Source organism: Sinohyriopsis cumingii, chromosome 6 (assembly GCF_028554795.1).
Source record: "Sinohyriopsis cumingii isolate HCF-2022 chromosome 6, ASM2855479v2, whole genome shotgun sequence".
Taxonomy (NCBI): Eukaryota; Metazoa; Mollusca; class Bivalvia; order Unionida; family Unionidae; genus Sinohyriopsis; species Sinohyriopsis cumingii.
The window spans coordinates 71,954,248-72,026,336 of NC_142966.1; the positions used below are offsets into that span (position 1 = coordinate 71,954,248).

General features: G+C 38.7%; 1 protein-coding gene and 1 long non-coding RNA gene across 2 annotated transcripts; one reads left to right on the forward strand and one right to left on the reverse strand.

The window, feature by feature from the left end:
* Nucleotides 1-2,431: 2,431 nt before the first annotated feature.
* Nucleotides 2,432-7,826, reverse strand: LOC149797186 (uncharacterized). Its single transcript, XM_089961868.1, has 2 exons — nucleotides 3,457-7,826; nucleotides 2,432-3,140 (listed from the first exon to the last, which is right to left on the reverse strand). The coding sequence occupies exon 1, from the start codon at nucleotides 7,824-7,826 to the stop codon at nucleotides 6,216-6,218; it is 1,611 nt and encodes a 536-aa protein (XP_089817994.1). The 3' UTR covers nucleotides 2,432-3,140; nucleotides 3,457-6,215.
* A 19,057-nt stretch (nucleotides 7,827-26,883) lies between these two features.
* On the forward strand, nucleotides 26,884-41,487 carry LOC149797187 (uncharacterized). Its single transcript, XR_016421782.1, has 2 exons — nucleotides 26,884-27,067; nucleotides 41,091-41,487. It is a non-coding gene; the product is annotated as an uncharacterized LOC149797187 (long non-coding RNA).
* Nucleotides 41,488-72,089: the final 30,602 nt, after the last annotated feature.

The following is a 72,089-nucleotide window of genomic DNA, read 5'->3' on the forward strand; positions in this document are numbered from 1 at the left end:
GATGTCAAAAAGGTCTGTAGTTCTGGATACCATACTAAAACAAAGGGGCCCCGAGTGGCCGAATGGTCTAAAGCGCTCTCCGTTACGGATCACAACCATCTCACCTCTGTCTGCGTGGGTTCGAGTCTCGGAATTGGCTAATGTGGGTTTGTGAGAAAGCTTGCCAGTAGCTTCTCGTGGGTCGGTGGTTCTTTCCGGGGTTTTCCCGGGTTCTTCCTCCACCATTAATACTGGGCGCCATGTATAGCTATCGTGTGCTGAACCCTACAACAACAAGAACAACTAAAACAAGGCCTATGAACAGTATTCACTTGATCTGATAAGTCAATGGCAGCTCATAGCAATGGATGTTTTTGTTCCCCAACTGCTAATTTTTATATCTTCATTTTTCAAGTCCGAAGGTCATTTTTGACACTAAGTAATGCTCTCAGTACAAACCCTAGGTAATGTACTAATCATCTTGATATCTTCCATTCTGGCCGGTTTTTTTTTAAAAATAGTATACTTGCCTTGAAATCTACATTTAGACTGCTGTTGGTGGCTAGTTTATCCTCCTAGTCGATTAGGGGACGTCCATTAATTATGTCAACAATTTTTAGGCAATTTTTTTACCCCTCCCCCCCCCTTGTCAACAACTGTCAAACTTTCAGTGACCCCCCTAATAAAATTTTACCCCCCCCCCCAAAAAAAAAATATTTTATACGGCTGGCTTTTATGCTAAAAATATGTTAAAAATAGAATTATGAAAATTAAAAGGTCTACAAATATATTTTAACACATTTTTTTAAAACGTGTTTAACAGATTTCAAATTCACTATAACACTTTGAATTCATGAAAAAATCGAGAGTTTATATTCTAGCTTCTATCATCTTCCCATAGGGAAGCCAAATGTTCCTCAATTGTTATAATGGGCATAGTGGCTGATTTTTTGTAAAAAATAACATTGTTGACGTCAATTTATCTTGAACTCCCCCTTCCCCCATGTCAACAATTGTCAAACTTCTTCAAACCCCCTCCCCCCCATTTTGTTGACATAATTAATGGACGACCCCCTATTCGTATTTCAGTTTATGCATACTGCGAAGTAACCATGGGATGTGTACATGCCTTGCGTCAATATAATAAAAAAAAAACAAGTCCGAAACGCCTCACCCACAAATATATCCATTTTTTTAATTATTAAACAATAATACCTGAAAGTCACATCATAGCCTTAAGTTAAGAAATTGGAGAGGGGTCAATTTACGAGACTATCCCCTGCTAGTATTATATTAGCAACAGGAAATTTCAAGGAAAACGGCTGCGTATCCTGACTGGTTCTGGATGGTTTGAGACTGTTGAATGTCTGTCTAATCGTGATGAAAGCCGGACTCAAATATCGAACTTTCACATTATGCCTGCGTATAGCTGTTTCCGTGCATACTGCTTCCTTCCAATATCTATTCGTAACTAATAAATATACACTGTGTATTGATTCGCTGGTCATGAAGGAATAACCAGCTTTCACAGTTTGCCCTATGTAAACATTTACATGCGGCAAACCATGTACTAATGCATGATTCCTGTAGGCAAGGCCGGATTAAAGCATCCGGGGGCCTTGGGCACAGACATCATAGGGGCCCATATTTATCCTGCCGTGTCCATATATATGGTCAACAACATTGCCTATGAAATCAGACGATAAATCACGGGGCCCCTTGAGCCTCGGGGGTCCTGGGCACGTTGCCCACATTGCCCTATGGACAATCCGGCCCTGCCTGTAGGAATAATTAGTTGAGCAATTACGTGTACGATTACCATGATGTGACGTTAATATTTGTGTGCACTAAATATAGTGTTCGACTCACTAAATAAATGTTGATTCCCACGTGTATGTCACATTTTTAATTTCTCTCACACAGACAACACATGCATATTTAGTTGTTGTTGTTGTAGGGTTTAACGCCATTTTTTCAGCACAAGATAGGATTAATGGTGGAGGAAGAACCCGGGAAAACCCCTGGAAGAACCACCGACCCACGAGAAGCTACTGGCAAGTTTTCTCACATACCCACATTGGCTGTATCCGAGACTCGAAACAGACAGAGGTGAGATGGCAGTGATCCGTAACGGACAGCCACGCATATTTAGCAGCGAGCGAGATTTTATTTTTATTGCAAAAGATTTTCTAATGAATTTGGTTGTACACATAAAATAAAAATAATGAACAATAATTTCAAAACAAAATCCAATGGTCCCTCCGGTTAATTAATTCATGCGACGGTTTCTATCATGAGTGCTCAAACTAAGATGGAGAATGCTCCTTGATTTTAATGGACATAAACTCACCGATATGTAAGCTAAGTTTTAGCAATAACTTTAAATTAAAATAAGTCACAAATGTGTAACAAGATAACCGGGTGGGATATTTCGGATTAACAACAGAACACGTTTTGACGACACAGATATATGGTTTAATGTGGCGATTTATATGAGTAGTGGATGATGAAGATGTGTGCGTATTTATAATCCAAATATTGGATCTATTTAACAAAAAACGCACAGTTTCAAAGATGGAAAAAATGTACAAATAAATTTAGGTCAGTAACCCTAAAACACAGGATAAATGATTTCACAAATGATTCAATAATGGAAAGATGAATATAGTTCACTCAAATAGTAAACAATGTAAGCGTTTACACATAGTAAACCAAAAAATGTATTCGCTCAGGTAGCGAAATTATGTCACTAAACAAGAACGGATATACAATCTATCCTTCCAATCCTGAATAATACACTGGGTCTTACTAACCCAAAATTAGCATACAGCTAAAAATACATGTGTGGAGATGCACTCCGTCACCCGTGCACCATATCCGCTCCACAGCTCCTCCGAATCAATTTCACAACCAATATAGACTCCGGACCCTCGGAATACTATGATCACTTGAAACATTAGACCCTCCGGACACTTGAAATATTAGACCCTCCGGTCCCCCTGGTCCTTTGACGGCTCTACAGCTGGGTCACCTTAGTCACTCTTGACATTCCGGACGCTAGACATTAGACGCTCCGGCACCTTAAACGCACCGGACACACGGACGTTTCTACCCTCTGACAACACCGGACACCCCGGATATTCCTACCATCAAAAACTCAGCTGAAAATATACCCGATACAGTGTACTAAACTTGATACAGACATAACGTAAGGACGTTATACATGGTAAGTTAAAAAGATTATAATGGCAATTACAAAACAGAGGTTCAATAGTAAACCTAACCCTGCTTGATAAGACAATAGTAAACAATTCTTTTAAAAAATGTAGCTTTACATTACCAATATAAGTCCTGCACTACGTCGCAACAAGAATAAAAAATGCACGCATTATGGTATGTAAAGAAAACTATAACAAACATGCAAAGGCAAATATGGTAATACACTAGTTATCACTTAAAACCCAAAACATTACCTACCCCTACAGCTGGAGTTGTGCGAATCCTTTAAGCAGGCCGCTTGCTGACAAAACCATTAGTATTGTAAAGGTCCTTTACATGTAGTAACGTATTTATACCTTTAGAATTTTCGTTATTCTTTATCAAAGGCACCTTGCACGTGTGGCACAGGACGAATCGTACTCACGATTTCGAAATACATAGACCATATTATAATCACCCTCGGGTATCGTTGTACAGAGAAAAAGAAACGAAACCCGAGTACATGTATTTAATTAACAACCTTTACACCATTCCTTGACAATGCCTCCCCCCTAAAAAAAAAAGTGGTATCACTTTTAGAACAATCACGGAATGTGAACAATGAATCATTATTAAAACTTCCAATTTTCAGACCGAACGAAATGATTTGCTAATTACACCCTACTTAAAAAATCAGCTCCCACATTTTCTGACCCTCGAATTGCCTCGATTCGAAAACTGTATGGTTGCAAAGACAACGCCCAACGCATCAATCTTGCATTGGTGACCTTTGCTTTATTCAAATATAAAAGCGGCTGATGGTCCGTTTGCAAGGTAAACTCCCTCCCAAAAAGATATGTATGGAATTTTCCTATTCCCCATACTAAACCTAGGCACTCCTTTTCAATCACGGAGTACTTTTCCTCTCTAGGGAGCAATTTCCTACTTGCATAAGCAATGGGCAATTTCATCCCCCCTTGCTCCTGTAGCAAAACAGCCCCAAGACCCGTATCGGACGCATCAGTCCTCAGTACAAAAGGTTTATCTATTTCCGGCAACTTTAAAATTGGTGCACTTACCAGTTTGTGTTTTAGAGTGTTAAACGCTTTTTCCTGGCATACACCCCATGAAACTTTATTCGGTTGCCCCTTCCTAGTCAAATCCGTTAATGGGCTGGCAATAGCCGAAAAGTTGGGGACGAATTTCCTGTAGAACCCGATTAGACCTAGGAAAGACCTTACTTGTTTTTTTGTCTCTGGTCTAGGGGCATCCCTGATTGCTCCTATTTTATCTGGATGAGGTTGCAACTGGCCTAGTCCACTTACCAGATGTCCCAAACATTCCAGACTGGAATACCCTATGCTACACTTAGTAGGCCTAACTGAAAGGTTTGCAATGTGAAGTCTATCGAACAGATCCCGTAATACCTTAACATGTTCATCCCATGTATGCGTGTAAACAAAGATGTCGTCTACGAAGCTGTCGACGTTTTCCGTTCCGTTTAATAATTTGCGCATGAGACGAAAGCACGACGCACCGGCGTCGACTAAACCGAAAGGCATAACTTTAAATTGAAACAGTCCTTTGGGAGTCGCGAATGCCGTCAACTCGCGGACATTATCGGCGATGGGTATCTGCCAATATCCCTTGCTTAGATCTAATTTGGAAATGTATTTATGACCTGCCAATTTTGAAAATACACTTTCCATATCTGGCATTGGTTCTGCATCAAATACGGTGATCTTGTTTAATTGCCGAAAGTCGATGCAAAACCGGTTGGTCCCGTCTTTCTTTCTGACTAACACCACGGGGGACGAGTATGGGGAGTTTGAAGGTTCGATCACTCCCTGGTCTAACATTTTCATCACTTCTTCGCTGATTGTCTCCCGTGCATTAAAGGGTATCGGATATCTTTTAATCCTGATAGGCTCAGTGGTATTCAATTTGATCTCGTGTCGAATTAGACCCGTACAGCCTGGTCTGTCCGTGAACACACCTGGATATTTGGACAAAACCTCCATAATCTTGTGTACGTTGACCCTCCGATAACTCAGGGCATACATTTATCTGGTCAATACTTTCCTTACCAACGTCCATGGGGTATTCAAGGGGTATTTCTGTGCTGGAGACGAATTCCGCTTCGTCACCAGACCTATCCTCTATCACCGCAACGCATACTACATTCAAAATCCCTTTATCAATCGTTTGTCCAGGTCTCGCTACGTAGAGTTTAAGCATATTGGCATGAAATGTCTTGGACTTCCCCTCCATATTAATGATATAATCCATTTCGCCTTTCACCTGTCTGACTTCATATGGCCCTTTCCATTGGACTAGCAGCTTGTTGTTATTCGTTGGGAGAAGCACCAACACTTGATCGCCTACGTCAAATTTTTTACTCCGAGTTCCTCGGTTGTAGTACTTGGCGTACCTACGACTAGATTTTGCGAGTTCGTCTTGCGCCATTTGACAAGTACTTTCTAATCTTTCGCGCAAATCAACTACGTAATGGTATGTGGTCTTAACTTCTTCGTCCGCGACCTCGTCTGTCCACAGTTCACGAAGTATGCGCATAGGACCACGAACTGTCCTACCGTACAATAGTTCAAACGGGAAGAAACCCAAGCTTTCCTGAGGCACCTCACGATATGCGAACAGAAGGGCGTTCATATATCTATCCCAATCCTTCGGTCTTTCCGCACACATTCTCCGCAACATTTGCTTCAATGTGCCGTTGAATTTCTCGACCAATCCATTGCACATAGGATGGTAAGGTGTTGTGCGTAACTGTTTAAGGGACAACCACCTACTAATTTCTGCCATAAGATCTGAGGTCAATTGCGCTCCACAATCCGTAAGAACCTCTTCGGGCACTCCGACCCTGCTGAACATGTCTACGAGCGCTTCGGCTACACGTTCGGTTTCAATTGATGGCAAAGCTATGGCTTCTGGATATCTGGTAGCGTAATCTACCAGTGTCAAGATGTATCGGTTTTTCCGATCTGTATGCGGAAATATTGGTCCTACAATGTCGATGGCTACTCGTTTGAACGGAGTATCAAGGGCATCTGACCTAACGGTACTCTAGTTACCCTGCCCTTAGAGATCGTCTTCTGGCAAACGTCGCACGAGCGACAGAACCGCGCTATGTCGCTATTGACGCCAGGCCAATAAAATTCTCTTAATACCCTATCCGTTGTTTTCTTTACGCCTAAATGACCTGCCATACTCGACTCGTGCGCGACCTTTAATACATGTGCCCTAAATTTCTGGGGAACCACTAATTGCAAGAACTTCCTATCCGATGTAGAGTATTCCCTGTACATTAAACCCTTTCGAACAAGGAATTTAGAGGAACCCCCGTTCTTACACTTTCTCACGGTACCCGTTAATGCCTTCTCAGAGGTTGCACGTAAAGACGCGTCACGTTTTTGCTCATTTTGGAATTCTTCGCGGGATATATCAGTAATGGCTTCCGGTACTTTTAACTTACGCAAAGGTTTATTTTCCTCCTTTACCCGAGCCCTAGTTTGCACTGCCTGGATGATAGGGAATCGGAAATCTGCTATGGTTGGGAGTCTAGAACCCGGTACGTTGCCAATCGTCAGTTCATAGATCGGGTTGGCTACGCATAAAGCTTCCACAGTCCCGGTCAAAAAAGGTGTATCTATCATTATCCTTGCAACTGGAACGTGGTCGATTGTCTGGTCAAGCAACATGCAAGGTGATTTAACCCCAAGCAATTGATCATCGCGGACTAAGCTCCGTTTCACGACTACAGTAGTGCATCCCGTGTCTCGTAGAACGGTGACTTCTTGTCCGTTAACAGTGCCGTTTGCGGTCGGCACCCGTGCCTCTGGAAAAATACACGTGCCGATTGATTGGATCACATCGCGACTGGTCTCTGAACGCACCACCGGTTCACGCACCGCTTTCCGCTTAACTTGCTGGGAAACATTAAGTTTTCCATTTACCGATCTTCTGCTTCTAATGGCTACCGCTACTTTCTGGACTGGTCCCTTCCGTTTAGGACAATAGTGGGAGATATGACCCACTTCCTTGCAAATGAAACATTGCATGTCACTCCGCTTCCCCTGGTTACTCCTACCAGATTTTTCAGGTTCCCTGGGTTTTCTGTCGTTGACCAGATTCCCACCTTTGACATCTCGCGTGATGACATTCTGCGAACCTCCCCGAGCTTCGGCGAACAAATCCGCCTGTGTGGCCATTTCATGTACATTTGTGAAGGATCTTTCCTTCAAGAATAAATATAACTCCTTGCCACAAGTTGTTAACAATTGGTCACGAAGCAAGAAATCGACAAGACCCTCAAATGTCTTGACGACTTTACCACATTCCACCCATCGCTGCAAATAATTGCAAGTCCTACTGACGAACTGGGTGAATGTTTTGCCTCTCTCTGGTTTACTATACTTAAACTTCTTGCGAAACCCTTGCTCGGTTAGTTCGTATTTCTTGAGAAGTGCCTCTTTCAGCACGGGGTAATTGAGCGAATCGGCCGTGGATAAACGCGAATACACGTCTAACGCTTTACCTTTCAATAACGCGCTAAGATGGAGCGGCCAATCGTCTTTCTTCCATTTTTGTACCGTAGCATACCTCTCGAACCTATTTAGATAACTATCCATATTATCTTTATCGTCTTCAAATGGGGGCAAATTTTGGACCTCTCAGTTTAACATCATGTTCCCCCTCTTTTTTAGCTTGCAATAGCTCAGAATTTCTTAGATATTCCTTCTGTCGATTTCTATCTTCCCCTTCTAACTTCTCCCTCTCTGCTTCCCTTTCCCATTCTATCCTTTCCCTCTCAGCCTGTTTCTCTAGTTCAATCTTACCCTTCTCTAATTCTATCATTTCCCTCTGGGTTTCCCTTTTTTCCCTTTCTATTTCCCTCTCTAATTCCCTCTCCTTTAATCTTTGGTCCCTCTCCCGGGCTTGTTCTTCACGAACGAAATTTCTAAGGGACTCCCCCTCATAACCAAACTGTTTCCCCAGTTCTACCAGTTCTTTCATAGAAGTCATTTCAAAAGTTTGGTGGTGACCAACCTTAAAGTGCAGTTTTATACAAACCACGTAATTACCACAAACCGTATTTTCTTTCACGAAATGCAACAAAAATATTAAATACAAAAAATAAGTATTAGGTATCTACCTAACCTTGGTGCTTTGTCAAACGCATCTGAAACACACAAAAAGCATACAAATATAACAAAACAATTTCAGTGCTCTGTTATATCCGAAATGATCCCACTTCTGACACCATTTGTAACAAGATAACCGGGTGGGATATTTCGGATTAACAACAGAACACGTTTTGACGACACAGATATATGGTTTAATGTGGCGATTTATATGAGTAGTGGATGATGAAGATGTGTGCGTATTTATAATCCAAATATTGGATCTATTTAACAAAAAACGCACAGTTTCAAAGATGGAAAAAATGTACAAATAAATTTAGGTCAGTAACCCTAAAACACAGGATAAATGATTTCACAAATGATTCAATAATGGAAAGATGAATATAGTTCACTCAAATAGTAAACAATGTAAGCGTTTACACATAGTAAACCAAAAAATGTATTCGCTCAGGTAGCGAAATTATGTCACTAAACAAGAACGGATATACAATCTATCCTTCCAATCCTGAATAATACACTGGGTCTTACTAACCCAAAATTAGCATACAGCTAAAAATACATGTGTGGAGATGCACTCCGTCACCCGTGCACCATATCCGCTCCACAGCTCCTCCGAATCAATTTCACAACCAATATAGACTCCGGACCCTCGGAATACTATGATCACTTGAAACATTAGACCCTCCGGACACTTGAAATATTAGACCCTCCGGTCCCCCTGGTCCTTTGACGGCTCTACAGCTGGGTCACCTTAGTCACTCTTGACATTCCGGACGCTAGACATTAGACGCTCCGGCACCTTAAACGCACCGGACACACGGACGTTTCTACCCTCTGACAACACCGGACACCCCGGATATTCCTACCATCAAAAACTCAGCTGAAAATATACCCGATACAGTGTACTAAACTTGATACAGACATAACGTAAGGACGTTATACATGGTAAGTTAAAAAGATTATAATGGCAATTACAAAACAGAGGTTCAATAGTAAACCTAACCCTGCTTGATAAGACAATAGTAAACAATTCTTTTAAAAAATGTAGCTTTACATTACAAATATAAGTCCTGCACTACGTCGCAACAAGAATAAAAAATGCACGCATTATGGTATGTAAAGAAAACTATAACAAACATGCAAAGGCAAATATGGTAATACACTAGTTATCACTTAAAACCCAAAACATTACCTACCCCTACAGCTGGAGTTGTGCGAATCCTTTAAGCAGGCCGCTTGCTGACAAAACCATTAGTATTGTAAAGGTCCTTTACATGTAGTAACGTATTTATACCTTTAGAATTTTCGTTATTCTTTATCAAAGGCACCTTGCACGTGTGGCACAGGACGAATCGTACTCACGATTTCGAAATACATAGACCATATTATAATCACCCTCGGGTATCGTTGTACAGAGAAAAAGAAACGAAACCCGAGTACATGTATTTAATTAACAACTTTTACACCATTCCGTGACAAAATGAAAGGTACATTTATACACGTGGCCGAGTGATCTAAAGCGCTCACCGTTCCGGATCACTGCCATCTCACCTCTGTCTGCATGGGTTTAAGTCCAAGGCTTGGCTAGCGTGGGTACGTGGGAAAGCCTGCCAGTAGCTTCTCGTGGGTCGGTGGCTCTTCTCTGGGTTTTCCAGGGTTCTTCCTCCACCAACTATACTGGCCGCCGTGTATAGCCTATCTTGTGCTGAAAAATGGCGTTAAACCCTAGAACAACAACGACAACAAAGCATTTCTACACAACAGGCATGCCCCACTTTTCAAGCTGAAGTTATGTATATACTATCTTTGGTCACACAAGAATAAGAACTTGTCTTCTGAATCAGTACCAAGGACGTGGAAAGACTTCTAGAACATAGACTTAGTTGTACGTTATTTCTATTTTTTTTTTAAATATAAAAAAACGGATGCAAAAATCATATGTATTCTATTGTGAATATACATACAGTTAATTGAAATGTTTTTACGTAATTTTGCCATGCATGTTAATTATATTCACCTCGCAAATTCTTTCCGAATTGACCCTTACATCAGAATATGACAAGCAAAGTTGTAACGTTTCTTCAAAAGGACGAGTACGGTAAGCACTGAAAAAGGGGGTGTGAGAGGAAACGTCTTAGAATTTCTTTCGGGACTATCAGTAAACGTGCACCTAAAGGTCTTTTTGCGTACGAGTGAGGGGATGTTTAACATGCGAAATTTAAGGGGGGTGGTAATTAAAAAAGGCATTCCTTTTAATGTTTCCATTGGCATTAAAACAAAACTTTTGCATAAACTTTAATAAAAAAAAAATATTTCGGTTTGCAGTGAAAGACGGGTTAGAAGCAATAATAATTTGCTAGTTTGATTCGTCTTTCCCCTGTTACACCTCATGCGGCCTTGACATGTTTGTATCTACCTTGAGAGAACATACGGCCCAGTTACTCTTCCCTCCGGAACAACACTCCGCGATCCGCGACCAAGTAACCTACTTCTAAAAATAGAACTTCTCAATTTACTGTACAACAACGCGAAGACAACGCTTGTTAACTAAACTCAAAATATGGCTGTCTAATGGATTATGTAATTATTTTATATTAATAAATCGATTATTGGTACAAGCATAAGCAGTGCGACAGGTTTAACACGTGTACTTGAATACAAGTTATTAAACTGATTTCATGTTAGAAAGCAGCAATTAAAAGACGTTGGCTAGGAAGCAATCAAAAGTGGGGGGAAGGGGCGCAAGAGAGGGAATAATTACAAATATTATATAGGTGGGATTTTCGCAACGTGGTTAGCAATTGTTTCTTGTCTCCTTTATATGGATGGCGTCATTCGATTATGTTAATTATTCGGTGCTTTCCGCAAGACGTACTACAATTTTGAAATAAAGTTAATGATGGCTTGTATAATAATTACTAATTTATATTAACAATGGAAATTTTACTGAAATTATTAACGGGTTGATTTCCTTTTACTGTTTCAAGTATTACCATCACTTGAACAATATGCAAATAATATAACTACTATCAGGTCTAAAACTTACCAAAATTTGAGTTACCATCTTCGACACATACCTGAACGTCAGAAGATTTATGATCCGTTATTAATTTTAGTGATTGTTACCGTTGCAGATAACATAGACCTTGGGCCGGATTACCTATCAAGTACATTGAGCACGTGCTTAGGGCACCAGCCCAGCAGGGGCACCAGAAAATATTCAAATTAACGTCGATGATTACAATTAAATGAATTAAATATGACTATTTTGATCTACATGTACGAGTATTTTGATATGGTATGATGACAACGGTATTTTCCAACCTATTTAGCTTTTAATATGGGGGTCGGTATTCTTTTTTAAAGTTTCACATTTTGTAGGTGTAGAGGCACCGTAATATTTTTCAGTGCTTAGAGTCCTGGAAGGCCTTAATCCGGCCCTTCACAGAATACATTCGGTAAAAGAGATTGGACATCACGCCGTAAGGCAGGGTCACACATCATCAAGCTCAAGTCCCCTCGACACATTTTTAGTGCCTGTGTCCTTACTTTACGCACGCTATTTATGCTTTGATTATAGATAGAACATTCTTCGAAGTGCAGCCAAGTTAGTTCCGATAAGAATGATTCTGGCTCATGTTAACGTTTCATTTGTGCAACCCAATCATAAGGCAAGGAGTGATTTAAACAACATACACGCCAAATATCAGGTCACTATACTTAAATAATATACGTGTGTTGCATTATTTAAAGAGAAATACTTCAACAATACATTAAGAGCATACGAATCCCCGTGCATTTATGGTGAGATCACATCAGAGTCCATCCGAAAATTGCCAAGTATCAGGTCAGCTCTGTCATAAGTTCTGAAAATTGCAAACAATATTTATAGTGCGCAAAAGCGTACTCTAGCAAATTACTCGTCCACTCCCATCCCACAGTATCCATCACTCTGTCACTTTTTTTTATTTTGACGACAAGACTTGAAGATGAATCAAAACTAGACTCATTTTAATTACAACAACTACCATGGTTGTATAACTTTAATTTGATATAAACCAAATCTGTAAATATAACTTCAAATCAGCTCATAATTCGCTTCTTCGTGCTCAGTTCCAGATAGACATATTTCCAATATATATATATATATATATATATATATATATATATATATCGCGTGTTAATTGTTTGGCTAATATTGTCCGTTTTTAAATACAGTGTGATGTACATAAATCACGCGCGAAAACAAAGGCTTACCTCCCTTCCGAAAGCAAAGAACAGTATTACATAAACGGGTTACGCTCCATTTTTACTTCCAGACAGTATCGTTCTAATCCATAATATTTTTTTCAGGCTGCATTTGTTTTGGGCGGGGTTGTTTTTTTTTTACTGGGGGGGGGGTATGTGGGGGAGTGGGATTATTTTGTCAGTTACCAAGCCGTCTTCCAAGGTCAGATTGACATTTGCATCTTGGGACTAATACTAAATGTTTACTGATCACGTGTCACGACTCTTGTTGGTCCTTATTCAGTACATACGAATGTAGTCCCAGTCTTTTTTGAGAGCATTTTTCTTCTCTCTCATTTTGATGGTGATTCCATAGTTAGATTTCGGTATTATTGGTATTGATTTAAAGATAACTGTTTATTCTTTACAACACAGGGGCCAAAAACGTTGCTTACAATTTATCTTCAAATCAAGTACGCGCAGTCTGCTTAACAGTGATTAGGTTCAGAGGCGTAGCTATGATATTTTGCGCCCGGGGACGAACTATAAAATTGGCGCCCCAGCCCCCTCCCCGTTTAATCACATTTTTGAATATTACCCTTGTTTACTTATTATAATGTAACGTTGTAAGCCTCATTTTGGCGCCCCTGTACCTTGGCGCCCGGGGACATATGTACCCCCCTGCCCCCCAGCTACGCCTCTGATTAGGTTGCATTCACTTTTGATTGATTGTTATTTTTCTAGCCCAGGGTTAACATAACCATCAAATGTATTTACTTGAGAAGTAGTCCCAGCATTGCTAGCCCAGGTTCCGATAACCCTATCTACACCTCGGCAGATCGAGCAGATAGCTGTATTTCGGGTCTGTGAATTTCATTGGATGCAGCGGCATGCCACCGCATCCAACCAAAATTAAGTTGTTCAAATCTGAACACTGATCGACACAGGGGAGCACACAACTTGAATGGACTGATAAATAAGCACTTTTCCAGTGCTGGTCCGTGTTTGCACAAAAAAACTTTCATTCAAAAAAACATGTAATGGCTCCCCTCTGGCAAATAGTGATACTTTCGATGTTAAACTTACGAAGTATCCTTTTTAGGTCAGTTGTCACCAATGTTTTTGGCCGAGGTACAATGTGCCACGCTATTGGTTAGTTGGCATTACATACAAAGGGAGGCAGCACATGAAATCCAATAGAAGTCGCTAGGACAAAGCACCGATATAGCTGTTTGATCCGCCAAGGTGTAGATAGGGACATCGGAACCTTGGCTAGCGAAGATAAAGTAGACCCGAAGAATGTACGTTCCAACGGTGTTCGATTGAACAAGACACGAAGCGACGAGGAAACACTGAGTACAAGTGACCATTAAATGATTAGTAAGGTATTTAAATCGTTGATAGGAAACAAGTTTGGGATTTCACCTTTACGGTGGCGTAAATTATGAGTGACAAAACTCGCAGACAATATAAGAACATTAGCATGGAATCTGCGATGGGTCAGGTTCCACCCGCCTGTGTCAGTGACTTTGTATTGACTGGTTGAAGGGCAGGGGGTGCTGTCAATAGTTGCACTTTTCTGCTAGCAATAGATAAGAGTGTCTGCGGTGTATCTAAGAGTGTCTGTGGTGTATCTAAGAGTGCTTGTGGGGTATCTAAGAGTGTCTGTGGTGTATCTAAGAGTGTCTGTGGTAGCTAAGAGTGTTTGTGGTGCATCTAAGAGCGTCTGTGGTGTATCTAAGAGTGTCTGTGGTGTATCTAATAGTGTCTGTGGTGCATCTAAGAGTGCTTGTGGTGTGTATGTTGCTTTGTCTCAGAACGATTACTTATTTTGGTAACTTCTCCCATAATATCAGGATGTGCCAATGTAAATGACCAAACTAAAGAATCCCTCACATCTGTCAGATTTCTTGTTCAATATCCATACAATATCGATGTAACAGTGTTCAATTGTTCAGGCATCGTGTTTTATACAACATAATCGTTGAATTCAGCAATGGTGTTTTTGTTTTTTTACTCCACGGTTATAGTTTTTTATTGACTAGTTATATGGAATTGCGGGCGTTAATTTTCCTACGTCGCCTTACTGTCATACAGATTTTGTTGGGGAACGTTTTGCCAGTAAACCCAACACTAAATCGCAAGATACTATCGAGTGTTTGAAAAATACTGCAATCTCATAGAAACAATTTATAAAATGTCTAAAAATGTGTCATATGCCCTTGATGCTATAATTGCTTGAAGTTTTGACATTGCAGATTTTTGGCCAAACCGATGTGCTCGCCTCGGTTTATGCGACAAGCTGAGCTTAAGCTGAACTTGACAGTGAAAACATTCATTGTCCAATCCTACAGCCTTTCAAAGTTCAAGATGCCATCTGTATTCTTAATTCCTTTATAACACTAGAGGTGACTGCTTTCATTTTAAGATAGGAGGACACTTAGGGAGGTATGACTAGTTCACTGCTTATTTACGACATTTGACAAAATACGCCTTTTCTTCCAAGTTTGTTGCATAAATTAACAATTATGCGTTCAATAAGAAACCGATGCTTGAAAGATTTATCACTATTTAGCTTGATTGTAAATAAAGTAACTTATTTTACGTCATTTTGAGCGTTGGTGCAAAGATAGCTAGACTTGCAGACAATCCTGTCATTGCAACTTAAACATCTGCTGTTGTGTAATGTGACTGAGGTAATTGGTAAATCGCTTTAGTAACTGGTTCCTTTCTAAATAAAATATAATAAATGGTCACGTATACGTGTCTAAGTTACGAAGATATTCAGACCTCCATCAGAGTTTGCCAGATACTTACGTTACACAAGAAGTCCCTTGCTGGTAATGAACTTTGTAATGATGCAAAATTGTGTCGATAATTTCGCGGTACATTCTCTCGTGGTCAGCGTGACATGTAATGATTAAAATTTGATAAATTAAACTTGACTTACCAAGTCGACGTTTGATTGTAATTTCATGAAACCCATAAGTGTCTTAGTGATCACATGAGATGACACTGGTCAGTCTTGAGAGCAAAGAAATGGAAGCCTCAATGTCTTATTGGGTGGGAAGTATTAAGGGTGGGCATGTGATCACTAAGGCACTTGTGGGGTTTTTGAAATTACAAACTTCGACTTGGTAAGTCTAGTTTAGTTTATCAATTTCATTTCCCCCATTACTGCCTCGTGATTCCATGAGCTTTCAGAGAGAAGCATCCATTTACGGAATATATAAACAAGAACTAGAAGAAAAAAAAGAAAACTTTTATATGTTGGTAGTAAACTAGATAATCCAGAGTTACATTGTACATTACATGACCAATATGAAATTTTTGAAAGCTGACAAGGCATCTGTACTGAATTCAGTCTTGTTTGTAAAAGGCTTGTCGTAGAATTTCCTGAAAGTATAGGTACTAGCTCAACCAACTGCCTTCAAGATTGTACCCAATTGTACCCCTTTACCACAGGCTGCAGAAACAGATGCAGCCCATGTGCTCTGAGCCTGGAAAACTGATGTATCTATACCAGACTTTCTCATAGCAGTCTTTATCCAGTTTGATATTGTGCCTTTAGCAACTTTGTATGTGGAGATTGTGTGCTGATGAATAACTGTGTTTCAGAATTTCTCAAAAGTTTGGTCCGATGCAAATAACACTGTAAACAAGACACAACGCACGTGTTTTTGTCATTTGGATAAGATTTAAAAAAACAAAGGGCTTCACGTGTTTCCCTGGTTTAGATTGTTTCAGCAGTTGAGGAATGGATATTTGTACAGTCAACACCAAATTTAATGCTATTTGTCTGCATACGGTGAAGCGTCTGACACATCTGTCCTGTTAACAAAGCAAGCAGCATGACTAACTTTATAGTAAGTTCCTGCAAAGGCAATTTGTCACTGCCTTGTAAAAAGAGAAAATAGTTAGCACAAGCTGCACATCCCAAACAAATTAGTACTTTGGAAATGAAAGCTTTGCAATGAACACCCTTCTCGTAAATCTCTGAAGTAAAACATTCTTGCTTAGAGTGGATTTAGAAGTAAGACATTCTTGCTTAGAGTGGATTTAGAAGTAAGACATTCTTGCTTAGAGTGGATTTAGAAGTAAGACTTACTTGTGATGAAATTGCAGATCTAGCTTTATTTACAGAACTATAACGTAAACCTCTATCTACTAATAATAAAAATAGTCACATGTGGGTCAAGTGGATTAATCTGTTTTTGATTTGAAAATTCACTTTTGGAGATGACTATAATGCTGTTTTTTAGATGGTCTCCATGAATTGATGATGAGAAAGGCACCCTATTCTGATAATCCTTGAATTTTTTTATTGCCGTGCTGATAAGTGAAAAACGTCCATCTTCAATTTGTGGAGGGAGTGTCGTCGTTGCGGATTGTGTGCCAAGTGTAGAATCTCTTGCGGACGTGTCAGTAGAAAAAATGGACCGACTACAACTTGCAGGAGGCTTGGAAACCAGAGCTGCGTTGTCCATAGTGGTGCCACCAGAATAAGATCTGCTTCATCTTGGGCCATGTTTTCAGTACTGCTCCCAACAGATTGAAAGGTGGAAAGTAATAATGACAACTGTAATTCCATTTTTAAAGATAAAGCATCAGCTGCTATAGCTTTTGGGTCAGGTCTTTATCAAACATAACGCGGAAGTCTGTGATTTAGCCTAGAAGCAAATAAATCCACATCTGTATGTCTAGACACTTTAATGATAGCATTAAAGACAATAGAACTTAACTTCCATTCAGAATCCTCATTTATGTGTCTAGACAATATATCTGCATCACAATTTAGTGTTCTCGGCAAATGAGAAGCACTTAACCAGATACTTCTAAATTCACAACACAGCCAGATATCACGCGATAATTTATGCAAATTAGAAATGCGGCTTCTGTTTTGTTCACATATGAAACTGCTACAGGGTTACCCAGTAGATGCGCACATCTCCTCCGAACAAACAGATTGCACACGCTCTTAGTTCCAAGAAGTTAATATTGTACAGTTTTCCTCTTGATCCCAATGACCATCTGTTTCAGCTTTGGTTGTATGATTTGCTCTCCAAAACCAACAAGCCAGCTGTCACTGGTCAAGTCAACCTTTGGTTCGCCATGTGAGACTACTTTAAAACTGGAGGACACATTAGATATCCACCAAGATATACACTGTCTGCTCTCGAAATTACCTTAATGTATCTTTAAGTATTATTCTTTCTCCTGTTCTAGATCTTTACAATATAAAGGTGCATACTTTACACCTGGTTCGCTAGCAACAAGCTTTCCCACAAGTTGAGCAAATTCATGAATAGTGATGTTCCGTTTCCGTAGTATGTTATAACACAGAGTAACGAGACTGTCTTCATTTATCTTGAGTTAGTCTGACAGTCATTGTGACTGAGTCCAAAGAGAATCCCACAAAATTTATTTTCTGGCTGGGTTCAAACAGATATTTTCCGGGGTGAATAGTCAATCTCAATCCATCAAGTGTATAAACTGTTTCCTTAACATTTTCCTTACACTGATTATAATAATCCCCAAACAAATAACTATCGTCAATGCATGCCACTTTTGTGAACCCTTTTCGTCTCAATGATGCAAAAGTTGGCTTCAATAGCTTGGTAAAAATGCATGGTGTTGATTCCAAACCATTTGGCAAATAATCAAATTCATATATATCCCCAAACCACACAAAACGCAAATACCTCCTATGTTTCTGAACCACAGGAACAGAGTGGTAGGCATCCTTTAAGACAACAGAAGCAAAGAAACAATTTTTTCTCATCGCATTAACAGCTGTTTTCAAAGTTTCCATTTTAAAATGTATCTTCTTAATATTTTTATTGAACTGTTTTCAATTCAAAGTAAGTCCCACAGACCCGTCTTTGTTAGGTCGAATAAAAATATTTGAAAAATATTGTCCAGGTGTGGAATTAACCTTGCGAATAATACCTTTTGCATGAATTTTTTAAATTTCAGCATTTATTTGTTTCTCTTCAGTTAAAGAGAATTTAGTTTGGTTTGGTATATATGTTTGTACAGGTCGCTGTTCTCACTCTATTTCATAACCTTGCACAGCATTCAGAATCGAAGCATCAGAAGTAATATTCTGCCACCCATGAAAAACAGGCTGAAAGTTTCCCAGCAACAAAATTGTCAGGTAGATTGTTTATACAAGAAAATCATACGTATTTACATGATGCCGCATACTAATAGCCTGGGAAGATCTTACTGATCTTTCCGATGTTTGGGCAACCCGGTTCCTTGAACTTTCTTGAAGCCTTACCTCCAGCGATGGTTGGGCTGTCACTTATATAATTCCGGTTCTGGGATTGTCCGGCCCGTGAATTAGATCGTGCCTAAAATAGGCACATTGCTTTTAAAATCTGAGGCTACTTGTCGTTTTGCTTCCTGTTGCTGTTTTCACAGCAGCTGAATTTCAGCCTTCTGGGATTCATTAAGCTTAGTTACCTGCCCATTCAGGTTTCCTCCAAGAAGCCAGTTTGTGATGGTGTTAGAAGCAGAGCAGATGGGCTGATACATGTCAGTTAGCTTTGGTTTTATGAGTTCACAGCGCTTAAAACTGAAGTCGTTGAACAGAAATGATCAATCCAGCGGTAATTCTTGCAGATTGTTTCTATGCTTCTTAAACAATTACATTGCCCTTAAGGTGGAGACAACATTTGCCAAGCTGAGTTTGCAGCTTTTGCAGTGATATATCATTACTCCTGGCCTGTTTTGACATTGCATTCCAGACCTCAATATTGACTCTGGGCACCTTCAAATTGTCACAATTTCCTGGTCTGAGATACTTCTCTTGCCATGGTTTAACCTTCTCGTCAGTTAAAACTGAACGCAGGCCTTTATTGAGAATTTCCGCTACTTTTTCATCCACATTTGGGCCCACTTTTCGGTGTTCTAGCAAAAAAACTTTCCAACTCTCCATCAAATCATTATCATCGTTTGCTTTGACCTCGGCGGAATCTGTATCAGGCATGACTAGCCTTGCAACATAAGCATCCGAGTCGACGTCCCCTTCTTCATGCAGAGGGTCCATATCCTTTTCAAAATGACCAAAGTGTTCCGATCCTGCAGAAACCTCAGCTGATGTGTTTGGCATTTGCGTTTTGCTAGCAACAGTGCCCATGATCTCTTCCATTTTTGTGATGCGAGCATATATTTTGGACACAACATCTGCATTTTGTGCCCACAACTGACATTGCATGGCTAATTCTTTATCCAGGGTAGCCATATTGGTGGTTTGGGCGGAAATCACATGACTTGCGCAAGTAGCAGACAATGACGTCATGTCTTCTTTTTGTTATAATATCGACCTAATGTAGCTTTCCCAGCTGCCCAACAAGTGGAGGCAGTTGCTGATGGCAAATGTACTCGTTTCACCCATCAAACTCGTATCTGAAAACGTACTTACATCATCTGTTACGCTTTCCTTGCGTTTCCGACAATTTCTGAGTATTTCACTCATTGAGCCTGTCCACTCTGGGATCTGCCTTGGGCGGTTCGCACCCTCTATTGTCTTAGAGTTGAAGTTCAGTGAAAACTCACAAACGTTGGGAAACTACCTGCAACACTTTGCCTTTGTAAAGGGGCAACCCGATTTGCGGAAATGACTGCTCCCGAATGCACAAAACCGATGACTGCAACACTTTTCTTTCGAAATCATAAATTACCCTGTTATATTTAACGTTTTCGTCTTTATTATTGTTGCTACCAAACTGACACTTCCGTTCAACCGTTATTCTGATCAGCCACGTGACCAGTGTCATCTCATGGGATCAAGAAGAAGTGAAATGACATATGGTCTAGGCTTGCAATAACTTGAAAGCTTTTAATAGTTACATTTCTTGTTTGGAGGCGTAGGTGAATTTTAATTAGAGTATAACGTTGAGATAGATAGGTTAACGTAAGGTCGTGTAGCGGAAAATGACAAAGCTAGGACAAAGCAGAGCCAACAAATTTGGAAATCTTCAGCCATTTGAAACAGGTGACGTAAAGTGGTATTTTCCAGGCAGTCTAGAGAGAATTATTCTGACTTTAGTTACACAATCTTTGGCGCTAGAGAAAGTACTCTTGATTGATTAAGCTAAACGAAGGAGTGTATTGCCCAGGCGAAATTTCATAGTTTAAGTATCCCGCAACGAATTTTTAGATAGTTTTTCTGCGAAGCAAGAACATCATGACTCCTGGGGGGTAGGAAGTGTTCTACAGTTAGAAATTGTCCAAGTTGTCAAAGGGAAAGGGCTCTAGAAATTTGAGAGACCCGAAACCAGAGAACAGACATGTGAAATTTTCTGATAATAAGGGAGCGAGTCTTGGGAAAAGCACATGATATAGTCTCAGTCACATTCAATATGCATTGATATAAGTTTGTAACTTGTTGAAAGTATTCGTTTTAAATTCATACATACTGACTTATAGTTACACTGAATTCATTCAGTGCGTTAGTAACTTAACTGACTGAGTGCATACAGTAATGAACTTTGGATATACTTCATTCACTCAGTGCATTAGATTGGCCCACATCTTGGGTGAGGGGGTAACGCTTTTAAAGGAAAAATGAAATAAAAAGAAATAGAGGTACAGAAAGTAATTAATAATGTTAAATTAAAATATTATTGAAAATGAAGAAATTAAACGCAGTAATATGGAATCGATTACAAGGAAGATGGTTTTGCAACAGTTACATCTGTTTCGTCTCTCATCTCAAGGCTAATCGGCCACCACAACGGTTCAAGGCAAGTATTCATTCGACCGTCATATCCGAAGCCTTGATGTAATTGGCTTTGGCAGTTAAGCCCCTAACATACAACGGAGAAAATTACCTTCCTCTTCAAGGATGCCAAGTCAGCAGCCTAATCCAATGTTACTGGTGGATTATTCCCAACGGGAATGTTCTTCGTAGGGGGAACAAAACCTGTACTTAAAACTCATGCGAATAGTCTGAATTTTAAACAGTGTTTCTTCGTCGACCGGTATAAATGGTAGCATCGGTAGATTTCTGTCAAAAACACGGTGATCTATAAAGTTTGTTTTCTCTTCTCAGTTATCATTATTATTTCAGTTATCACTATCATTTAAATGATCACTATCTTGCCAATTATCGCTATTATTCTAATTATCGCTATCATTCCTATTCCAATTATTACTATCATTTCGATTATAACTATCATTCCAATTATCACTATGATTCCAGTTATCACTATCATTCAAATTATAACTGTTATTCCAATTATCACTATCATTTCAATTATCTCTGCAAAGTGATCCAATGCACAAGCTATGCAAATTCCATTTTGGGTTGGAAGTCTATGTAAATTCCATTTGGTTGAAAGTCTATGTAAATTCGTTTTGGCTGGAAATGTATGTAAATTCCATTTTGGTTGAATGTCTATGTAAACAATTTCCATTTGGGTTATAAGTTTATGTAAATTTCATTTGGGTGGGGAGTCTATGTAATTTCCATTTGGGTTGGAAGTCTATTTGATTTCCATTTGGGTTGGAAGTCCATGTAACTTGCATTTTTGTTGGAAGTCTATATAAATTCTATTTGGGTTGGAAGTCAATGTAAATTCCATTTGGGTGGGGAGTCTATGTAAATTCCATTTTGGTCTGAAGACTATGTAAATTCCATTTGGGTTGGAAGTCTATGTAATTTCCATTTGGGTTGGAAGTCTATGTAAATTCCATTTGGGTCTGAAGACATATGTAAATTCCATTTGGGATGAAAGTCTAATGTGAATTCCATTTGGGTCTGAAGACTATGTAATTTCCATTTGGGTTGGAAGTCTATGTAAATTCCATTTGGGCTGAAGTCTAATGAAAATTCCATTTGGGATGGAAGTCTATGTAAATTCCGTGAAGGGCAATAATGGTACTCAATGGGTCAAATAGTTTGAAGACTCCATATTCTGTGTTTTTGCTTTTTCCATGGCTTAATAATCCAACTTAAACTTTTATTCAGTATGACCTTCTTATAGATGTAGATTATTTGATTAGCCTTTTATCTTTTGTGGAGCTCAATTCATTAATATTGGCAAGTAGTGTTAGGAAAACACCTGAGCTGATGTTTCTAACCAAAATTGTTATGTATTTTTTTCTCAAATTCTTTCAAATCAAAACATGCGCACCGCATCACGTTGCAACGGATCTTTGCAGCATATCCCAGCATGTGGCTTTGTCAACACGTACTTGCTATGGAATTCAGTAACTGGTGAAACAAAGTCATTCTGGCTTAGTTTCGAATCTCAGAAACTAAGGTATTCGGAATAGGGGCAAATAGTTCGCTTCACTTGCAGCCAAGTTTGAGGTCGAACATGTAAATCGCGTTATTGAACCTTATTGAATCTCCTCGGTTTCTCTTCAGAACAGTTGGAGACTTCCTGCATGCATATTTACCACTTGAAGTAATGTGTGTCCTGCACGCATATTTATCACTTGAAGCAAAGTGTGCGATTCTGTGCACGCGTACAAAATTATCGCTAAGTTTCTTCTTCTTCAAATTGGGAGTAGGGATAATATATCTGATCCCATTCAACAGAAATTTATAAATTGCTTCATATACTGAAATTAATTTTCATAACATTAATAATTTTCAAATATGTCATGAAGATTCATTCAGAACCCTTCATGATACTGAATTTTATTTTTGTATTTTTGTCTGGATTTATTTACTTTTGTTTTTATAGTTTAAAATGATAGTTACGACCATGAAACAGTTATATGCAGCAAAAACAAAAATAATGCAGGGAGCTTCAATTGTATAATAGAGGACTGCGGCGATATTTGCATTTTATTATCTTCGAGACATTAAGTACCGAAAGTAACTGTTTTCGTACTTGCTCCCTACCTATCTGATATTTTCAACCAATCAATCAGCCATATTTATGATCTACTTATCTCATTACATTCAGTTAATACGAGGGTTGTTAACAAGGTGCGAGTAACACCATAATGTTATGCAACATAAGTCACCTGTTACTAAAAGACTGAACTAAAGACAGGAAATTTAAGCGAAAATAAGTTACAAGCTATTGTCCTGACTTGGCTTGAATTTTCATTTACCTCCTCTAACGTAAGTAATAGTCTTAAAATGTCAGAAAGCTCAAGTACAGTAGAAACGATTTTCTTCCACAAATAAGAGAAGAACGGACTTGAAGGAAACTGCAGAACTATCAGTACAGCGAATAATTTGCCTGTAGGGGATACAAATCTGTGTCGGTTTGCCCATTAAAAAGGACTTAAAAATGAAGTACTGTTTTGTTTGCCTGAGTTATTGCAAAAGAGAGGAGATAGCTACCGTGTTTATTTTAATATATTGCAATTATTTAATCCCAGCTTTAAACAACAAATTCCCAAAGTCAACACTAAATAATTCACAATTATGAAATACAAAACGAGGTTTTAAACAACTATGCATCACCTGTAACCTAAGGCTATCCAGTTTTCGAGCACGTCTGATCCATTAGTACATTATTTATGCAATTAATTACACGAATCAATGGACTGCTTTTTATCATGATGATATCTACAGAATAGCACTTAAATATTCAATTCATGGATTGAAAATTAAATAGCATGTAGCCTCACAGAAGCATCGCTTGCTATTAAAACGGCTTATTTCCCTGTCTCTTCAATCGCTATGGCTGAAACAGACCATAATCTAGTAAGACAGAACACCAGTCTAAATTGTGATTTTCACTGGGTGATACTTTTTAACTGGCATACTGTATTAGTACACACTTTCTGTATAATTTATATAGTCTAATCTTGTTTATCAGACACAAATCGTTGTCACAAGAAACAATGAATAAAGTTATGTCGGATAAATGGATTAACTATGTGGCTGGCATTATGGAAAACATTCCCCTTTGTGGCGTTCTACAAACAAATGCCAGATAAACGAGACAAGATTTTGAGTCAAATAGTGTAAGGGTGCAAAAAATTGGGTAGAGATAATTTCGCTGTACATTCTTTCGGGTCAGCGCGAGAAGCATACATTAAGTTTGACGTATGGGTTGGACACAACATAAATTGTTGAAGGCGAGAGGTGGAATCTCTTCTGCATGGAGCAATAATTGAATTTTATTTAGATCTCGCTCGATTAATGATTAGAGCTAGATAGAGTGCAGTGTTAACGTAAGATCAATAACGGTAAAATGACAACAGTTGAGACGAACCAGGAAACATCTTTAGTAAGGTGCGGCCATTTGAAGCTAGTGTCATAAGATGATATTTTCCAGAATAGTTATTAATAAAGGTGGACTAGAGGATTATTCTGATTTCTATGGGAGTGATAGAGATTTTGGCGGTTAAAGTAGTAATAATGATTGGCTATGCTACAAATGGGGGGGGGCGGCACAGACGAAATTCGGGGTTTTAAATTAATCTTCTTCACGATATTAGTCAGTCCAAGTTTTCTAAGTTTGTAATTATTGTTGACTGTTTTCATTTTAAATTCGTACTTCATCTTTTCCGTGAGTTCTGAAAATAAGTGTGCATGTCATATGATTCATGCATTGCAGGAAATTAAAAAAAATTCGTTATATGAACGAGTTCGAATTTACTTGTTTATATGTAATAGAAGTCATGTAGTATGAGATTTCGTGTATTTCTTCCGGCACAAATTGTGTGAATAAGTAAGTATTTGTCTTAAATGATTTGTATCATTTATTCTGAGGATTGATGTTTCCTATGTCTGGAAATGTATGTCAATGAATCGCTAATTACCAAAGTACAGTAGTTAGAACAAGAAGTAAATTCCATTAATTCGTTCGAGTTGCGAGTTCTCCTAACCGAGACTAGAGTAACGTGTGCTGACTGGCATAGCAGAGTTGATAATTTACAACCACAGCTGTTATGATGGTTAAACTAAAGAGATCTAATTTTGTAATGGTCTCAGATCAAATGCGAGAGCAGCTTGAATGGCATACAGTCACGATTAGTAGGGTTATGAGTGTGTATTAGGGGCGAAATTGCCATAGCTAGTTCTGTTGAAATACGATCGCCGATATCTGACGCAAATGAGCGGGAATATTGGTTGCTTGCAGGAGAGGAAAACCTGACATATATTTAGGTTTGGTACTATATTTTTATTTTTGAAGGAAAATAAAATAGCTCCATACCTGTCTTACAATGTGGAACAAGAACGTAGTCTTCAACCAAGAGGTTGATGACCTGACCAGGCTAAAGAGAGATTGAGAGGGGGAAGGATGAAATAGTTTTTTATTGTTATAACAGAAAGGGCTGATTGAATTTCACTTGATTTTGTAGCTCTATTTCTGGGCAAAGGTGAATCATTCACATCAATTTCATTTTGTTTATGTAATTGATTAAGTTGCTGTATTTTATACATGGGGGCTCGTGTTATTCTATTCTGTATGTCTGCTCAGATCTCTGTTATTCCATCTCTTAATTTCATAGCTTATTTAATTGTTTATCCAAGCGGGGCTAAAACACCGTAGTCGATCATCTTCTAGATAACGATAACCAAAAAAAAAAAAAACCATAAGAAGTGGGGCAGACCACACATCTTCACCACCACCTCCAGACAAACAGATATTTCAAAATACATAAAATTTTGTAATCACGTGCAAACTGTGCGACATGTTATGTTCTTCAAACTCACAAGACTGGCGGCTCATCGAAACACCTTTCAATAATGCTTCCCTAAAAATGGTAAACTGTCATATTTATGCTTCCCTAAACATGGTAAACTGTCATATTTATGCTTCCCTGCAAAATGGTAGACTGTCATATTTATTTCTCGCATTTTCCATTCCGTTCAAAAAATATATTGGAAACGGCTGTAATTGTCATGATGTTTCTCTGATAATAATCAATGGTGATTTGTTAGCATTGGTTCCCTATCTTGGCTTGCATTCTTATCATGTGCGCGTTATATATGAATAGGGATATCCTGAGTAATATATATTTTAAAAGATGGATTCCGCCAACAAGAAAAATAATTTGTTTTATAATTTAGCATTAAAAAACTGGATTTGTCTGTTAATTGGGATCATGTGCACCCACGGTAAGCAATCATCTCAAACACTGATACGAACAGAGTGAACGACAGAAAGAAGAAAGGTAGTTTTAGCTTAAAGGAAATAAATATAACGAACGAAATTAAACTTACAGATACCAAAAATTAGATACATTTAATTGGAAGATCATAGCTGGTGCCACTTCATACATTCCTAACGCAAAACCTATTTCACAGCTCACGAACGAAGCGCCTGAAGGGATATTATCTTATATTCCGCGTTCTATATTCAATACTGTATTACCTGTTGCCACTTTGGCTAGACCAGGGTCTAAAACACGTGGCCTGCCAAGCCGTATCATGTGGCTTGCAATATGACTGGTGTCACAAGGTGTCATGAGGCATAACAAAGGTGGTGTGGCCCATGGGCGATCGAAAATGACCTCATGCTGTCCTCACTGTGTTTCGAATTTGAGACCCCTGGGCTAGACGTTGAGAACCGGTAAGGAGAAACTATTAATACAACTTTTGTTTATTTTCACCTTGAAGATTCTAAGGAAGCAGTGGGTGTAATACCACATATAATGCAGGGCTAGAGTTGGCTCAATCATCCTAATTCAGTGTGCCAACATTCTAATTCAAATTTGGCTTGGTGTTATGGGCTTTAACGCTGTATCTCAGCACATGAAAGGTTATACATGAAAGCAAGTATATTTTGTACGAGGAAGAACCATCGACCCAAGGGATGTTACTGGCAAGCTTTCTCACATTATCACGTTTTCCGAGCCGAAACTCGACCCCATGCATACAGAGGTGAGATGCGAGTGATCTGTGAAGGCGACTGGCCATTACACGAGATTGTTGTTTAAGCGTAAAGGAAATAAGTCCTAAATTCTTTCAATAAAGATTTTTTTCCAACAAAATTTGGTAATCCTTTAAGCAGAGTAGACCACATGCCCACCAGCTCCCCCAATTCAAAGTGTCTGTCTGTCTGTCCGTGGATGGATGGATGTACATTTGCAACGACAAACTTCTCAGATTTGACAAATGTTCTTTATGTATTTATCTGTTCATACGCCACATAATATACATTTCTTTATTCACTCACTCATGGAGACGTTCAGTCTTTTTACATTGCATTTTTCATTCTTTCGTAGAGAGATCTCCTCTCCCCTCCCCCCCCCCCCCCGCCCCCTAAATCTGTTTCGCATATTCTGCTTAAAGGATTACATTTTAAAAATATTCTTCAATGAAGCATTTGAGGATTTCCTGCAGTCTCAAGTAATTGCCCGACAACAGAGTGAGCTGGTTCCAAAAATTGGAATCCGTCGTGTTAGGTTAGCATTTTAGAATCACAATGCACGGTATTTTATACCAATATACAAGGACAATATGTCGTTTCTTTACACACACACACACACAAAAGAATGAAAAGAAGTAAATTTGCATCAGCATTCACATGAAAATCCATTTGGCACGGTTATCAATCTCTCATGTTTTATGCTATGCTACGTCGATAAAACTGCGACAGACAATTTTGGCAGGATTAACGGTTATTGCAATTCTATATAAACCTCTGCGTTTCGTTGTAATCCCAAACTTTCTATATCGTTTATCATGTAATCTCCAACTTCAAATTTATGATATAAAATATGTTTAAATTTTGTTAAGAAATCTAAAAGAGGGATCAAAATCCATCCAAGAAAGAAAAATTGCTAATGATAACAGACATGTCTTTTAACTGTACGTTATGCACAGAAAATGATATTTGTTTTTCAAATGATAAATCTCTATTTAGTTAGCATTTCTGATCCCTCTGACACATAACCTGAAATGTGTCTCGCACAAATGTATTCACATAGCCGCTCTCGATGCGTGAGCGACAAAGCGATGGTAAATAACTGAACTGCATTTAGAATATTTTAACAAAGAATTTGTGTTTGGTTTTAACAGCATATCAACATATGTAGTACTGAGACAAAGATAGTAGAAAGTCCCTTGGTCAGTGACACACCATCGCAGCCGACTTCTGCTGATCTGGGCGGGAATAGAACCTGCTCCTATTTGGAATAAATTTGAAAACGTTTTATATAGCTTAGAAATGTAGTGCATGATTTCTCTTAAATTTGTTTTCGTCTATCATAGTCAGCATATATTCGAATTATTATTTTTTTTTATCATCATTTGCAAACTCTTAAAGGCTTGATTGTTTGTCGATAGCTGATCCTTGAAGTAGAAGAAATCAGAGGAAACACTTTAATCCTTTAAATGGACGGTGAAAGGCTGAAAACGGAATCTGGTAAATTGAGAAAATAAACATGCTGAGGTATATGAAAGTTTCTGAATATTATTCAGTGAAAACCCCGAGTTGGTAGTAAAATTAGGTCTCCATTGCATGGCACTTGTGGGTATTAATTTGAAAATTTATCTGGAGTTATCGTGTACTTGCAAGATGGCAAGACGAACTTAGAAATTATGGTTGGTAAATTTAAACGTCACAGACTGTATCCCCGGCCCAGTCTAGTGTTGAATTGCTGTCAATGCAATCTGTTTCACTCGAAAATATGAGCAAATCGATAATTTCACGATTAGATATGCAGCATCAAGCAGTTAATATGTGATATCAAGCGGGTTTTATTCAGTCTTTCTTTAATGGTAAAATATGTAAATTTCTTCTACATATTTTTGAATCTTCCATAATGAAAACTCAGCTTGTTATTATAAATGTCGGATCTTTACGAATAATTACGTTTAATTGTTTTATAAGGTGTAATCAGAAAACTGTATCTAAAGTGAGTTGATTAAGCATGCATTATAGCTGACACCCTGTAAAAGACATCGTGATGAATTAGAGAGCTTGTTGATAAAGACAGGAATGATTCATACTGGAGACTACAATTTACAAGCTATATTATTGATATAATAAGCAAGGAAGCTTTGAGTGGGATGCCAACACCCTGGCAAGATATTTATCAGAGAGGGCAAGTACACATAAAACGCACTTAATAAATGAGAAAATGTTATAGTGGATTTGACAAATTTCGAAACATTCAAACTAAAAACAACGGTTCTCCTGAAAATCTTTGGATGATTTGCAGTCTTACAAAGAATTACATGTATTAACACATTACCACACCCTAGAAATAACTAATAAATTACATCTAATTATGATTTTTATTCTGAAATTGTTCCAAATTTTTTAATTTGAACCGAAAATCTTCAACCACGTTCCATTTAGCCATAACGTTTGCCTACGTGACACATATCAAACAGGTGATTAAAGAATCATAAATATAATTATATTTTAAATAGTTAAAATTAATATGTGACAGCTATTTGGTAAACAAATGAATATTGTTTTGATTTATTGTGTCATGTTAAACGAAAACTTGCTGTTAATAGCATTAAATACGTAACAAGATTACTCGGCAATGTCCGTACAATCTTTACTGACGGAAACTACCCAAATACCTATACGAAATACCGTTGTACGTACCACGGGAAAAATATACTGCGGTAAACCGGTATACCAATAACACAGCGCACCTCTAGTTTTTATAGCGAGTTTTAGGGTAGGGGTGAAGGCGTAGATTTCAGGAATTGAAACGATTAATACTACATTTACTGTCAATACGGTCATCGATAGATCATGAGAAAAAGGAAACCAATAATTATAATTAATGGAAAGAACGAAGAAAATGACGTACATTCAAACGCAGACTCGCGATTTCCTAGCATGCATCATATATATTACACTGAGAAGACAATACATCAGAACCCTAGTTTTAGACAATAGTTATCAACAATAACTCTTCAAAAATAAACCGCTTTCTTTAGAATCGTACTTCTCAGACACCGTATCCGTGTAAGTATAGTTCCTATCGTAAGATCTCGCAGCGTTCTTATTGATATTTGACGTTCTTATTTCGCCAATAAAATAACGGTTTAATGAAGATATATTTGCTGTTCATTTTTAAGACGCTAGGAAAGGGGACGACGATTTTTGCCCTAATCTGGGGTCCCGGGGAGGGGGACAGAAAAAAAATATACAAAAACTGCAATTACAGTGTCAATTTGGCATGTATTTTTTAAGGACTTATAATTACGACCTGAGTCACGGTCCAGCAGGGTATATGGGATTGGGGGTTTTGCGAGGGCAGTTTATAAAATGAGGATTTATTATGAGACACCTAAGTAGTACTAGTTTGTATTGTTTTTGTTTGGTTTTTGTTTTGTAATTTGTTTTGTTTAAAAAAATTGTATGGTTTTCGGTTGTTGTCAAAGTATAATTAAATATGTTTCCAATCTCAAAACTAAGACGAGAAGACCTGACATACACGTAGGTGCGCTTTCCCGGCTTGATGTGTGTAGCAAATATACAGTACACCCGCTGCTAATGTACAATTACGTCTAAAGTACTTCCCGTGGCCTAGTGGTTAGAGAGTCCGCCTCGGATGAGGGAGATCGTGGGTTTGTTCCCCGGCCGAGTCATACCAAAGACTTACAAAAATGGTACTAACAGCTGCCTCGCTTGGCGCTCAGCATTAAGAGGTTAGTGTTAGGACTGGTCGGCCTGGTGTCAGGATAATGTGACTGGGTGGGACATCATGCTACACGTCTGCGGCATTATGCCCCAGTGCTAAACATCACTATAAACTGCCACACTGCAGACATCGTAGCGATATGACTGAAAAATTGGTAAAGCTAAGTTAAAAATACAAATCACATCACACATCAAAGTACTTCCGCCCTTTTTAAATACCGAGCTGCAACTGAAGCAATGGCCTAGTGGTTAGAGCGTCCGCATCGGATGAGTGAGATCGTGGGTTTGATCCCAGGCCGAGTCATACCAAAGACTTACAAAAATGATACTAACAGCTGCCTCGCTTGGCGCTTCATATTTCATTTAATACTAATCCTTTAAATTTAGCCTGTGAGGAAAGCATTTTCGCAGCCATGATTGCATACCAAAGAATCCATGCCTTAGAAAACCTGCAATTATTCTTTACATTTTTTAATCATTTTTTTATTCTTAAAAAGGCTTGAAAGAAGTGAATCATTTTCTAAGGTATCTTGCTGTGATGTTTTCCATGCATTTAGTAACAAATTCAATGAATAATTTGTGCTCATTTGGTATCAACACTTCTGTGCGAATTGAGGACATAGCAGTGACAATTATTATATTATATATTACAGACAACCATATAACCTGGGCTATAATTAAATACATTATCTAATCTTTTTGAACCTCGAGATCAAAGGACCATCAAAGAAACTCCAAACGACTTGTTCTATGATTCTCTCTTACCTATGGATAGGTTTCCAGAGGTGAAATTTGATAGACGCAATATTTTTCGCTCCTCATTCTGATTTCTGGAGAAAAGTTTAAAGGTCACGTTCAACTGCATCAATAGAAGACCAAATCATTTGTTTGCGTCTTTTCTTATGTTTAACAAGTTTTGTTTGAAAATATGTCTACAGCATAAATTCAAAATATATCAAAGTTGCCTCCAAATCGTGTTGTTATTCTTTATTAAAAGGGGGAAAATATTTAAATACGATGGCAGGCATTGTTATTATCGTGTTTCTTTTTCTAGCCTTTACTTTCTTTTCAACATTTGAATCAATCTTCAAGTATTGAACTTCAAATAGTGCGTCATAATAGTCCAAAACAGTCTAATGTCATAATGTCCAAACCAGTCTATTTTCATAATGTCCAAAATCAGTATGTTATCACAATAATGCAAACCAGTCTGTTGTGAGTTTGTATTTTTGTGCGCATACATTTTCATGGTTTTGCAAAGGAAAGCAAATTCATATATTAGGAATGGGGTTCATTATTTCGAGGGTCTTACAAATTAATCGTTTGCAGAAACCACGAAATCGAAAGAATTTGTTTCCCACGAAAGTCAGTGAATTCAACGCCATGAAAAGTTAATATGATCAGTACAATAATATCGCAAACATGAGTCTCGCAGCTTGCCTTTGACGTGTTACATTTTATATGTCGGATAATGAAGTAATTACCACCGAGAATATTCTGTTCTGCTGAGCAGAAGAAGAAAAAAAACAGCGGAACTCGAATTTAGTCACCGAAAGTCGATTTCCTGTTTCTATTTTCTTTACTATCGTTGAACAACCCAGAAAATCGACTGTATTAATTGATTTTAACGCCATCATTGTGGCTTCCAATGGAACTTACGAACCGTCTTAGGGGGTCCGTTTTGATTGTTCATTATTACATTTTGTGCAATTATTATTACATGCTTTACATTGCTTATTAAATGATGTGCAATTATTATGTAATTATATCCCGTATATGTTTTACTACTATAGGTGCATTTCTAATTATGTGTGTATGTTTTTTATACGATGTGCAGGTTTTACAATATTTTGCGCATTTCATGTACTGCTGTTAATAATTCTTATGCACAATTTATAATTGGATGTGTGCATTTCTAATTATATATGTTGTGTATTCGTAAATATATGCTGTGTATTTTTAATATATGCTGTGTATTCATAATTATATGTGTATTTTTAATTATATGACGTGTATTTTTAATGATATGGCAAGCATTTTTAATTACATGATGATGTTATTCTTTAATATTTGATCTGCTTTTGTTCGTTATGATGTAGTAGAATTCCATACAACATAATTGCACAGTCTGAGGTTAACCAAGCCAACAAGTCCCGTACTATTTCATATGTTGCCTTTCAGATGACGTCATCTGCAGCCATATTGGATAGTAAAGCCTTAGGATTATAAAAGGGATTTGACAATTTAAACAAGCTATTTTCGTGTTAATACAAATGTTACAAAATATATATCGATATAATCGGGTCAAAATCGGTTTTTGTCGGTGTCTTCGTAATTTGCGTACCGATTTGGCGTGTTTTTACCTATCAAAATTGGCAAATCTTGATTGATTTGTATATGAACCGTCGCCACCTTGCCTTAACACGGGTAGATTTTTGCAAAACGAGGCTTAAACCGGTTTGCTGAATTTACTGAAAATGTTCTGTGGTGGTTACTTTACAGCCAAAATCTAGAGTATTAACTAAAATTTAAAATTTCCATAAACCAATTTTTTAGAAGAGCCCTCACCCATTTGCGCAGATAATAACAGAAAACACGTGTGTCTTGAGAATGATACCCAAGTAGCAGACACTTTATTGTTATTGCCTATAGATTAAGCTGATTTGTGCGATCCTATCGATCCCAGACCGCTCCCGTGGCCTGAATGGTTATAGCGTCCGCCTCGGATGCGGGAGGTCGCGATTTAGAGCCTCAGCCGAGTCATACCAAGGACTTAAAAAAGTGGTACTAGCAGCTGCATCCCTTGGCGGGCAGCATTAGGAGGTTATTGTTAGGACTGGTCGGCCTCGTGTCAGGATAAATATGTGACTGGGTGGGACATGATGCCACATGTCTGCGGTATGATGCCTCAGTGCTAGACATCACTATGAACTTCTGCTCTGCAGACATTGTAGCGATATGACTGAAAAATGTTTAAGGCTACGTTAAAATTCCAAATCTCTCTCTCTCACACACAGACACACACGGACAAACACACACACACACACACACACACACACACACACACACACACATCACCTTATATGTGCATGGACGGGAAGCCTAAAGGAAACACAATATCATCGACAAAAATAAATGTTTGTAGGTTACACAGCTTCTTTACATTGTTAGTGTCTGGTATATCACCGTAATTATCCTGTATGTCATTGTCAAAGTTCTCGTGTAATAAGCTGATAATGACAGTCCAATAATTTTAGAAACAGTTCCGATTACATATGCTTTGCCGGCTACACCATTATCCTATTTTAATCAACCTTTCTTGAATGAATATGAGAAAGGCACTCCAATACGGAAGTACTTTTTTTCTTTCTACAAATAAAAATAGCCCCATCATACCCAAATATAATAAAATCTAATAAAGAGGTAACCTTTACTAACAGTCTGTTATAAGCCTGTCTACAAAAATGGCCGCCTTAGGAAAAGATGGCTATAACTTCACAGGTTTACATCCGGGTCTCCGCAAGACGTGCAGTCTGGTCAGTCTGGCTAGAGAAGCTGCGTTTATATGTTACAATATACACAATGGTGGATCATTCTTGTGTTATAGGAGCATGTTCACAATAAAGCAACAGACGATCAGAGGGTGTTCAGTTTTTAATATTGAATATGCCTCTTATCAGTCAAAAAATGCTTGGAAACAAACTATATACGCGCCAAGATGGCATGTCAGTATGAAAATGGAGATTAAAGACGTTTTCTGGCGATTATTTGAAAACACTGGACAACAAATTTTTACAAAAGTCATGTTACTGAAATAAAATTAGTCAATTCTTATCAATTTTTATGTGCTGAACACGAATATGACAGTCAAATTGCAAAATTGGCTCTAGTTTTTTTGTAATCTGCAAGAAATTAATGTTTACATAACGAAATGCATTCTAATAGTAAAAGGTCAACTGTAATAGCCTACCTATAAAAAATCAAGTCATTGACTACATCTTAGATTTCTTCGCCTGTCTCTTGTACAGCTGTTCGGGAGCATCTCTGAGGAGTGTCCAGCAGTAGTCAGCCAGCATTGTAGTGGACCATTTTCCCTGGTATCTTTGTTCCATTGTTGCGATATCTTGATGAAAACGTTCGCCGTGTTCATCACTAACAATACCACAGTTGCTAGGAAAGAAATCCAAATGGGAATGAAGGAAGTGAATCTTTAGAGACATATTGCAGCCAAGTTTCTTATACTTCATCAACATGTCTTCTACTAGTTCCTTATAGTTTTCTGCCCTAACATTTCCGAGGAAGTTTGTAGAAACTAGGCGAAAAGCATTCCATGCTTGTTTCGCGTCACCTTCCAGCAAGTTGTTGAACCGGTCATCTTTGAAAAGCTTTCGAATCTGAGGACCCACAAAAACTCCCTCTTTAATCTTTGCTTCGCTGAGTCGAGGGAATTTTTCATGCAGGTATCGGAATGCTGGCAAAGTCCGGTCAATGGCTTTCACGAAGTTCTTCATCAAACCTAGTTTGATGTGAAGGGGTGGTAGCAAGATTTTCTGAGCCTCAACCAGAGCTGGGTGTTGGATATTCTTCTCTCCAATGGCTACATTCTGCCTGTGAGTCCATTCCTTCCTCATGTAGTGCATTTCCCTTGCTCGGCTATCCCACTCGCATAAGAAACACATGTATTTTGTATATCCTTGCTGCAGTCCCATTAAAAGGGCAACTACCTTCAAATCACCACAGAGGTGCCAGCTGTACTTGTTATACTCAATGGAATTCAGTAGCTGCCTTAAGTTATCGTATGTCTCTTTCATGTGGACAGCATACGCTACTGGAATAGATGGAAGAATGTTTCCATTGTGCAAAAGCACAGCCTTGAGACTCAGTTTCGAAGAGTCCACAAATAGTCTCCATTCTTGTGGGTCATGAGTGATTTTTAAAGCATTCATGAGGCCCTCAATATCGGAACAGAATATCAGATTACTTTCCTTTCTGAAGAAAGGCTCCAATTGCTGGTGGCGCTTTCGATATGCAGTAATTGTGACATCTTCTTCTAGAAGATTCCATTGTTGGAGTCTTGATCCTAGCAATTCTGCCTTGTTCTTTGATAAGTCCAAATCACGAATCAGGTCATTTAGTTCTTCCTGTGTTATTCTGTGTGGGGTTGATGATGCACCACAGTGAAAATCTGGATCACTGCATGCTGATGGACCAGGAGAAGAACAGGTCGACTCACCTTTGTCTTCGTCAGATGAATCAAGAGAATATTCTGCTGGAGGTTCTGGAATAGGAAGTCCCTCACCATGTGGAACTGGTCTCAATGCAGACGGAATGTTTGGGTAGACTATTCTCGACTTCTTTCGCTTCGTTATTCCGCCGGAAAGAGGAGGAACCAAGCAGAAGTAACAGTCATTTAGGTGGTTGCTTGGCTCTCTCCACACCATTGGGACTGCAAACGGCATTGATGACCTTTTGCAATTCAACCACTGTGAAAGCTGTGTTGTACATGTAGCACAGCATATATGCGGAGCCCAAGGCTTGTCTTGGTCACCAACCTTGCATCCGAAGTAAAGATGATATGCCTTCTTCACTTGAGAATTGATACTTTTCTTCTGGTTGGCAAATGTCACTTCCCCACAAATATAGCAAAAATTGTCCGCGGTATTAACACACTTTCGAGGCATTACTGTTCTTTATTGTACGTAAATGGATAAAATAATAAGTTTTATGTAACAGTAGCTTGAACTGTCTCGCACAACGTCTAAAATATTTTAAATGCTGAACCTATCTAATTGGGCTTTATATAGTACACTGCTTATGTCAGCTTCAGCAGCCGCCTGGCATTAGTATAATAGGCCTACACATGTATAGTACACTGCTGACGTCAACTTACTTCAGCAGCCGCATGGCATTAGTATTGCATTGCATCAGAAAATGATGCAATCAACTGTGGATGATGTGAGCATGATGGTATTATGCAATGTTACATCATTATTCCGGATGTTGCTGCAGTCCTACTGGAGAAATTTACACAGTGAAACATAGAAAATGAGGTATATGAATATCTTCAAAACGAGAGCCAATACAAATTTTTCACGGTTATATTCATGTTCGGCACACCAAAATACTACAGATTAGGGCCTTTTCAAGTCAGTAATGATTTCACTGTTGACCAGTGAAATTGGCAATGGAATTATGTGGCCAAATGCAAGTTCAATTCAGAGATTTCTTGACCGATGCCAGCTTCGTTTAAGGAATAAAATGAATCTCCTCAAACTCCTGCCTCAGCCCTTAACCCGTGAAGTCAGCCAACATAATTGAAATCGCCAGATATCTTGCAAACGAAAGTGACAAATCTTAACACAACCCTTTCTAAATCACCAGCCAAACTGGCAAGTTCAAAAGAATGATATTATATTTATAATGTTTCGTTTTAATTTCCATGTTATTTAACCTCCGTAAAGGGATGTGTACACTCAATTTCAACCAAGCACCGATAGTTACTGACCGACTATATGACGTTTAGAAGATGACGATAGCATTTTCTTCCTTTATCTCAATATAAAACAATTCCAACAAAGATTATTTACGAATCTGAGCAAGAGTTCCTTTTCTCAAGATATCTGACGGAAACATTTTTCAAAAAATTAAATAATAAAAAAACAAAACATAAAGCCCTCGGAAAAGTAAATGGTTGGTTCCTTACATTATTGATTATTTACTTCAGCAACATTCATATATGATGATTATGGTTATGACGATGAGAATAATGATTATATGTGGTACTGTAAACAAACCAGCGTCCAACAGAACACATATTTCACTTCCGGATTATCACCATGACCTTATTACTCACTGTACACTGTCTCCAAAACACACACAGACAAAAACACACACAGACAACCACACCATAAGCTCATATTCTAAAGAATAAACAATTGCATTTACATCCATACCAAGAATGCCTAAATCTAAATCTTGTATCACCACCAAAAGGAGACAGGAAAAAATGCTCTAAAAATAGACTGGAACTACATTCGTGGGTACTGAACCGGAACTATTGTGATCTGATTCCTGACAGGCCCAACTTTTATTGCCAATTTTAGTCAAACTTTTGTATTTGTATGCCACACCTATTTCAACTTTATACATAAAGCCTTCTGGAATTTCCTTGCAAACAAGACGCGTGACAGCTGTCAGAAAGTGTGTAGTGTTGGTGTTCCACAGGGTGCAAGTTGCGGTCCAAGTGTTCTTGAGAAACCAAAACTAAATTTGCTATATCGTCCCTAATTATAGGAATATTTCAGTGCAGTAAAAACCTAATTGTAATACATGATAAGGCCTGTCTGAAAATATTTTGAAAATTTAAAACTATTGATCAATTAAATTGTATTGGAAATTTAAATAAACATTTAAATTTTAAAAACTTAATTTTATTGAAAAATTAAATTTTTATACAAGTTATAAAATTCAATTTGACAAATTTTAGACAGCAAAGTTGACTAATGAATGGTAATTATAACAAATGATAGTTTGGGTCTGTATAACTGATAACATTTTTCCCAAGGATAGTGAAGCATGATAGCTCAGTGATTTTGGCAGCAAATTGCAATATGCCTGTCCAGATGCATATAGGTGTACCCACTAAAGAAACAATTACAGATGTTATGTTCCACGTTTATTGTGTCAGGTACTTAGGCAGTTGTTTGTATAACTAATAGCGCACTCAAATTTATAGTATTAATGGGACCACTACCATATTTTATAGCAAAAATGCACTCCATTTCAATGTCGATAACTACAAAAGACGACAATGTGATAGGAAAATACAATTTCAGGGAGGCTCTACCTTACTGAACAAAGGTATGAATCTCTCTGATGAAGACCCAAGCCATGTCTTTGAGGTGCTGTATATTAGTGTACTGATATGATGTAATATTGGTCACTTATAACCTTATAAAACATTGCTATCACCACCGGACTACTGGAGAACTTCCAAACTGGTCCAAATCTAACACTTTTTTCCAGATACCAGTCTAGACCTGAAAAGATATAACATGTTTCACTTAATTCTAGAAAACAGTAAGATCTAGGTTAATGAAGTTAAAATGTGTTAGATATGGTGATTTCAAAATATAACATTCAGGTTGCAAACATGAGGAAAATAGTAAACTTGACAGTGACACTCAGAAATTTGAAGCAATTGGCATGTATTAAAGTGATTAATGCATCCTAAAAATATATGAGGTTTCTAGAAGCATATTTAGCCATTTACAGGTTAAATAACTGATCAAGTAGACTATGTATCATAAAGTTTAAGGCAATGTCGGAATAGTGAGGTTTGATCATTGGTGCAAACAGTAGTACATACCACTATACAGGAAAGTCAAGTATCAATGTACTAAATTAACATGTATTACTATAAGCAATCTTATTCATGAGGACAATAACATTTTTTGATATTGCAAGTGACTGCAGCCACAGATCAACTATAGGTACCAATAGATCCTAGATCATCAACTAAATGTGAAATTCTGATCTCCAAAAGTTGTAAACAAGGATGGACATATACAATGTACTTGTTAAAATTACATGTGCAAACATAATTCCAATGATCTGTTTGAACATTTTTAGTATATTTTTAAGAGTGTTGGTTACCAGTTATGAGGCTGAATGATTCAATGGAATCAGATATCAGCTGATGCTACAATACCGCACTCTGTCAAAGTACTAAACTGAAATATGTTACCATACATAGGTATATTCATGATGAAAATAACATTTTGGGATATTTTCAGTGCACACAGCCAGAAATGTGCCTTCAGATTCACTATAGGTACCATGTCAGCCTATATGATGTACTGAATGTGAACTTCTGATCCCAAACATTCTAAAATGGATGAATATTTGTTCATGTGGGATATGTAACCATGTTAAGATCAGTTGCACAAAGTAAAATTTAAATAATCTGTTTGAATATTTCTTGTGTAATCTTTAGAGTGTCAGTTAACAAATATTTTTAGTAATTAATAATGCATAAAGCAAAACGGATCATTAGAATTCCCGTAACATCATATAGGCCACAATGTCGCACTACATCAATCAATATCTTAACGAAACTGAACAATAAAATGGAATGCATTTTTCTTTCAACTTAAATCATTTTGCTGTTTTCTTACATGCAAGGGTAAATATACCTGGGGAAAGTATATTTTATCCCTTAGACCTGTGTTTCATTCTCTGACAGCTTAAAATGATTTAGTAGAGAACTTGGGTAGGTTCTAGTATGAAGTGTTCATCTCCGTCTTCTCACTAAATACCCTATAACTATGTTTATAAACAATTACTGAAAGATATACAAGCAGACATTTGTTACTCAGGAAGTAACCCCATCATAAACACATAGATTAATTGTTTGGACCCCTAATAAATAGCTTGATTGACCTAAAGACTCAATACAAAATATAATTTTGTCTTCATGTATTTTAAATGAAGGTCTCATTTTGACTTACAAAGATATTTTCTCTGACAAATTTTGACACATACCCATCACTGGAGCTTGTATATGGTGATGGAATATATACATGCTGATATCATTGAATATCTTTACCAATAAATATTATATATGTGCATTTGGGTGATTTTCTTTTCTTCATTTAAATTTTTAAAATAAAAAGTAATTTTTTATTTTGAATTTTATTCTTATATTTTCAAAGTCAATATACATAACCTATTAAAATGTTATGTGTCTATCATTAATAATAAAGTTTTCATACCAATTTAAACTTTACTCAGATACTATACTGACAGGACATAGAACACAATTAATTTTACTATATATTCTCTACATTTGTTTCTCAGTACTGAACTTTCCACTGTGTGCCAGTCAATACAAATCATACGTTAACCTAAAATACATTAAAAGATGACTTCACGGTGAAGTTCTTGTCAAAGGTTCACAGGCATTTTTTTTTTTTTTTGAAAGGCTGGACTGTAAACAAACCTGCGTGCAACGCAACACAGATTTCACTTCCGGATCAAGACCTTATTACTCACTGTACACTCTCGCCAAAACACACATATCCATACCAAGAATGCCTAAATCCAAATCTTGTATCTCAACCAAAAGGAAACAGGAAAAAAATGCTCTAAAATAGGCTGGGACTACATTCGTGGGTGCTGAACCGGAACTATTAACTGTAACCTGATTCCAAATCTATATGCTGTGATGGAGGCCAACAAAGCAAAGAATTAAAGCTATCCAACATAATATAATGTGTGTATGTATCTTATTAATCACGTCTTCATTTGATATCAATTTGTAAGGTTCTCATCAGTCTAAATCGATCTATGCCAATAAAAATGTGCTAAATGCAAAATAATTTTTTTTATTATTTTTTAATCAGTATCGCATGCGAATTTACCGATTTTCATATCCTTGCAACACGCCTCTACCCATGCTGTTTTGCGATGGTACCATATATTTCGACGCTAATATTATAGATGTGAAGCATAGAATGCAAGCTGTACAACTGTATATAATATGTGTAGATATGTTATTAATTACTTCTTCATTTGTCCGTTTACCTAATGCTTTTCTATACGAATGTTAGCGTATTAAATACGTCTTCATTTGTCCGCCCGTGCGCCTAATGCCTTCCTGTATGACAAATTTGATATCAATTGATGTGTTCCTCATCACTCTACATCAATAGCCATTAGAAACGTGTAAAACTGCAAAATAAAAATGTTGGTATTTTTTTTACTCGGTATTGCTTAGGGTTAGCGACTGGCTAGCTGATGCATCCATAACGGAAGTATTGCTCACCGGAAATAGGGATTGTAAATTCACGCACACGGTTTCTGGTTTCAATGTACCAAAGAGTTCTTCAATGCAAAATGTCTCCAGAAATTCAAACGCGAAATCAGCATATATAGCTATCGAGGCTTGTTTTTAGTTTCTAATTCGTTTACAATTTTGCTAACAAATATGCTTACATTTTTCAGTATGAGTTTATTTATATTTGGCATTAAATGTTGGTATTTTAAATATTAGAACGTATGTGATAATTTTTTAAAATCAAATCCAGTCTAGCCTCGCCAAGAATTCACACTCAGATAGATAATGAAATTCATCACCCAAAACATTTTTCTGGCATCTGGTTCATTTTCTTTTTTTATTCAATCAATCGATTTCAATAGGTAATTTATGGCCTGGAGACAGGTAAGTACGTTCTTCATATGGAATTCACTGCCAAAGCAAAGTCAACATAACTAGTACGGGGAATAATCCTACGTAAGGGGTGCACAAACCGTGGCCCGCGGGCCGAGGGCCGGTTTCGGCCCGCGAACGTCTTCTGTTCGGCCCTCAGGGCAAATTAAAACAACACAGAAATCTGGCCCGTGAACAGTAATTATATTAAAGAAATTAGTGTTTGCGGCCCTCGAATGGTCCTAGAAAATGCAATCTGGCCCTTGGCCTAAAAAGGTTGTGTACCCCTGTCTACGTCTAGCATTAAGTGTTTTGCTGTCTAATGCCATGGAGTTGATGCTAGATATGATTTAAATCAGGATTATTTACTGACGTTATAGTGCCTTCTTTTGCTTTAACACGCGATACTGAAACCGACTATAATGGCTGGTATCTATACAACGCGATTTTTTTCCTCCTTATCCCAGTTTTGTATGAATCCCTTGAGCGTCTGACTTGACTATGTTTTAAATCACTGTTGATAGAAAAAAGGAAGAGCGAACTATTATTAATGACTGTCACTAAAAAGGGAATAAAGATCCATAAATTTTGAATCTTTGGTAACTGTTAGGGCTTCCACGTTCGAAATAGCATAGTCAATCAGAGATGCATAATGAAATTGCCCATATCTCAGTCTTTACCACACTTTCCATTCAATATTATTAACTCTTTAAGTATGAAAGAAATTTCGTCCATACTCAGCCCCCCACCACCCACCCATGTGTGTGTTTCATATTCCACTGGTTTCAAAATTGGGGTAGGAAGGAAGTTTATATAACATTATAGATATTATAATGATTATTATATATAATGAACTCAGCACTTCAAGTACTGGGCTAAACCAGCTCAATTCGATGCAGAAATCAGTTTCGGGATTTTTATTACCCCGGGGAAAAATGCTAGGGTTGGCAACGAAAATCAGGGACGGTCGGTCGACCGGAAACACTTTTTTGTTTTTGCCTCATTCTTACATTAATCTTGAAAGCCTTGCTTTGGGGATAGATGTTTTGAATGAGAATGAAAGGAAGAGGCCTTGTTAAATGAATATGTTACTGCAATGTTAAAATCCAGAGAACCAGTCAGAAAATGCATCAACCGCTATAGTCATTCTCAGTGCGTGTTCTTGCATTCATATTTCCTTTTTTTTAAAAAATATATTGACATATGATATACACATGGATGTGATTTCAGCATGACACATTTCAATATTATCGATAGTTAAAAATTGGAATTTTCAGAAGGTAAATAAACAATATTTAAAATGACATCTCTGTCTGCATTAACAATTGTATATGATGATTTTAACCACATGGCATGGTCACTGGATCAATACATGTACGTAACAGAGCCAAACAGCTCATTTTTTTTATAAACACCTCAACACCATCATATTTCTGAAGATGGTTTTGTTTACTGGTTTGATGAATAAACCAATAGCATAGCAAAGAAATACATGTAATTCCAAGTCATCAACTTGGATTTCAAGCAAACAAAAATGTCCCAGTTTTCGGGAAAATGTAATAGCCTTTGTAGTCCATGAACGTTCATTGAAACAATTTAAAAAATTTATTGAATTTTCGGCATGATTAATATTCAGTTTTCTCTTTTTTTTCCTTTTAATTATCTGATGTTTTCAATGTATTTTAATTTCTATACGTATTCAAAATGGTATCACTTGCTATATTGTTTGCGAGTGCAACACTGCTCTGATAGGTCTATTTTAGTTTCCTAAGTTGGATTTTTTAAAAATTTGTTGTGATTGTTGACGCATCTGACAAGGTTTGTCATTATTGACACATTGACTAGATTTGTCATTGTTGACACATCTGACTACGTTTGACGTTATTGACATATCTGACTAGATTTGTCGTTGTTGACACATCTGACTAGATTTGACGTTGTTGACACATCTGACTAGAATTGACGTTGTTGACACATCTGACTAGATTTGACGTTATTGACACATCTGACTAGGTTTTGTCGTTGTTGACCATCTAACTAGGTTTGTGACTGTTGACACATCTGACGAGATTTGTTGTTGTTAACACATCTGGCTAGATTTGACGTTGTTCACACATCTGGCTAGGTTTGTTGGTTGTTGACACATCCGACTAGATTTGAGGTTGTTGACATTTCTGACTAGGTTTATCACAGTCGACACATCTGACTAGCTTTATCGTTGTTGACACATCTGGCTAGGTTTGTCGTTGTTGACCATCTGACTAGGTTTGTCACTGTTGACACATGTCACGAGATTTGTCGTTGTTGACACATCTGGCTAGGTTTATTGTTGTTGACACATGTGACTAGATTTGACGTTGTTGACATTTCTGACTAAGTTTATCACAGTCGACGCATCTGACTAGCTTTGTCGTTTTGACACATCTGGTTTTGTTTGTCGTTGTTGACACATCTAGCTAGGTTGTGTGTGAAGCACGTGTATTTGATGCAAATGCGTGATCTGCCGACTTAGCTGTATCCACAGTAGTCGCCCTCAATTGACTTGATGCCAGTATTGGCTCGGCCAACGCGGCTATATGAGAAAGCTTGTCAGTACCTTCGTATGAGTCAATGTTCTTCCTGGAGTCTACCCAGGTTCTTCCTCAACCCAATATACCGGGTGTCATGTATACCCTATCATGTGCTCAAAAAATGTTGTTGAAACCAAAGCAAACCATGTGCAAAGTTTATAATCTTGCCGCCACGGTTGAATAGGCGTCACTGATAATTTTCAAAGTAATTTTGGACCTATTTAAGTACTGAGAACAAAAGTCAAGGATGTAATAGTGAACCTGGAATTTATCGTAAAGACATCTACTGATGCGTGTAATAGTGAACCTGGAATTAATCGTCAATGCATCTATTGATGCGCGTAATAGTGAACCTGGAATTTATCGTAAAGACATCTATTGATGCGTGTAATAGTGAACCAGGAATTTATCGTCAGTACATCTACCGATGCGTGTAATAGTGAACCTGGAATTTATCGTAAAGACATCTACTGATGCGTGTAATAGTGAACCTGGAATTTATCGTAAAGACATCTACTGATGCGTGTAATAGTGAACCTGGAATGTATCATTAATACATCTTTTGATGCGTGTAATAGTGAACCTGGAATGTATCATTAATACATCTTTTGATGCGTGTAATAGTGAACCTGGAATTTATCATTAATACATCTATTGATGCGTGTAATAGTGAACCTGGAATTAATTGTCAATACATATATTGATGCGTGTAATAGTGAACCTAGAATTTATCATTAATACATCTATTGATGCGTGTAATAGTGAACCTGGAATTTATCGTCAATACATCTATTGATGCGTGTAAAAGTGAACCTGGAATTAATCGTCAATACATCTATTGATGCGTGTATTAGTGAACCAGGAATTTATCGTAAAGACATCTACTGATGCGTGTAATAGTGAACCTGGAATTTATCGTAAAGACATCTAATGATGCGTGTAATAGTGAACCTGGAATTTATCGCCAATACATCTATTGATGCGTGTTGTCGTTGTTGTTGGGTTTAACGCCATTTTTTTAGCACACAATAGGCTATACATGGCGGCCAGTATTAATGGTGGAGGAAGAACCCGGAAAAACCCCGGAAAGAACCACCGACCCACGAGAAGCTACTGGCATGCTTTCTCACATACCCACATTAGCCGAATCCGAGACTCAAACCCACGCAGACAGAGGTGAGATGGCAGTGATCCGTAACGGAGAGCGCTTTAGACCACTCGGCCACTCGGGGCCCCATTGATGCGTGTAATAGTGAACCTGGAATTAATCATCAAGACATCTATTGATGCGCTGCCAGCCTAAAAAAAAAAAAAACAGACGCATTCAATTGGACGTGCCTGTTACCGGTATAGAACAAACCCCCACTTCTACATATCGTTGCTAGGAGTTATTTTGATGTCTTTCACTTACCTGAAAGAGATTTTTATGTCGCTAAGGTATATGAAACATTTTACAATCAAGGTATAATCGATGGCTCCACATCTTTATATTTTACCGATAGTTAGTAATTAGTAAACAAAGAAAAGACAACATGGTAGGATAAACGTATTCTGCTGCAATCAAATGGGTTTAGAACAATTTCTGGACCGACGCGGCATTGTCCTGAGTGAATCCATAATTTACTATTATGAATTAGTCAAGGCCTGCAACTGACTGACTGACTGACGTCTGGTGACGTCATACATATGCTCAATGACATCGCATAACACCGTAGAAATTTCTCGCACTGAGGTCCGTGCTCGTTATTAACCAATGGAAAAGATCTATCGTATGTTGCACACAGTTTCTCTTATTTTGGAGGGTCGGTTATTGTTCATTTTCATTGTGCGTTAAAAATAATTATTCGGTTATTCCCCCCCAAAAAAAAAAATAATAAAAAAATAGACCGGTTTGTAAACAGCTACACAATATTGATTTGTTGATGGGAAGAGAGCTGTTTTGGGATCACTCTAATCCGATTCGAGGTATTTGGCTTTTTTCCAAAATTCAACTCAGTTCCGATTTTAAAACAAACTTCCTTCTTTCGAAAATATATAAAAGCATACTGTGTAACGAGTATTGATTCACGCGTTATCAGAACATTTGTGCTCGCTATTACATCATCACTAGCTTTAAACCAATCAGAAATCGATATTTGGGTGTCCTCGCTCACACGAAGAGGTGATTTACGTGATGTTGATCTTTTTACGTCTTTTGACTTTATTGATTGATTAAATCGTTATATAATACCGTGTTTGTTTTAGGTCTAACTATTTATCGTAAATATTTTGTTAACATCGATTCTCAAGATTGTCCCTAATTAAATTTGAAATCGTGTGCTTTCGTTTTATTTAACAAATTGAGTAAGAATGGGCAAACAGGTCCGTGTAAACTATTTTTCCCCACTTACTGGAAAGACAACGCCCTAGCTTGTGTGTTGAAAGTATGGGTTTGAATGCGAAAACACAATTTATGAGGAATATTGGATAGGAAGTGCTCCAAAACGAAACGTATCTCAGAGCAGACAGAAACTTGGCCTGTTTAAAGCCAGTCGGTCAAATAATATACGTTTGGAAGTATATCATGTTTTCGTCTTTTTCCTTTATTCCATCGTGTTTGTCATACAACACTCGATTGCCCAGACGGTTGTATAATCTTCGACCACGATTGAATCACTAGGTAAAAGGTCATGTGGAATAGTCTATTTTGTTATGTATGCGCAATTTTAACAATATTTTAATCCACGGCTTCCAATATATTCCTTTAGAGTTTCAAAACATTTATTTTTGGATAATTACGTTGTTTTTGATAATTGTACAGTTAAAAGTTTAGACCCCTACTGGGCGGGAGGGGGTGTCTAACCTGTAACAATATTGTTACAGGTTAGACCCTCCAATCCCACCCAGCCTTCTATTCGTTGATGGATACTATTAATTTTCTTGGTAACGACATATGTGAGCTAGCACAGCAAACATTTAGCATTATATGGTAATTTTACAATTTTTATTTATTATTATCTACGCGATTTGGCCATATAACAACAAAAAGGTCAGTTTTTATTGGTCAGATTTGTTCTTGTTGTTGTTTTTGGATTTAACGCCTTTTCTCAGCGCAAGATTACTAACAGTTAATGTTATTAGCATTTGAAACAGATGTACAAAAATTCTTATTAAGGGAATGTCAACGTACAAGGAGTGTATGTGTTATCTCCATGCGTAATGATGTACGCAATGCACTTGAGATAAATAATTTGACAGGTTTTTAGGTTTATTTCAATACATGGCTGATCACGTTCTGTACACATGCGCATAAAGTGCATACGAGACCTCATTTACCTATGTCTAGTGGTTTCGGCGTAATCACTGAAACAAGATTTAGCGCGAAGAAGTCAAAGTTCCAACGTAAAAATTATAATAACAAAAACAAAACAAATCACCAAATCATTCAAATAGGTTGTTTGCATAGGGATGGAAATACGTCATATTTGCATATTTTGAGCGGTTTCGCAGTATCGTGTTAACATCCCTTGTGATCGAAGAAAGAATGATGAGGACATAATCAAAGATGCGTCTACTGTAAGTTGCGGGGACGTAAAAACAAAACAAAACTCTTTTGCCATTCATAAAGAAACAAGAAAATCAGTAATAATTCCTTCGTATTCAAGTCTGCTCCCCGTTCAGCACGATATGTTATCCCGTCTACCCGTAAATGATATACTGTTACAACTAGTTTTACAATCTGTTACGAGCACTCATTCGGGATAGCTTTATGATCCCTTTATCATCGTATTCCGACTGATTGCTAACTAGTGTTTGAGTCGTCAGCTTCTTGCGACTGAATTTCCTTATGAAGATATTTGTAGAGACGAGTAGTCGTCATTCATGTTGGATTGAAATAAGTATGCTATTCAAATAATATTGCAATTGCGTTGAAATACATGTATCCTGCGGTATTTCCTGAAATTCTTGATAACATGGTGAAATATCAGTCTGTAATAACCACTGCACGTCTTCTAGAAGTTGTGACTTTCAAGTGTAAAATTGGTACCTACGATTCTCTTTGACACAGTGAAATGTGCCACATTTTACTTTGTAAGCATATGGATAGGTTTGTAGAATCGAAATTTCTTTGTGACTTATTCCTCTATCACGAAGGTTTTCATTGAAGGTGATGTAAAAATGCGACTGTAGCTTTACTACACTATGAATACCTACCAGTCGTTTCGGGGAGATCACATGACTATGTTTCAGCCGAACACTACCTGCAACCAGTTGTAGCGAAATCGATGAAATGCGTCATGATCCAAAACTGGTGTATTACATAATCGCTGTCAACTAGACAACTAGAACTGGGTACCGCGAAAAAGTTTGTACCACTATATACCGCGATATTTCTAAACATAACGTGATACGTCGCACCGTATACCGCAATTAAATCAGGGATATCCGATTTAATTTTCTGGGACAAGGGCCAGGGATTGTTTTCAAAACAAATTTTACGACTTTAAAATAGCTGAACAAATTATCTTGTTCTAAGTCATAAAAAAATCACATACTATTACATCCACTGTATTGTTTGAAACAAATTAATTATCTTGAAACAAAAGAAAAGAAAATATCTCCGCTCGAAGGAAAATCGCTTGCACCCCTCCCCACACCCCACAAAAATCATCAGTGCGTTACAGTAGATGAATTTTCTATCGGTGTGTTAACTGTTGTATACACACAAAAACCGACAAACTGAACAAGACCTTGTGCTGATATTAGAGACCTTGTTGATAAAAGAAGTGTTGATAATGAAGCCTACACTTTACTAGATACACTTTGATATAATTGGCAGGGACACTGGATGGAATGCTGATAACCACAGAAGATATTTATCAGAGAGGACAAGTAAATATAAAACACCAGTATTAGAGTGGGGCTGTATAGGGTCTATGAAAAACCCAGTCAAAAAGGTCGTGGTGCTGTATAGGGTCTATGGGAAATTTAACTTGGGGACTATATATAAACACACACACACACACACACACACACACACACACACATATATATATATATATATATATATATATATATATATATATATATATATATATATATATATATATATATATATATATATATATATATATATATATTACTGCATTTGTATGGGAAAATATGAACGAGTTTTTCGAATGGAAGTACTGCACGACCTAGGGAGTGCAGTATATCGATGCGACAAAACCAATTCATATTTTCCCATACAAATGCAGTAAACTTTTCATTATATGCTAATTTTTTAAATTATACCTAATGCTTAATTATATTAACAAAATACACTACACGAAACAAGTAACCGAATGTATGCCACATTCCAAACTAAATACACAAGTGCATATTCATCATTACACAACAACAACATTATCACTGCGCATATAACTCCACCCAGATAAATTTGAACTAAGTCGCGCGCTCGACATAACTTTAGAAAGAAAATGGCGTGTCTAGTTTAAATTGAAATTTGGAGTCATATTGTGAATGAATGTGCATTGCAACAACTTTTCCATTTGATCTGGAATGAATAGATTTTGGTATTTTTTTCGATTCTAAGAAATTTCGTGATTATGGACTGGATTTGTATGTGACAATTCCACATGAAATACATGGGATTGAAGAACCTAGGTAGAAACGTGTTGACATCTGCAGATGTGTTTCTGTTTCTGTCATTGAATGTTTGAAATCATAATGTGGGAAAAATAGTCTTTCAATTGCACTTATCAAAAGGACGCTATGGAATTTAATGCTTATTTCATTTTGAGTGCAGTAAGGAGGATGTTATTGCACTTATCATCGAAATTAGAGTACAATTTCGAAATGTGTAATCAAGATTGAGAACCTATGACATGGCTCATGTAATTAGGATTTGCAGAACTAAGAAAGTACATTTTGAGGACATTCAGGATGTAAGACTGTAAGTATATTCTTTTTGCCATTCTTTTCACCAGCTAAAGAAGACAGTACATGACTTGTCACTTGTATGTTATTTGTAAGGACCCTTTCTTGCGTCTGTTGTATACTGTAGCTAGCCTAAATCTGAAACATTGTATCAACGCGGAATGTGCCAAAGTAGCTGATATGGCAGTCCACGAAACATCTGTTTTAGTTCATTCAGAAACAAATTTAAACAACCACAACGTAAAGCGCTTCTTACGCGAGTGTACATGATTTGTTTACAAATCAAAAGTGCTGGCGTCTGCGTCTAGTGTTCGTTTACAATAGAAAGTAGTTCCTCTATGCACGTGAATGCTATATTTGCATTGGCGCGCGGATTCAGTATCGGGTAATATTGCACGATTCTGACACTGTAAAGTTAACGAGGAAAAATGAGCATATATATATATATATATATATATATATATATATATATATATATATACTGCCATCTGAGCTATATATATGTATGTGTGTGTGCGCGTGTGCACGCGTGTGTGTGGAGCTATTTGGGGTCAATAGGATTGGAACAGGTAAGGTGACGTCACGTTACTGCAGATTTGCAACAATGTAGCAAAGGTCTGACCTCAATCGGACCAAAGACCGGGGAAAAAACCCTAGAAGGTTTTGGCGGGACATAGAAATATATAACACGTACAACATAGAACATACAAACATGAACAACTACGCAACTAACTAAAAAAAAATTAGGCAAGAAAGCAAATCTTTTCGAGGCATATGAGTAGCCCTAAAAAGAGCCTTTGGGTTCTTTTTCTTCTATTTACTCCAGTTCTTCAACCATCTCATCACATTTTCGCAATAATTCCTTTCTTCTTCTTCTTTTCGGTCTCTGGAATCCCGTCAGGATTTCCCATCAATCTAACAAAATTTCCTGTATCTTCATCCAATTTTTATTCAATCTTTCAAACTCTTCTTTTTTCTTTCTGTTTTCTTTGTCCTTTCTTTCTTTAGCCCATTCATCTTTATTCGTCTTCACCTCTTTTTCCAGCACTTTTCTCATCATTTGTTCTCTTTTCTTTAGTTGGTCCAGCCCCCACTTCACAAATGACCACTCTGTCCAATGCAATATGTCTTCCAGAAAGCACCTGACTTTGATGACACCATCAATTGCCTCCTTCAAGGTTCCCACTCTCACATATTTTGGTTTAATGAAACCTCTTAACTTTTCTACTTCCTCCTCTATCATATCTTGTACCAGATCCCTGGCTACTTTCAGGATAGTCACAATGTCAAGGCAACCTTCACACTTCCATTCTCAAGCCTTTCCACCACATAGGCTGCATCCATGATCCAGTACCAACAGTCCTTCAGTTTGTTGAACAAATCTACTGCCATCTTCGTTTATTCAATGTTGAATGGCGCGAACGAGTCAGTCAGTCAGTCATTTTAATTAAAGTCGTTTGCACCCATATGGGCATTTACGACTAGTTAGTGCCCCGTTAGGGGCTAATTGATTTTTTCGACGGAATGGTGCCACTCCCCCAACGCATTAATGCACTTAAACAGTGCTATTTGATTAGTCCTATTTCGAGACATTGATGTCTCACGGGACTCATGGTGAGTGGGAATGGCTCACACACACTCACTTAAACAGTACATGTCTGGCAGTGGCAGCGGTATGTTGGACTGAGTGGAAGGGATGCGCCTTACATCCGGGATCGTTCTTTTGTTCCCCAGTTTCCGAATAGTAAATGGCGTCGTTTTCCCGTATTTGTAATTTGGAAAATCATTATTTGTGCTGTTTGTAGGATAAGATAGAGATGACATGATGAATCTCCTAGTCTATTTTAGGGAAATTTATTTAGTCTGTTAATATTTGGGGTTCAAACTCTAATAATTTAATGGTTCTTCCCTGTGCGAGGGTTCCTGATGGCTGGGGTTAAGCCAACTTATAATTCTAAATTTTGGGAACATATTTCCTAATTATGTAAATATGGTGCCACATTGTGTAGCTGGTCCTGATGGCTTTAGATTTTTAGCCACCTTATAGATCTAATGTTTAGGTTCTTACTTTGAATTTTAACAAGTTTTTTTTCAGTCAAATCGTTGCAGCATTGTGCAGTGGGTCCTGATGGCTGGGATTTAAGCCACCTTACAATATCTAGGTTTATTGGCCAGTTTTTATTCGTATATTTTAAATGAGTCATCATGCCTTAAGTTGTAGGATGGAGCAGATATATGTTGTTAGTATGAGTACTGATAGTTAATTAATTACCGATCACATATTGCATTGTTTAACTGGTTATACATCCGGACAACCCAGGGTGATGTAGTGGGTGATATGTGCAGGTGCATCATCAGCCCACGCTTGGAGGTACACCACCTACCTAGGAGGTAAACCGTATGCTACCCCTGCCACTAATTCCCCACTCAGTCACTCAAAGAGGGGCGTCCGGTGATTAAGTATCCAGATGTTGTATCATTGGGGATTGGGCTAAGATCTACTTTCTATCTGTCGCTATTTTGCATTGCCTGTATAACCACCCAGGGTGCCGTAGTGAGTGATGGGTGCAGGTGCAGTATCAGCCCACGTTTTGCAGTAAACACCCCTACTTGGGCGGTAAACCGTATACTACCTGCCCGCCTCTGCACCCACTTCCCCACCTGTTTCAATGCATGAAACTAGCGGTTAGGTGTTTGGGTTGAATCAGTGGTTATTATGTAGGTATATAGGATTTATGAAATGTCAAATCAGTCTGAATATAATGGGTAGGGTTATATCTTGTCAATTTTATCAATATCCCTGAGGAAGATCAACATGGCCTCGACATGGCCTCATTTGTTTGATTGGGGTGTTGATTATTTTGATTTAATAGTTCGGGGTAGGCACATGATGAGCCAATTTTCTTTAGCGTGGTAGTTAATTTTTTCCTTTGTTCTCCATATCTCGGGCATATGTTGAATACATGCCGGAGGTCGTCATCATCAACGCAATTGGGGAATTTTGCTCCGTTGCCTCGATTAGCCAGGACATATTTCCCCATACTACCTGCAAGAATGGTTTTTCTTTTTTTAATTCGGTTCATGATTCCTTGATGGCGTTTGGTGTTAGTTGATGGTGCTTTGATCTTGCGACTCACTGTTTTGTGTATCGAGAACAGCGTGCGTCCTTTGAGGCATGCATCCCATTCGGTTTGCCATTTTAGGAGATTTTGTTTGTGTGGATATCATGCTGTATAATTATGTGACGCTGTAATCGATTAGGGCCAGTTCTGGCTGGTTGAGTTGGTTCTTTGCTGCTAGGTCGGCCCTGTCATTGCCTGGGATGTTAATATGGGACGGACCCACATACAGTCTACAATTTGGTCTTGTTTTTCCATGTTGTTAAGTAACAAGTTTGTTTCTTTTAGGAAGTTTTCACGCCCCATTTGAATTGCCTGTTTCCAAGGTTTTTAGTACACTAAGTGAATCGCTTATTATTAAGGTATTCTGGAATTTCTATTGGTATGCTGTATTTACTGCTTCGAATATGGCCCAAAATTCTGCTGTGTGTATTGAACAATTATCCGGGAATCTGCTTCCTATTTCCTTATTCAATTCCGGGATAGTGAGCGCTGCAGCAGTTCTGTCTGGGTTGTTTGATTTTGATCCATCTGTGTATATATTGACGAATTCCTTATAGTCAGGATCTTTGATGTTATTTCAAATGGTTGTTCTTCTTTGGATCCGAAAGTCATTGATATGGTGTTGATATTAGGTTTTTTCCTTGTCCATGGAGTAGGGTCTGGATATTGTGTTGGTTCTGCACGAAGGCAGTCGAGTCGTTCTTTACATAATGAGTGAATCTTTTTCCCGGATGATGGGAAGGGGACGAGCCTCTGGCTAAATGGAATGTTGCATTTGTTAATGATTTCCCTTGTGGGATGGCTGGGGTTGTATATGGAGATTCTGGCTGCATATCTTAATGTTAATTATTCTGTTCTTAATGTTAAGGATGTTTCGCCTGTGAGGATCTGTAGTTCTTCATTGGAGGTATGTTTTAGTTTGCCTGTACATATGCGCAGAGCTATAGCTTGGATTATGTCAAGGCGTTTGAGGATTGATGGCTTGGCAAATGCGTAGATCTGGCATTCATAATCCAGCTTGGATCTAAATAAGGCCCTGTAGAGTGTTACTAATGTGTCTTGGTCTGCACCCCATTGAAAACCTTAGATGTTTTTCAGGAGATTTAGACCTCCATTACAGTTTCGTACTAATTCGGTGATGTGATGTTCCAGGAGAGGTGCTGGTCGTAATACATACCTAAGAATTTGGCAACTTTTTCAACTTTGATTAGTTCGCCTTGAATGTGTAGTGCCGGTGGTTCTATAATGTATCCTTTATGGGGGGAATAGTATTCCAGTTGTTTTTCCTTTTGATAGTTTGATCCCCCATTTGTCAGCCCATTTGCCAATGGTAGTTAAATTGGCTTGCAGTTCAGTAATTAGCTGTTGGCTGCGTGGGTTGCCAGATTTCCATATGCCACTGTCGTCAGCAAATTGTTTATCATGATATTAAATAGGGTCGGGCTTAAGACACTTCCTTGTTGGGTGCCATTCCTCTAGCACATATTCTTCTGAATACTGAGCACCTATTCTGGTTCTGATATGTCTGTCTTTTAAGACGTTTTTGATCCATTTATGCATGTGGCCGGTGATTTCATAGTGATTCAATTTGGGGATGAGACCATCAGGCGCGAACGATGAACGCTTTGACTTTATATGTATCAAGAACAGACGTGAAGGAAAACATCCATTACACTCACTTCACATATTATCTAATATCGACACACGGGAAGAAGAGAAAAAACAAATCACACTCTCTACCATCCACACACGGGAAGAAGAACAAACAATCGCAATTATACTATCTACACACGGGAAGACGAAAATAAAACACAATACCTACTATCCACACGAACGTACGTGCACGCATAAAAACACACACTCTACTATCCAGAAACAGGAAGGAGCAAAAACAAACCACAAATATACTATGAACACAGAGGTGAGGAGCAAAACCAAACACACTCTACTATCCACACACGAGAAGGAGCAAAAACAAATCACAAATATAATATCCATACAGAGGAAGGAGCAAAAACAAACCCCAATATATACTATCCACACAAACGTCACGCGAACTCATAAAACCACACACTCTGCTATCCATACGGAAGGGAAAGGAAAACAACCACACGCTCTACTATCACAAACCTACGCTCACTCATACAAACACAAACACGCACACTATTACATTAGTAAAGTAGTGAGTGTTTATAATCACACTACTCCATACTCACTTCTATTGGCAACTTGAATATTCTCTTTTCTAGAGATTTGGGTAGCCCTGAGAAGGACTTTTATAAAACAAAACTCCAAATGCACATGGTTAATGGTGACACCTTCCAGGCCGGGCACCACAGACACAGCGTTGGCTGCAGTAATTGTCCCTATTGATTGTAGCTACTGGGAGTGCGGAAGCACCTTATGTGGCTTCATAATTCCAAGCTTCAGTTTGCGGGACCCTGAAGACTTCCCTCTGTCTTCTCCTGTGCCAGACCCGTGGATGCTGTGGTTCTCGTGGTTGCTGTCGCAACTCCTCCTCCCAGTTTTCCGTCTGTGGGATCACGGTCCTTTGTACTGATGGGAGAGGTTGTGGCTGTCGTTGTCGCGGCTGTGATGCTGGTGCTGCCTGTGGAGGTGTACTGACCATCGGTTTCACCTCACACAAAGGTCTCAGCATGACGTGAGGCTGAATCCGTTCCTTCATTTCTTCCTTCTTTTTCTTCTTCTCCTCCTCCTTCTCTATCCTGGCTTCTTTGGCTATGTCCTCCATATCCAGTTCATCCAGGATGCACCTGGCATACTCCAAATGCATTTGGAGTTCAAGCAATTTAGCAATTCTCTTGCTCGTCTTCTTTAGTTGATGGGTCAACGATGGGGTAGCCAGACTGACGAATGTTTTCCTTTATATTTGTCAAGCACAGACGTGAAGGAAAATATCCCCTGTCACCAAACCTTGCATTGCCCATATCATTACCCAAAGAAACATTGAACGCGCGGACTTAAAAGAAACACTCACTCACCTTTTACTTACTAACCCTAACTACTAACAAAACCTCACTGACTATTTGACAAGCTAAGTAAACGAAGTGCCTATAGACACACTTCAAACAAAATCAAACAAACGAAGTGCTTATAGACACATTTATATTTTTTAAGTCACTAACATACCATTGACAACTGAATTAGTATCTAGTATCCAGAGTATTGAGATAGCCCTGAAAAGGGCTGGCTCTTTCGTGGACAGGGAGTTATGACAATCGTAAACTGTCTAAGATTGCGTCCCAGTCTGGTGACAGGCTTTCCCACAGGATAGGGTCTGCTTGTTCGGAAAGAGAAGGAGAACTATTTCGTGTCTACACGACATTCGATAAAACCTATGTCTGGTTCCAGCTGCTGCTATTGCTGATGTTCTCTCTGCTCTCTCTGCTTCTGAAGTTTGTACTTCTCCGTCCATTCTTAATTTTCTTTCTTGATTTCCTCTCTGAAGAGCTCTTCTATCAGGTCTTCAGTCACTTTCAACATTCTGACATTCTCTATCTCTTTAGGCTTAGGTATCAGGTTTTTCTTGACATGATGTAAATTCACGTCAGCTTCGTTCAGCTTGGCTAGTCGTTAGCACATCCTCATAGGAGGATGAGTCAACAATGGACGGTCAGACTGGAGATTTCCCCGCTTTATATTGTTCAAGCGCGGACGCGATAGAAAACATCCCTACATTGTGTAGAGTCGGAACGCTAGGATAGTTTGATTTGAGGGTGAGGGATAGAGAGAAGTTAAAACGCATGTATCATCATACAAATTGCAAACAAACGACAGGCGCATTTTTTCTAAACACAACATTTTTATTCAAGTAACTGACAACCAACAATTAACAAGTAACAATAAAACAAACATTTTTTCAAATAACAAACTATTTTTGACAAGGTTGACAACGTTGTGAAGTGAAGCTAGACTTCCACTGATGGAAGTCATTGGACCATTGACGCACACTACGTTTCCTAGATAAAGACAAAAGATAAACATAATGTTCACAAAACCATCGATCTACTTTGTCATCGTTTCTAGTAGAGTGACGATCAAAATATGTCACTAAATGTCCTAAAGAATATCCAAGACTGCTTTGATGTAGAAAATACACACAATATTGTCCACACACCGTGGAATATGTGCCTTGTAATTTCACATTATTGAATCGTGCTGTCTGAGAATTTCTTCTCATAAAGTCGTCTTCCAAAGGTGGCAATCCATACGAATCAAAATACTCCATACAACCCTCTTTATGGAAGTAGACGGCTACCCAGTGGGTTCCGGGGAGATGACTGTCGTCGGTGTTGATGACATAAGCTTCAAGATCTTGAGGTTTGCGATGAGGAAGTTCATCTTTACCACACACGACAAGATTCCAAGAAGCAGTGTACGAACTGTGGTTCAAAAGGCAATAAAGTTCCCAAGTATCCACGGCTGTGATTTTTTTTTCTTTCTTCTTTTTCCCCCACAGGTAATGATAAGTTATGAATTCAATCTGAACGTTTTGTTTGAAAATCTCTGACAAGTAACCGTATCTTCACTTCGTCTCTGCACTCTGCGGCAAGAGAGCTTCGATGTGATGGATCTCTAGAGTCATCAGTGTAGACGAGGAATGATCACACAAGTCTTTATACCACTGATGCAGCACGGATTCTTCCTAGATGAGACTCCAAGCTTCGTCCAATTTTTCTTCTTGACTCAGCATCAAACATTTATCGTGCTGAATTTAAATGGGATGGTCGTTTTGATATCCATAACAATCTTTCTCAATCAATTCCATAATGATTTATGCCAAGTGTTTGCCAGAACAGGAGACTAAATGTTGTTCTTGTTCTGGCCATCTGGACTTCATGACTATGTCCTCTTTTTCTTTGTCTTGGGGTTCTACTTCCACGGTATCCTCCAATTCTATTTCCATATATTCTCCACTATTCAAATAGGGAATACAGTCTTCCATAGTTTTTAATAGTCTAGAATGAATTCTCTCAAACTGTTGAATTATATGGTATTATCGAATTCACCGTACAGGATGACGTTCACCGTGTTGTTTACGGGTATTGGCTTTGCACACTGAAGTTCCACACGAATGTGGCCGGATTTTATGGGGTTGAAATGACCTTCGTCATTGCCTTTGTCTGTGGTGAAATCGAAGGTCTACAAAGTGTAACCTTCTGCATAATCATCATACGTAATGATGTGACTGGTGTTGGTTCCTAACTGTCCCGTGAATTCGTACAGGGACAAGTACGATCTCAAGTAATCCTTCTTCTCGTCACAAAAGTCAGGTTCGAAAGGTTTGGTACACAAGGTTTTGCCCTCTCGACTGACTTCGATCTTGGACGCATTGTAGTGCTGAAACTCAAAATGATTTTCCTCGAAGGCTCCATTGAAGGCTGCATTTCTGTCGATACCAATGATCAAACTTTTGGGTAACTGCCTTTGGAACAGATGATCTTCGATCATGGATTGGTGTTCAGCGGTAATGGTAAAGGGTTCACTTCCACGCATCGTATCCGATACTTGGCGGACGTTCTGCTCAAAGTGTGACTGATGTCGTTTCCCACTTTAGATAACACTTCCACACGTCGCACGTAGAGTCTGGCTTCTTGTATGATGGTTTTGTAATAGACATCATCACATATCAAACGGAAAGCGGCACTGCTACGATTCAGTCTCAGGCGATCATCCACTCCGTTCAGCAAATTCATCTTTTGCAACCACATGACTAAATGCAAACGATCCATCAGTTTTAATTCTTGTTGGGTTCTTTGATTTTGTTTCGTAGGGAGTTGAATCCTACATTATGGTTGGGGTCTTTATCCGTACTCAAATCGGTATCTTGAAACTTACCCGCTGTGTTAGGTTTACATAACACGCAAGCATCCAGATGGGTGTTCTTGGCTTCTTTTCCGTACGTCAAGAGATTTTCCAGGTACGCCCGGTAAGGGTAGGTGTTCATGCTGTTACTGACCAGTTTGATATTCAATTACAAATACACTCCATTGAACAAGGAATGCATGAAATTGTTCACGAGGGCTACTTTATCATGGTCCTCTTTATCGGGGCCATCAGTCGATGTGTCGATCGCATTCACTTTCAAGTACAAGTAGCTGATATTCAGGTCGATGTAATATTCGGGCTGTCCTTTGATTTCAAACTCGATGGGAGCTGACACTGAGTCCTTGACAGAGGAGACTGGATGAAATTCGACCGATTGGGATTCTTGCGTCGTCATCATTGTTTGCGACATGACAAAAAGATCAAGTTCCTACTTGAAACAGGCGCAAGATTCTCAGTGCATCATTTTCTTTCTGTGACTTTTTTAATAATTTAAAAGTCTATGTCTTGGGCAGTTCTTTTTTTCTTAGTCTTTCTAGCTTTATGAGTGCCAAGTCCTCTGGAAGGTTGTCTTTGTTCTCTCTCTCTCTCCCTCTCTCTCTCTCTCTCTCTCTCTCTCTCTCTCTCTCTCTCTCTCTGCCTCTGTCTCTCTCTCTCTCTCTCTCTCTCTCTCTCTCTCTCTCTCTCTCTCTCTGCCTTGTCCTAGCTGTGGCGTCAGGGAGGCGGGAATGCCTGACTCGGCAGATTCCATAGCATTTATAGGAGTTTCTCGACGACCCAAAATGTCTTTGCCCGTTTGAAGCAAGACATTTTTGCCTGCTCTCAAGAGTTTCTTTGAGGTTTTGTTTGTCGATGATGACATTTTGGAGAAATTCTTTGCGTCAATGTGGCATCTTTCAAAGCGGTCAATCCTCGTGGCACCATCAGTTTCAACACTGGAGCTACCGAACGAAAGGCCGATTTCAACATATCTCCCAAACCATGTCCTCGCTGTCGTGTGACACCTCGTTACACTGGATACATAACTTACAACTCGTTAGAGAATCGTTTTTGAAAATGGAGTTTCACCGTGACTTTTCCTTTGGAGAATGGAATATTTTGTCCCAGATCTCCTTTTATAGTAATGTTGATAGTGTCGAAAAACGACTTACTGACCGGCAAATAGTGAGGATGTACAAATGCGAGGTGAACGTGATAGGTATTTCCACCTTCCTGGTCATTTGCCGTGGTAGAATCCACTTTGAAAGGAATGACAGGTAGTAACGGTACGGAGGTGTGTCCCACTACATTGTACTCCACCACATCGGAGTACACAAATATCAAATTAAGACCTTCGTCAATGTTGATATTTGAGCTCAGATTCTGTGCTACCTTCCGTGGATGTCCACCCCAAAACATTTCAAACAAACTACTATTAAACCTGATGGACAGCGTGTCGCTATCCTGAAATTGTATCAGGAGACGGCAAGCCACTTTATGATGCTCAAACTTAACACCTTTTTTGGCTCTGTTCAGGGCTTTGCCTCGAACCTGTCAGCAGTTGTGTCCACCAAATGTTCACCGCAAAATAATAGCGTGATGAAATATTCAACGTGTAGATGCTGAATGATGGATTGATTGCTGACTTTGTATCACCTGAAAACCCGATTTTATTCATCTCTTCTTGCAATTAGACGTTCAATATTTCGACCAGGAACGTGTTTTGCTTGTCAGTGATGTTTATGATTTCTTTAGGGTAAATCATTTCCACTAAAGCCACTTCCCAATCGGCTTCGTGATCTAATTGGATGGCCTGAAGTAATTTGGCTGTGTAACAACATAAACTGTTATTGGGACACACCTATATGGAACTGGCACTAGGTAAGATTAAGTAAAATTGGTTATTGTTGTTCATAATTCCTGCGTTCTGCTGTCCGAGGTGTCACTGGAAGTGAAAGGTGTGTCTCCGCCCAAAATGTTATTGTTGTAGTGATGACTGACGTTAGACGCAAGGGCTCCGTTTTATCCGTGCGAGGAGTGTTTCAGGGAAGGATTGGGAAGAAGATAAAAGATGAAACCGCTCAGTAAAATGGTCCACAATTGTTTGTCTCCTTGTTGCAAACTCAAATTGGCAATGGCCGCACCGATGACACAATACACCACAAAGATTTTGCAGAAAAAGACGATTTGTGTTTTATGCACACGTTCTCCACACCACACCCAAAAGGGTTGCTTTTGTAGATCTTGCAGAGAAGAACTGGGTGAAGGAGTGGTCACTGTGGTATATGAGGCTGTGTGATAGGGCATGATGGTCACTTCTTTTCATAGTCGATGATTTGCGAAGCGTCGATCCAAGAATCAAAACTGGAAGGATATATTTTCCAACGTACTTTGATTTATTTGACACGTCGTTTTCCGATTTTATGGGTTAATCATTCCAGAATGCTTTCGATGTCGTACACGTCGTCTTCTTTTTTGGTTACCCTTTGTAACTCAGGTACGTAAAACGTTCCTTTTAACACTTCCCCGTTCATGTCTTCCAATTTATAGACGGCAGGATGACGGCCACGCACTCGTCCATTGACACGAAACAGTTCGATGGTCAAGTTGGGTAAGTAACCTTTGTCGAAAGTGCGTTTGGTTTTGCCAATGCGTACCCAATCTCCTGCTGATAACACTGCACTTTGCTTGGGGACAGCCACCGTCGGGGACGTATCAACAGGTGCTCAAAAACGGTCACGTCGTTGTCGGGAGTAACTTCGCGTGGCGGGGGGCACGTCCGATGCTCCGATGGTAAGATTGTTTGTACGCTTGAACCAAGTGCGACAAAACGTCGATGTACTTCAGATTGTGTTGATGCGCAAAATATCTCCAAATGCGTTCTTTCAAGGTGTGTTGAAAACGATCCACGATGATGGCTTTGGTTTCGGGATTCTCGGTGTTGAAGAAAGGAATGTCACGTTTCTTAAATTCTCTTTGGAAAGCTTGCTTCAGAAATTATGTGCCTTTGTCAGTTTGCCATCAAAGAAGGTGACGACCGCTTTGTTTCAACACTAGCTGGAGGGCTCGCACTAACTCACTGCTCGATTTGGAAGTCAATGGCACGACTCAGGCAAATTTGGAAAAGACGTCGATGACACAGAACAAATATTTGTAGCTACGATTGTAGGTGTCTAAATGAGAGACATCGACTAAATCGGCTTGTCATTGATGATCGATGCCCTCCTTTCGGGTGAGACTTCAGGAAAATGTTCGTTGAATGGGTTTGTGCAAAGTGTATGTGCCTTGTTCTTGTAACCATCGTTGCACATGAGGTAAACGGAGACTTTTCAGTCGAGTTTTGTCGGCAGGATACCATTTCTGAACTCCTCAGTGTCCCGCAGGATGGGATGGATAGTAGTAAATGCTGGCTAGCACTTTCTCCATTTTGGTTAAAAAGTCAACCACTCTTCAATGATGCTACTTTGGACAGAGCGAGATGGTGATTTGGAAACGGCTTTACGTATCCGATCTGCTACGGGAGTAGCAGTCGAAGGGAGTGTTGGCGGTATCCACTTGATGATAGGCATCACGCGTCGTGGAGGGGTTCGCAACGGACTAAATCGGGAGAGAATTGCTTGGACAAATCCAGTAAACTCTGTAACATGCCCGATCTCTCTTGGACTTTGATTCTGGTGGCAGGTACTTTGTGAGCAGCTGACACTGCAGCTAAAGATTAGGAGAGTGTCACCTCTGGAGGAGAATTTTTGGAGAAGTGGGTTTCCATTGTTTCATCAACTGAGGAAGAAGGGGTGTCAAATTGGGTTTGGGTGGCATCATCAGCAACGGAAAAGTGGAAGAACCTGAGGCTACTGGAGACGCGGTCACCGTCGCTGAAGGTCGCGGTTTGCGAATGTAAGGTTGAGTCCTGGTCGAAGTGTCTCTCTTGTTGGTAGAAGCTGTTTTCTGATGGCTTTTCTTGTTCTGGGGTTATGATCTGGTCCTGACACCGCTGGTCTTTTTTTACTTTGGAGTTACTTTTGGCTTTATTGGGAGTGGTTGTTTTCATGGGGAGGACATTGGGGCATTAGGGTCCCGTCTTAAGAGGGAGTAAATGATGACTCCTCCTTGATAACCGCTACCTCCAGATTTCAAAATGATTTGCTTATTGGTTTGAGTGTCGATGCGGGAATCAGCCAGTTGCGTCAAGGCTACTTTGTTTCTCTCAAGAAAGCGTTTGGTTTAATGAAGAATTTGAATGATGCCTTGCAGTAATTCCCTTTCAGTATTCGTTTCACTCTCAAGCCGACCAAAACGATGGAAGAACACACACACATGGAACTTCTGATCAGAACTTTGCGAGGGGTCATGCGAAAGTTTTCTTCAGACAAGCCGACGGACTACTCTCCCTCCTTTCGAGATAAAGGTCAATATACTTGCTATATCTGTAAGATGAGAGGACATTGGGATTCAGAGTGTCAAGAGCTTTAAAAAAGCAAGACAGGTATTTGAAGAGACAAAAGTAAAGATACTTCTTATCATTGATAAGAAAAAGGACATTGGTCTTCAGAATGCCCTAAGAAACAATAGGAGCAAGAGGAAGAGAGGGTTCCGAAGAGGAACAAGAAGAGGTACCCTCCCCAAAGGAAGAGCCCAGACACGTACAGAAAGAGAAAAAAGAGAAGAAAAGAAGACGAGTAGAAAGTGAGGACGAAGAGGAGGAAAAAACCTGTGAAAGTGAAGAAATTCAAAACACAGAAAAAATTAACAAAGACACAGAGGACGTCTGTAAACTTTTTAAAGTGTTGTGTTGTGATATTGAATTGGATTGTACAATTTGTACCAGAATAGACCAGATAGAAAACCTATGTGTTCTTGGTTTTTATTTTTTAGAATATGGATCTACACTCACGCATTCACTCACTCAGACACGTACTTCATGGGCAAAAACGGGATTTTGAGTTTCAATTTATCTTGGCAATTGAAATGCTATCTCTTTTCGAGAGAAGTGGTTGGCCCGGAAAAGGACCATTGGGTATTTGTTTCTGTTTTGGCTCCAGTCTATGATGATGATTTGGTAGAAATCACCAGGGATGGTATCGTAGACGTAGTAACAGGGCTGGGTTGTTTGGCTCGGGAATGTCTTTATCTCTTCGGTCGTATTAAAAAAAGTCTGATTCATTTGTTTCAGACTACTTAACTCAAATGATTAAGAGTACCATTACTGCTTGACTTTCACTGTCCTCCTTCTCTATTAGACCTTGTTTCTTCTCTGCTTCATCTTCTTCTTCCTGACGTTTCATTCTTGCTTCTTCTTCTTTATGTTGCTGTTGAAGGAGAAGAGCTTGTTCTGCTTCTTTCAGATGTTGTAAAAATTTCTCCAATTCTTTTTTCTGTCTGTTAAAATCCTCGACCTGTAGTAGATAGAGATGGAGAAGGTGGCGATGGTACTGGTACCGGAATAAATTCTTGCGCAGAAGAGAGAAAATCCACTAAAACCCAATTAAAATGGACCTCTTCTGGAAGTTGGATTGTGTTGTCTTTCGTATCCGCTTATATACCATCGCTTCTCGTCCCCACGGCTGGTGCACCCCAATCCATCGTGTTCTTAGTTTCCGTCATGTTTGAAAACTCTGTCGCACGGATTGACGGCGCACAGACGCTAGCGCATCTATATGGGGAATGTGAATTCAAACACAGCTCTCTTCGGATTGGAATACAGACTCTGTGTTTGGACTGAATTTTGTAACGCGTGTTTGGATTGGTGAATAAACCCAATCCGTTTCGATCCGCTCTTCCACTAAAAATAACCCCGTTCAGTTCATTCCCTTCACCTGTTCTCGTCACAAGATGTGGACAAACGTAGAATCATCTACTCTCGTATCGTCGATGCTGTTCCGTACGGACTTACCCATGTATGTCAGATCATCATGGACAATTATCCGGATCACCGATACGAGTGTTTGGAATAGAAGAATATGCTTGGAGAGGCAATGCTGTTTGAAGAGAGTTCTCATCCACTGTCCAGAAATCAGAAGCAGTTTGAGGAAGAGAAGAAGACCTATGCGTTGCCCTCTATGTTAACGGAATGATGTTAACTAAAACCCAAAGACCCTTTTCAGGGCCACATATATGCCTTGAAAAGATTTGCTTTCTCGCCTTAAACGTTTTAGTGCTATAGTTGTTTATGTCTGTATGTTGTATGTGTTATATATGTCAATGTCACGACAAAACGTTCTAGGTTTTTTACCCGCTCTTTGGTCCGATTGTGGTCAGCCATTTGCTACATTGTTAACAATCTTCAGTTCCATGACGTCACCTTACCTGTTCCATTCCTATTGACCACAAACAGCCCATATATATATATATATATATATATATATATATATATATATATATATATATATATATATATATATATATATATAGATAGATAGATAGATAGATAGATAGATAGATAGATAGATAGATAGATATTAATAATAATGAGGACTTTGTATAGCGCCTAATCGTTAGAAGCTCTAAGCGCTTTACAACATTAGACAACACATATAAGAGATAAAAAAAACATATAATGATATGATTACAAAAACAAACACCATGAAATTAGAAAACAATACAAACATGCTGAGAATAGAATATTTAAGGTAGGAAATATTAGGTCTTTAAGTTTGTTCTTGCAGTCGAAATAAGTGAGTTTTGAGAGCACTCCTGAATGGGATCACTGTGTCTTTGTGTCTAAGTTCAGTGGGCAATACATTCCACGTTGCTGGGCCCTGGTATGCAAAAGAACGCTGTCCATATGACTTTGTTTTCATAGTGGGAATAATGAGTATACGATTGTCAGAAGACGAGCGTAAGTATCTTGCTGGTGTGTACGCATGGGTGAGGTCGGATAGGTATGTTGGACTAGAGTCCGACAGTGAAATGTAGCACAGAGAACAAATTTTGTGTTTGATTCTGGATCGAATGGATAGCCAGTGTAGGGTATAGAGCAGAGGGAGGTGTGCTCTGATCGTGGTACTCTAAGTATGATCCGAGCAGCTGTGTTTTGTACGTTTTGAAGTTTCTGGAGCAGATATTGAGATGAACCAGACAGAATTGAGTTACAATAGTCCAGTCTTGAAAGTACTAATGAACACACAAGTATTTTAGTGGCATCAACTGAAAGATATTTGCGAATTGAGCTGATGCGTCTCAGCTCAAAATATGCAGCTTTGCATATGTTCATGACATGTTGGTGCTGTGTGAGAGTACTGTCCATAGTAACATCTAGGTTTCGTACTGATTGTGTGAATTTAATGTTGGTGTTGCTGATATTTATTGTTTGAGGTAAAGATTGTGAATGAGAAAGTCTTTGCATTGTGATCAGAATGGCCTCAGTTTTATCATCATTCATCTGCAGCTTGTTACATGTCATCCATGACTTCACATCAGAAATGCACCTCTCTATACCTTGGATGGTAGCATCTACTTCAGTTGGGTGGCTAGATTTGTATATTTGGGTGTCATCAGCGTACAATTGGTGAGACACTGGACGATGATCTATGACACTTGAGAGAGACTGAGTGTATAGAATGAAGAGGAAACTGGGCGGTAGTTCTTTAAATCGTTATGGTCTAGTCTTGGTTTCTTCAGCAGTGGCTTAACAATGGCAGCTTTGAAAAATGATGGGAATTCCCCGGATGAGAGATAGGTATTAATAACATCAGTTAGTGAAGGCAATACTAGATCTAAGCACTCAAGCAGCAGTGATGTTGGAATTGGATCATGTTCACATGACTTTGGTGCACTCTTCATCACGATTGTACGTACGAAATCCATAGAGACAGGTTCAAATGCGGCTAATGGTTGCCGTTCAAATTCTGTATCCCAACTGTATGGTGACGACGAGTCAGTTGAAATCGTGGTGTCAAGCTTATCTCTAATGGTTTGTACTTTGTCACGGAAGAAATATGCAAACATGTCCGGAAGGTCTACTGGAGAGAAGGTAGTTGGAAGTGGTGTCGATTTGTTCCTTGACATTAGCTTGTTAGTAATCTCGAAGAGCTCTTTGCAGCTGAAACTTTCCATGATCTTAGCAGTGTAGTGGGCTGATTTCGCTGCATGGAATATATTTGTGACATTCTTCTTAGCGGCTTCATAGATTTGCTTATGAATAGTGAGTCTGGTGAAAAGCCAAAGCCTCTCAGCTTTACGGCGGTCTCTTTTAGCAGTGCGAAGCTGGTCCCTAACACTGCTAATACCATGGAGAACACTTCTGAACTGATACTCTGCACTTGGTAGCAGGGGCATGTTTGTCGAGCAATGAACGCAGGCAGTTATCGAGTTGTTCTGCTGTAGGAGGTAAGCAAGTTCTTAGGTTTGCTTGGATGTCATACATAGTTTGGTTCTATTCATCATACGGAGGTTTCTCTTAGTAGCAGATAAAGGTGGAGGGTTAGGGACTGATACGTCAAGATGGCATATAATGCAGAGGTGATCTGATGCAAGGTCATGGGATACCAGGGAGGACCGTAGAATGTTATCATCAGGTCTATGAAGAATCCAGTCTAAAATGTGACCATGTTTATGGGTGGGTTGGTTAACTGACTGTTTGAGGTTGAAAACATTAATGGAATCTATGAGTTTTCATGTGTTTGGGTTTCCGGGACAGTCAAAGTGAAAGTTGAAATCTCCAAGAATAATCAGGTTGCCACCTATCGAATTTCCATACTCCAGGAGATTCGGAAACTGCTCCAAAAAGAGAGATTCAGCCAGCTTTTTTTTTGTCTACTAGGAGGAGGACGGTATAGGCAGAAAAAATGGACTGACCTTTGCTCCATTGTGAGTGTGGTTTGGACTAGTTCAAACGATGTGTGGTCGAAATTGAATGTTGTGGTGTGGTTAAGACGTTTCATCATGGAGTTCTTAGTGATGACAGCAAATTGCACCTCCGCGAGAGTTACGGGGGAACGACTTGATGGAGTAACCAGTGGGTGTTAGAACCGCACACTTGGGCTCATCGCCTGATGTTTTTAGCCATGTTTCTGTCAGGAAAAAGACGTTATTCTGGTCGTTGATAAAATTAACTATTTCTGTGCGCTTTTCCGGTGGTCCTACTGATTGGGCATTGAATAATGCAATACGCAGAGCTATCTCTTGGATAGTTGACACAAAGGTTGACGAATTAATAGGGATTTGAATTAGATTATCTAAATTAACGGTCGATTTTTTTAAAAATTGTTTACATTTAGGTAATGATGAATGTAGTCCCAGTTCGTTTAGTCTAAAGCACAATGTAGTGTGGAGAGCCAAGGAGTGATCATTTAAAGCAATTAATGAGGGTCCATCATAGCATAAACGGGTTGACTGGCGAATATCACGTGATGGCGGTTTGTTCAGAAACAGTGGAGCAAGACAGCTGAGAAAAAGTCTAATTGTTCTCATTTCCAAAACAAGGAGATGAAGAAACACATACGAATTGAACAGCCAATACATGACGAACACAATAACGTAGATGAAGACAGGGAACAAGTACAAATATCATGAAAACGGCACTAAAAAACGGAACAGCTGCTTCAAGCCGGTTAAGCGGTAGCGGCCATCTTGTTTTCACTTTATATACATACATACATACATATATATATATATATATATATATATATATATATATATATATATATATATATATATATATATATATAGCCTCCATGTTCAATTCCCCATAGATCCTATAGCCCCACGACCTGTATACAGCCCCACTATACTACTAACACCCTGACCCAAGACACAACAAAATAGTCGCTGAACTATATAAATTACGTAAAATTGAAAACAGAAAACAACTACACTGAAAATCGTAGAATGAGTATTAAAAAGGAATACATGTATTAAACACATACGCTAGTAAATAACTAAAGCAACGGCATTTAAGTTTCTAAACGTTGGATTTGATCCAGATCACAAGATTTCATTCTGCTTCCATGTTGGCATACGTGACACGTTTTAAACATACGGGTTAAAGGTTCACAAATACAGTTATATTTGTAATATTCGAATTAAATTGTGAATAATACAACTGTTTTGTAAAAAAGATAAAAGTAGCGGATTTTTAACAAAATGAAATATAAAGGCATGCTTTTAATATAAAATTCGTAACAAGATTCCTCGGGAATTCCCGTACATGCAATACTGACGGAAACTACCGAAGTACCGGTGGAAATATATCGTGTTTCGCACCACCGGGAAAATATACTGCGGTAAACCAATACAGTGGAGCTTCGTTAATCCGGACACATTCGTTCCCAGCGAATATGTGCGGATTAACGAGTTTTCCGGATAATTGAATCATGCACATTTTTTATTGATGGTGTCGCCATAATATATGTAAAAAGTACAACGAATACAAACTGTTATCTCCCAGTTAAATGCGTAATGGTAAACTAATAAAATGCAGTCATTTTTATAAGTCGTATTTTACAGTTGCTAATGATTGACGTCCCCATTTTATTCGAAAATGAAGCCCTATATCGTCCACAGCTTAAAAATGTCAACTGTATTTGCACAGCAAACAATAAACTGTGATTGTTACATACAATTTGTAAACAACAAAGAGGCTTAATGACACTTTTATTTTATTTACCATATGTTATGTCATAAAGCGTGGACGATTTGATCCCAGTGTGTTTATTTAATTATTAACACCCCCGTCGGCGACTAGCTAAAACAGACATTGTTTATACAATCGCTGGTTACAATATGGTCACGCTACTTAGTTATTGATAGTGGCCATAGATTCTCAAGGGCTTCACTACTGTGTTTTATGTATTATTCTTCTGATTGTAATTTCACGTACGATTTTTCGAATTTTCTTATTTTTGGACAGATTATTTCCGGATTATCGAGACAAGTTTTAATGTAATTTTACACTTTGGTCCCCGACTTTGATTTCCGGATCCGGAACGCGGATTTCTTGATTAACGGAGCAAATTAACGTTTAGGAATTCCGTTCCCGTTGAATTATGTCCGGATAGCGAGGTTTCCGGATAAACGGAGTCCGGATTAACGAGGCTCCACTGTATACCGGTGCTAACACACATTCTACTATCAACTAAATGACGTATTCGAATTAGTCACAGAGACTTATTAATATGTACATGTGTGCTGTGTATCCAAAAGCTCACCAACGTGATACTCGAGTATCATTACCTCTCGTTCTAATTAAAATTAGAGCTCCACAGTCCTACGAGGTGATCTGACAGACACCAATGTCATGTCCTGTTGACCTCGTGGTTCACCTGTCAAAAATCATACCTTTCAAATTTCTGAAGGTGACAGACATCATTCAGAACATTTTGTTACTTACGATAATTTTTCTACATGAATTTGCAACGCTTTACATGATATGCCTCTGAGAAAAATTTATCCTGAATTACAAATGTCACCAAATTATGAACTTTATCTGTGCCTATCTGATCTCCAAATCTTGTATGCTATATACCCATAAGCGTAACTATCATATTTCGTACATCGGGAAAGCTGTATTATCTCTCTTTGCATAGGTTTGCCTCAGTTTCGTAGGATATAACGCCATTTTCAGCACATGATTGTCTAAATTTGGGGACCTGTATATTTGGTGGAGACGGAACCCTGAAAGAGACCACAGGACGAGCAAATGACGCACGATAAGATCCATCCAAGCTTTCTCAAATACCCATGTTGGTCTAACCGAGACTCCAACACGCGGACACAGGTGAGATGTATCATTGATTTCTAAAAGTGAGCATCCTAAAGCATGGCTACCTTGGGCCCCTCGTTGCAGTGGTGCAAATTATCAACGCTCCACACTGGACGTTCCGCGACAGTGATATCCGTCCATAGAACAAATAAGTCAGACGATGCAACTCCCCAATCATCATACAATAGTCGATATCACAAAGCAACGATGGACACAGACTGGACAAGTGCTTATAGTGGAACTACCCAAAAATCTCAACAAGATGGACTAAATAGCGAAAAGGAAGATGGCGAAAAATAGCTATGGATGCATCGAGTAGAATAATGTAGGTGTATATTGTTGTTCGTCCATCGAGTCGACGAGGGCCACTCTAGTCATTCGAGGGTTGGAAGGGCAGGTTCTGTTCTGTGCGTGTGCAGGTGGCTGATGAGGCCAATCCTTGCACGGAATGTTCGCTTGCATAAGGGACAAACGATGAGTAGGACATCTCCATGAGGGTTGATGGCACGCGCTTTTCAGTCTTGCCTCTTGAGCTCTGTCGCTGCTGTCCAGCTAGATTCGAACAACTTGGAGCCTTTGTTCACGGAGGAACTCCAGGTGACTCGATCGCTTGCTGTTTGCTCCCAGGAATCAGAGT

Coding starts and splice junctions, on each gene's coding strand:
- LOC149797186 (XM_089961868.1), bottom strand. CDS start 7,826: ATGGATAGTTATCTAAATAGGTTCGAGAGGTATGCTACGGTACAAAAA.